Here is a 72,089-nt window from a genome sequence, read left to right as displayed (position 1 = left end):
AGTGCAAGGGGGCCCAATATACTAATTGGAGATCCACGAGCTCAGGTGTCGACGTTGACACAAAAAACCATGAAGAATTAATCACCTGACTGACCAGCCCATTATTTCAATTTAGAAGGAATCTTCAGAAAACTGGTGAGTCTCGAATGTGTGTGCTGTGCTGTACACATATCTTATGGGGATGCAGTTAAAATTCCGGCGGTCGGGATCCCGGCGTTCAGAATCCCGACGCCGGAATCCCGACAGACGAAATCCCGACACTTTCTCCCTCCGTGGGTGTCCACAACACCCCTGGAGGGAGAATAAATTAGCGTGGCGAGCGCAGCGAGCCCGCAAGGGGGGGGGGGCGATCCACGTCCCCCCCTTGTCGGGATTTCGGCGGTCAGGATACCGGCGTCGGGATTTTGAACGCCGGGATCCCGACCGCCGGGATTTCATACTGAATCCATCTTATGCGATCTACAGCATAAGACATAGGGCGGTATTCAATGAGCCAGAATCGCCAAGTTTTATGGCGATTCTGTGTTTTTTTCGTGTCTGACGGTGATTTTTGGAGCTCCTAATGCGAATCACCCTATTCAATGACCTATAATCGCCGATGAGGACCGGTGAATGAAGCACCAATCGCCAAATGTTATTCTCTACAAATCGCCGTTTTTCGTCTATAGGATTTTGCATGGGGAATCGACGGTAGTCGAGGGGAATCGCCAAAAGTGTATTCAATGAGAAGTTGGCGATTCCTTTTTCTTGTTACATATCGCCGTTCCTCACCGAGTGTCCCTCGTCATCTTTTTCTGGTGAACTTTTATAGGAACATGTCAAATAATTGGTTTTAAGTGTTCTATTTAACTGTGCAAGTGTAATGTATTATTATTTGCTGCCCTTGTGTGATGTGATGGTCGTAGAAGTGCTATACAAATATATATTTAATTTTTTGAGGTATTTTTTTTTCTCCCACAAAGCACTGTTCTTACCCATGGTGCACCTCACTTACCCATGATTCTCCTCCCCACCTCACTCCTTCGTTTGGCCTTTGTGCAGATTACCCAGATTTTGCCGTCTGCTGTATTGGAAGCGTTTATTCAGGGTAATTTGCATTTTTCTTGCATTTCACTGCAATTTTTTAAACACTGACGACATTAATGAAGCTGTTTAGGGAAACGCAGGGTTGGCTGAGAATCGCCGTTAGGGCCGGCGATTCTCAGCCACGTTGAATAGGGTGACTCGGCGACTCCCCACGATTCCCCATGCATGGCGATTGGCAGCAAAAAACCGGCGATTGGCTGGCGAATGAAAAAACTGAATCGCTGTGACCAACGATTCAGCTCATTGAATACCGCCCATAGCTTAAGATATATAGGGCCATATGTTTTACGCTTCCAAAGTGATACAGTGGAGAATGATAAACAACCAGCCAATCAGCTCCTACCTGTCATTTTTCACTCTTTGAAGATTGCTACATCTGGCTCATAGTGAGTAAATTGTAAGCGAAAATTAGTAATTGTGTAAATAATCTTAAGTACAGGACTCCAGGGAAGCTGCTGTGAAGTTCAAGGGAAAATCACCTGTGACATCAACTATAGATAGTCGCGGTAGTGTATTGCCACCTTCATACAAATAAGGGAAAGGATCTAGATAGTAAGCTCTGTAGACATCCTTACTAGCCTAGAACAGATAAAAATACAAAAAACAATAATAATTAATTTTTTATTCATAAGTCAAAATTCATAATGAATCTATGTACAATTAAAGATTTTCTATTGTTTTTCAAATAAATATGTCCGCCTGCGAGAGGTCCCTTAAATTGGTCATTATATCTCCAAACAAATACTTCATCATGAAGATTAAAGAATATTTAAAGCTAGACATTTATGTTATTGTAATGCAGAGAAAGCGTTAAACTTTTTGAAAAAATCAGAGCACCATAAATAAATAGACAAAGTATGATACATATGTCACATCATCTAGAACAGTACATTATATCTGGGGCTGGATTAAGCATTCGGGGGGCACAGGTAATTTGAAGCAGGTTGGACTCCCCCTCCTGTCACCACTGCTTGTCTTGCTGTGCCCACTGTATGTGCAGGGCCGGACTGGGGCATGAAGGGCCCACCGTGTGATGCGATGGTCTGAGCCCCTTGACAATATATATTTTGTAAATACTGTTAGTGCCTCACTGACTCCTCATCATCTCCAACTCCACTTGTGCACAACAAGGGGTGATTCAGCTTGGCCAACCGCGACCAATAGTGTGGCTCTGCACATGCGTATTGGTGAAAATACGCATGTGCAGGGCCGCTGTGGGAATGCACAGAGGAGGCGGACAGTGGGCGGGCAGGGGGTGTGGATCGTATTGTCAACACCACTTAGGTCGACAGTCATTAGATTGACACCGTTGGGTCGACAGGTGGCAAGGTCGACAAGTGTCTAGGTCGACATGGGTGAAGGTCGACAGGTGTCAAGGTCAACATGGGACAAGGTCGACATGGGTCTAGGTGGACACAGCGTTAGGTCGACATGGGTTAGGTCGACAGGTTGGAAGGTCGACATGATTTTTTTGGTACTTATATGTTAGTTGGGCGCCCACTATAGTTAGTACGCACATACCCCCAATATCCATAGCCACTGAGCCGGAAGTGTGGCGAGCGTAGCGAGCCCCGTGAGGGGACGCGGAAAACTAAGCAAATAGCTTAGTGGGCGCCCAACTAACATATAAGTACCGTTTTTTTAACTGTTTTTTTGACCCGAATGTCGACACAGTTGGAAGTCAACCGCAGCCCCTCGTGGATGGTAGGGCATGAAATACCGCCTGTTGGCACATGTCGGCTCAAAAAACAGTAAAAAAAAACGATGTTGACCTGTTAACCTAACCCATGTCAACCTAACGCTGTGTCAACCTAGACCCATGTCGACCTGGTTCCATGTCGACATTGACACCTGTCGACCTTCACCCATGTCGACCTAGGCACCTGTCGACCCAACGGTGTCGACCTAATGACTGTCGACCTAAGTGGTGTCGACAATACGACCGTATCCCGGGGGCTGGCGCAAGGGGACACTCATTGTTTTCTGGTCATGGCCACAAAAAAACAGTGGGTGTGCCCAGAAAAAAAATGGGCGTCCTCATGAAAACAAAGTCGTGGCGAAGCCTGCACAGGGCTGCCGGATGATGTCAGCGCCTGTTTTATCTTCGAGCGGGGTAAAAATCATTTGAAGGTCCGCGACCATCAAATGATTTGTACTGCCGCATCCAAATATGGCCATTTGCTCTGGGAAGGGGGGTTCTTTCGCCCAGCAGGTGGCGTTTCCCCACTCGGTAAGCAGTACATTTACGCTACTTACTGAGCCAATCTGAATCACCCCCCAAGTCTCTTTTCACTTGCCTGACTGCCTCCTTGCACTCTACAGCACCACCAAGTGTTTGACTTCAGCACTACAGGGTCCATAGGTTTAGAAAAACAGGAGTATTACAGTATATCACTATGGTCCAATAAAATCAAGCTTTAAATGATTAGGGGCCCCTTTTTATGGATCACGTATTGAATGTGATCTGATCTAGATCTTACTGCCCAGCATCACATTTCAATATGCGATGTTATTGACTGGATGTTTCCAGCACCTGGGTCCACTCCATGCAATATGCTGTAATGACTGCCAGGGGTGCTAAGCATGCAGGGTCGGCCAGACCACGTTGCACAGCGGCCGTTTACAGCCGAGGGCTCCTGAGGAACCCTGCCGGAACTACATTCCCCGATCTGTAGGTTACAACGGGCTTCCGCATTCCTGATAGTGATACATCTGGTAGCATCGCATTCCTCATAGAAAGCTCTATTGGAGATACCTGCTGTAATCCCTCCTTCTTACATTCAGGTGTTGCTCAACCCCATTGAGGGCCAACATCTCTGTGAGAGATGTACAAAGATCTGCTAAAAATGCCAGCATCGCTCACATTTGTTATATAAATTCAACTAAAAAATGGTGTGTAAGAAAATATTATATTTCCTATATAAGGGAAACATTACAGGTCATTATGATGAAAAAAAAACTTTGCTTTTTCACACCAAATTTGACAAATTCACTAAAAGCACTCAAAGGGTTAAAATTTGGAGCGAACCCCTGAAAACTTTACTATGATAAATGGGCCTCAACACCAGGTGCTGTGTAAGAGGAGAAGTGGCCCATGGCAACCAATCAGCACTGAAGTAACATCTATAATTTGCATAATAGAAAATTATACATAGCAGCTGATTGGTTGTCATGGGCCACTTCTCCTCTGGCTCACTTTTCCTCCCTTATCACTGCTTCATACATCTACCCCTCAGTTCTACCCCTAGGACAGCGGTTCCCAACCTTTTTTTCTCTCCTGTACCTCTTGATTAGGTTTTTCATTTATGAGTACCTCCTTGTGTCAAATCTTCCCCACCCATTCCTCCACACGAAACAACATTTGTTTTGTTTGGTAAGTAATATTCTTATGGTGTGTACACACGGCAGGATATGCCGTGAGATGTGAGTCCCGATACTATCAGATCACTTCGGGACTCGCATCGCATGGCATGCATGGAGTGCCACAATTTAGACTATATAGTGCAGATCTGCACTATATGGTCTTGGCTGCCCTCTCTATTTCACTGCCAATTCGCGCTCACATGGGAGCACGCATCGGCAGCGCATCAGGCTCGCAAGCCCTAAAAAAGCATGCGATCTGCATGCAATATGGCTTCCGATGTTCACTATATCGGCAACATCGGAAGCCATATCGCCCCATGTGTACACACTATCAGGTAGCTTAATAACCAAACAACTCTTTATTGGTATTTATAGACTTTTAGTTTTGATTTTACATTTTATTATAATTTTTTTTCTTTATAGCAGCCTTAAACAAATTGCTTAAAAACAAATAAAAACAGTATTAAAGCAATTTTTACCTTGATATACATGTCTTGAAACATGGCTCTTAATCATTTTAATGTGATCCTTGAGCTTGTTTCATAGAGCTGAGTTTTTTAAAATCAGGATCAAATGAAGACAGATATAGGGGGAAATTTACTAATATGAAAAACCGAGTTTTTCGTATTAGTATTTTCCCTACGACTGCATACGACTGTTTCAGTCGTATGCAAAGTCGTGTTCCGGAGGGTCATTTACAAAGCAGTCAGATACGACTGCTTTGTAACCCACCGATGTCGTAGGAATTCGTATTAGCGGCCGTATATACGGCCGCTAATACGAATTATTTGTAGCAGTCTGCACGGATTAGTCAGATCCGTGCAGGCTGCAAGGTGTAAAAAAAATAAAAATAAATGGAAAAAAAAACGGCGTGGGGTCCCCCCCACAGCCGAAACCAGCACCAGGCTGACGGAGCCTGGAGCCGGTAATTAAAAATCAGGGAACCCGACAAATAGGGGTTCCCCGATTTTTAACAACCAGCCCCAGGCTCCTGCTCTGGGGCTGGTTCCCAAAATACGGGGGACAAAATGAGTAGGGGTCCCCCGTATTTTAAGAACCAGCCCCAGGCAAAACCAGCCAGCAGGGTAATGCCACAGCCGGGGGGGAGACTTTTTATACAAGTCCCCCCGGCCAAAGCATTCATCCCTGTGACCGGTCAGCCTGGCCAGGGGCCCTGGGGGAGTGGGGACCCCCCCCAATGAAGGGGTCCCCCCCTCCAGGACTTACCTGACCAGGCTGAAGCCTGGTACTGTCCCCGATGCCCCTGGGCGGTGGGCATCGGGCTGATTATGGTGTAAAAAAAAAGATGAAACTATTGTTTTTTACTGTGGCACTACAAGTGCCAGCAAGCCTCCCCAGCAAGCTGGGACTTGAAGAACCACAAGTCCCAGCCTGCTGGGCATTAAAGGGCCCGCTGGCACTTGTAGTTCCACAGTTAAAAAAATAGTACAATAAACACACTGACACAATGAAAATAAAAGTTTAATACACACATTACATACATACTGATACTTACCTTTCTTGATCCCGTAGGTAGCCCTGGTCCTGATGTCCTGTGTCGTCCTCCAGGTCCATGTCGGCTGTCTGCGTCGTCCTCCAGGTCCATGTCGACGGTCCGTGTCGTCCTCCAGGTCCATGGCGGTGTCCGGGTCCGAAGAAATCCATGTTGGAGCTGTGGAAGGAAATCCATCTCAGCATCTCTCCTCAGCGCGATGCAGAGACAGCGGAGACAGCGGGGACCGGCGACAGCTTCAACATTACCTGGATTACGTCGGATCAAGAGAAGACTTCTTCAGCGCAGGACCAGGTGAGTAGGATTTCCTTCCACAGCTCCAACATGGATTTCTTCGGACCCGGACACCGCCATGGACCTGGAGGACGACACGGACTGTCGACATGGACCTGGAGGACGACGCAGACAGCCGACATGGACCTGGAGGACGACACAGGACATCAGGACCAGGGCTACCTACGGGATCAAGAAAGGTAAGTATCTGTATGTATGTAATGTGTGTATTAAACTTTTATTATTGTGTCAGTGTGTTTATTGTACTATTTTTTTAACTGTGGAACTACAAGTGCCAGCGGGCCCTTTAATGCCCAGCAGGCTGGGACTTGTGGTTCTCCAAGTCCCAGCTTGCTGGGGAGGCTTGCTGGCACTTGTAGTGCCACAGTAAAAAACAATAGTTTCATCTTTTTTTTTTACACCATAATCAGCCCGATGCCCACCGCCCAGGGGCATCGGGGACAGTACCAGGCTTCAGCCTGGTCAGGTAAGTCCTGGAGGGGGGGGACCACTTCATTGGGGGGGTCCCCACTCCCCCAGGGCCCCTGGCCAGGCTGACCGGTCACAGGGATGAATGCTTTGGCCGGGGGGACTTGTATAAAAAGTCTCCCCCCGGCTGTGGCATTACCCTGCTGGCTGGTTTTGCCTGGGGCTGGTTTTTAAAATACGGGGGACCCCTACTCATTTTGTCCCCCGTATTTTGGGAACCAGCCCCAGAGCAGGAGCCTGGGGCTGGTTGTTAAAAATCGGGGAACCCCTATTTGTCGGGTTCCCTGATTTTTAATTACCGGCTCCAGGCTCCGTCAGCCTGGTGCTGGTTACGGCTGTGGGGGGGACCCCACGCCGTTTTTTTTTTTATATTTAATTTTTTTTCTATTTTTTTTACACTGAAGCCTGCACGGATCTGACTGATCCGTGCAGGCTTAAAGCAAATACGACAGGAAAATGGTGTTCTATTTTCCTGTCGTATTTGCGTGGGTGTTTTACACCACTTAGCAGCCGTATTATCCATACGGCTGCTTAGTAAATCAGAAACCACCATTCTTTTGAATGGTGATTTCTGTCGTATCCTATCGATGGTGTAGACATTCGTATTTGTAAATACAAATACGAATGTTCCATCTTTAGGACTACGAATTGTTGTATTTTTGGGATTGTAAATCCCGAAAATACAAATTCGTAAAAAAAAAAAAGGTGTATTTCTGCCTACGAATACACCTTTTTTCTATGAATCCATTTTGGTAAATGTCCCCCATAATGTCAAATCAGGAGTTACGTCAAGCTTTCTGCGATATTTACTATTAATGTACGCATAAGAGGAGAATGCTCTTTCGACAAGTTCTGCGTTTGTAAAAGGCAATACATATTGTATTGCTTTGTTACTGAGTTCTTGGTACTCTTCTTTCATTGCTGACCAGAAGTCAATGATATTTCTTTTTTTAAATCAGATTCTAAAGATGAATCAGTCAAAAGTTCAATCAATTTTTCTTTTTCAGAAACTGATAATTTTTCAGCTTGTTGAAAGAACAATTCCTTGAATGGATTTGAAATCCAATTTTCTGCAGTATTTATCTTTGGAAAACCATAAGTTCTTTTAAGTGAACTATTATACTACTTTTTACTTCATTTGACAATTTCAGCTCATTTTCATATAAGAAACTGTGAAGTGTTTAAAAAAACTTTTTTGATACAAGATTCCCAAAAATCCAATATCTTGGATACAATATTTAGAGTCAATTTTGTCAGAAACCTTAAAGATAGTTATGAAACTGTTATATAATCCTAAATTAAGTTTATTTATTTCTAAAAAGATATCCGATACGTACGCAAGTTGTTGAAGCCATTCACTTTCATGAAAATTACAGCTGAACTCAAGAGTGGTCTTCAAAAAAAATTTGAACTTCAGGTCTCAATTCAAACAATCTTGTGAGCAGGACCATATTTAAGTGACTGGCCGCCCTTAGGCTTCCCATTATTTGCCCCACCCCCACCCCCCCCACACACCTACAGATTATAGGAAGGGAGATAGGGAGAAAGGGAGGGAGTGAGAGGTGGGGTAGCCGCACACATTGGGCTTACTTAGGCTCAATAGATGGCTGTCGGCAAGCCTCCCCTTCTGCGGACTGCCCCCATCCTCCAGCGGGTCCCAGCATCTTCAGCGGCACCTATCCCCACATCCACTGCTGTCTTCAACTGCGGGAGTGTTGACTGCAGCCGCCCGGCCTCAGGTCCCCCTCTCTGTCAGCGGCTCCCAGCATCTTCAGTGTATTGAACAGTCTGGAAGCTACACCTGCGGCCTGCAACCATCTTTACTTATCTCCCGGGGATGTCGGCGGGTCCCAGGATCCCTCCTCCACCAGCCGCTGGGTGTCTCTCTTCCACCAGCCACCTGGAAGCTGCAGCTGCGGCCATCGCCATCTTCGCTGGTCTCTCAGGTCTCAGGGACATCAGCGGCTCCGGGATCTCTTCTCCGCTAGCCACCGGGTCTGTCTCTCTACCAGGGGTGGATCTAGACCCCCTGTATCTGTCCCTGGTCTTCAACAGCAGTCAAACCGAAACAGGATTTTTAAAAGAAAACAAAATAATGCCACTGCTTGCCGCCCCCAGCAGGTGCCGCCCATAGGCCCAAGTATTCATGACAATATTTTCTCTTCTTTGAAGGAGCACTGGTGTTTTGAGTTTTTGGAATAGTGTTAACTTTACCAGAACAGGCCTATCAGTCGCTGCACCCTGGTCTAGCTTGCTTTTCAATGCTAGTTGAAGCTCTCTTAAAAGTTCCAATTTACAACCACTTATCCATTTTGATCACAAGGTTGCTGTCACTGCTCAACAGGCTCGCAGTTGTATAAAAAGAAAAAAATTTCAGTCACACTAATAAAAGTTTTATTGTATTGATAATGTATAGTTAGTAATTGTATGCTATGCACACACAACTGTATTTCCTTTCTACACTGCAGTGTACTGTGCACTAATTCAATATACATTAATCATACCCAGGATAACATAAATATCACATATATTAGGGGCAGGGGCAACATGGACGGTGTTATTAAAAATATGATGCATTTGCGAGGGGGCGTGGCTTGGCGGCCATCGGCAGAGGCTGCTCTTTTGCTGGGCTCCATTAGATCTCATCCCTGGCTGACCCCTGCAGGTTCCTACTTGCCCACAGGACCCCCCACGCTACCCCTCACCCACCCCTGTTCCCTCCGGCGCCAGACTGACCGAGCCGCGGAGTCGGGGTGCCTTTTTTAAGGCGCCTGCGGATTGCGGCCTACCTGAGGTCGGAGGCCGGGGCCTCTATTTCCCTGCCGCCCCGGAGGCAATCCAGATGCCGCGGGGTTGACGCTCCAGAAGAGCTCCTGCCGCCAGCTGTAGACTCTCCAGCCAGGTACTTCGCCCCCCCCGCCCGCCGGTGACACTCCCGAGCTGCTGCTGCACAGCGGTGGTCGCGCTGCGACCCGGCGCTCCCTTCGTGCACCCGTCCTGCGGCTGCCTGCACGACCGCAGCGCCGCACTCACAGCGGGCAGTGACTGAGACTGCCGCGTAATATACCGGGCTCTCCCCATCGCCCCCAATGGAGGACACGGCGGCAGCCTGAGGGGGGTCGGAGGTCGGCACTCTGACGCGTGAGTGGATCTCCGCTTCCCCCACTGCAGCTCCCTGACCCTTGCCTTGCACGGCGGGTCGGGGACTACCAGAGCCAAAGCGCACAGCCCCTCGGCACCCAGGCAGAAATCCCCCCTGGCCTCCCAGCACAACCAGTTCTCACAACCACTCTCACCCTCAACTCCCCTCACCAGGTGCTCCCTCCCCTGGCTCACTGGACACCTCTGGCCCCCTTTTAAGATCTCTCACTAAGCTGCCCCTGTTGAGGGGGAAAATAACACATAAAAAAATAATAATAATAAAAAATAACTAAAAATATACAAATATACATGCTTAAAGGGTAAGAAAAAAAAAAAAAAAAAGTGAGGAAGAATTAACGTTCACTAAACGCTCATAAGCAGCTTGCGCTTTCACACTGTGACCCCCAGGAGCCGACAGATGTGAGCCCCCCCTCTGTCATGCCGCCCCACTAACGGGGGGATTTTATCTCCGTCCCCTAAGACACACAGTGCTTCACCTACATGTAACCGCCACCTAGCCACTTCTCTTAAATGGGCAAAAGAGGGAAGGGATCTCAAAGCCGAACCCCTCAAAAGCCTCGCACCAGCTCCTACCAACAGAGCTTACGCTCCTTTCTTTCCACTCCACAATCCGCTGATTCCCCAGAAGCCCCCTCGGACGACGCCGCTTCCACTTCTTCCAGCATGGCCGCAACCCCCCCACCAGGGCCCTCTCAGGACGCCATAACACAGTTAAGAGGTGAAATATCAGAGATCCTCTCTCATGTTAAATCATTGCCCTCTAAACAGGACATGCAGGCCCTTGAAACGAGGATCCACGAATCTCTTCAATCCCAAATATCGCTGGTCCAGACTGATGTGACCCATATAGGCACATGTGTTGCCGCACTAGAAGATGACAGGGACGAAGTACATTCCCAGCTCTTTCACATGCAAGAAACGCTAACTCAACAATCCCTAGACTTGCGGGCAACGCAAAGCAAATTAGACGATCTGGACAATCGTGGACGTAGGAACAACTTGCGGGTCCGCGGCCTACCAGAAGACATCCCCCCGTCGGGCCTAATGGACGTTCTCAACAAAATCTTTGGAGAAATACTGAACCTAGACCCAAATGACTCAATTGAATTTGACCGGGCTCATAGGGCCTTACGTCCGAGAGGAGCGGCAACGGACCACCCTAAAGATGTCATCTGCCGTGTCCATTACTTCTCCCAAAAGGAGGAAATCCTCCGCAAGATTCGCTCATTGGAAGCATTGGAGTTTGGAGGAACCAATATTCAAATTTTCCAAGACCTTTCCTGGCGCACTCTTCAGCAACGTAAGATACTGAAGCCCCTCACGGAGGCCCTTCGCCACAAAAATATTAAATACCGCTGGGGTTTCCCGATGTCCCTCCAGGTCTCGCATAGCGGCCAACCCCTCACCCTTAAAGATCCCTCAGGTCTCCCGGACTTCTGCTCCACACTTGGTCTGGACCCGATACAACTACCGGACTGGCAGGCCTTCTCACTCCCCGCCATTCCCACACGAGCCTACCGAGAAGGCCCCATTGGGATCTGGTTAAATCCCCCAAGAAAAAGTCCAGGGATGCGGGCCCCTCTCAGATCCCCCGTGACCTGCTGGGACCCCCCTCCTTGCCCATATCTGTCTCTCTTCCATTCCGACGCGTTGGAAGGTTGACCATACGGTATTACGACTTATCTGAATGTGTTACCCCATGTTATATTACCTGTTAATAAGCACTGTGTTTATTGCTACATTTTATTGTTACATACTACTGTTTGCTCCTACTATTCCTCCCACTTGGGTGGACGGAGGCACTGACCCCCAGTGTGCCCCCTGCCGCAACCGTCTTTTCCGTGACATAAGGGCTCTGGTAGTCCTTTTTTTTTGTCCGGATGCGGCTCTCCTTGTTTTTGTTCTCAGATTGTTTATTAATCTTCAGTATTGGAAATGTTATTGATTATGTTTATTTTTGTCTCCACCTCCTCCTCCACTACTATCCTTTTCCCTTGACCCCCCTCCCATCCTTTCCCCCCTTCCGGTACCCTAGCTCTTTCTTTGTCCTCCTCCTCCCTCATGACCACCTCTCTCAGGATTCTTTCCATAAATGCTAGAGGGCTGAATGTCCCATAAAAGAGGTTACTGGCCCTTCGGTCTTTCCGTGCTGAAAGGGCCAACATAGTCCTGGTGCAGGAGACCCACTTCCGCCAGTCCGAAACCTCCCCCAAACTTAGCAACCACTATTTCCCCACTGTCCACTACTCTAACTTCTCCCAATCCAAGTCTAAGGGAGTAGCAGTCCTTTTTGCTAAGCACCTACCAGTATCCAATATTGATGCACACGAGTTGGAGGAGGGGAGATGCCTCCTCATTACCTGCACTATAGCCGACTCCGCCATTACCATAGTTAATATATACGCTCCTAACCAGGGCCAACCGGCCTTCCTAGAGAAAATGCTGGATAACTTATCGTCCATGCGTGTCGGCCTTCTGGTCATTGGTGGTGACTTGAATTGGGCCCTTGACCCCCGTTTAGACGCCTCCTCTGGGCCCACCCGCCCTGAGAGGACACTACGCAGAGTAAGGCGGCTACTCCATACTCACCAGCTGTCCGACATCTGGCGTATCCTACACCCCTCGGAAAGAGACTATACTCACTTCTCTCCCCCTCACCAATCCTACTCTAGAATAGACTACTTACTGATAGACCATAACCACCTCCAGTTTGCACACGAGGCTAAAATCGGCCCAGTGACTTGGTCAGACCATGCCCCCATCTCACTAGACCTCTCCTTAAGACCTACTTTACCAGGTCACCGACTCTGGTGCTTTAATGAATTCTTACTAAATGACACGTATTGCAGATCACAATTAGAAGAGACCATCAAGGATTACATTACCAATAACTCGACCCCTGAAGTTTCCAAGCTCTCAATTTGGGAGGCGCACAAATGCGTTCTGAGGGGGAAATGCATCCAGTTAAGCTCCTTTCTTAAGAAGCAGAGATCTGGTCAGATAGAGAAACTTCTCAGGGACATACAGATCCTTGAATCTTCCCACAAGTCCTCCCTCTCTCCCGACACTCCTTGCTACTCGGTCGGAACTAAATAGGATCCTTTTAGATAAGATCAAATTCTCCTATAGAAAATGCCGTAGCAAATACTATAAATGGGGCAACAAACCTGGTAAAATGCTGGCCCGAGCTCTCCGCGAAAAAAGAGCCATTTCCTTCATATCTTCTATCAGGGATGGGACGGACCGAACTTTCCACGAGACGTATAAGATAGCGGAAGCCTTCTGCTCCTACTATTCCTCGCTCTATAACCTCCCCCCTACAGAATCCTTCCCTGAGGCTGGGGAGAAGCAACGCGCGATAGGTGATTATCTCAACCAGGGTAGGGTTCCCGAAACTTAGTCCAGCCAATATAGAGGAACTAGAAAAACCATTTTCACTCCTCGAACTAGAGGAAGCTATAAAATCACCCCCCTCTGGGAAGAGCCCCGGCCCAGATGGCTTTCCCATTGTTTATTATAAGGCCTTCAAAGACAAACTGCTCCCCATGCTCCTGGAAGCCTTTAACTCGATCTCAGACTCGACCCCCTTTTCCAAACAGTCCCTTGAAGCTATCATTACAGTTATCCCTAAAGAGGGCAAAGACCCGTCCCTCTGCCCCAGTTACCGCCCCATATCACTTTTGAATTCTGACCTGAAACTCTTTGCCAAACTCTTAGCAAATAGACTGAAGTTGCTTCTCCCGAGCATTATACATAGTGATCAAGTGGGGTTTGTCCCGGGACGTGAGGCCCGAGACAACACCTCCAAAATTCTGGCTCTAGTCCACCACATTTCTAAGACGGGTGCTCCAGTGATCCTGCTCTCTACCGATGCCGAAAAAGAGATGGACAGGATCGACTGGAGCTTGTCAGGTATCCTCCAGCACATGGGATTAGGCCCCCCTTTCTCCCAACACATTCTCTCCATTTATTGTACTCCATCAGCCAAGGTCAAGGTCAACGGCTCCCTATCCACTTCCTTTAATATTAGAAACGGCACTCGCCAGGGCTGCCCCCTCTCACCACTAATATTTATTCTCTGCATGGAGGCCCTAGCCCTCTCTATAAGAGCGAACCCAGATATCTCTGGCTTCAACCTCCTCGGCCAGGAATATAAACTAGCCCTATTTGCTGATGACCTACTCGCAACACTCACATCTCCGATCATCTCCCTCCCTAACTTAATGGAGGAGTTTCGTCTCTTTGGGGCCCTTTCCAACTTTAAAATTAATTACACAAAGTCAATTGCACTAAATATTTCCACTCCCCCTAGTATCATCTCCGGCCTCAAATCAGCGTTTCCCTTCACCTGGCACGACTCCCAATTAAAATACCTAGGCGTAGTCATCACTAGATGCCCCTCCCGTCTCTTTGAAGCTAACTTCACCCCCCTCCTTACGAAACTGCGGCACGACTTGTGTTCGTGGAAAGCTCGACCTTTTTCATGGTTTGGTAGATTGGGGATCCTGAAGATGAACTTCCTACCCAGGATCCTTTACCTTCTCCAGACCCTCCCCATTAAGATCCCCCAACATTAGTTTAAAGATATACAGGCCATAATATGTGATTTTGTCTGGGCAGGAAAACGACCGCGTCTGAGATTAGATCTCCTACACAGATCAACATCTAGGGGAGGCTTAAGACTCCCATATATCCAGGGATACTATCAGGCCTCACTACTAACTAGGATCATTGAATGGTCGAGAAGAGATACGACAAAACAATGGGTTCGGATCGAGCAGCAGGAACTACGCACCCCGGTATACATAGCCCCTTGGCTCCCCTCCTTACCTGACTCAAGCCACCCCACTATAGGGCCCACCATGCAAACATGGAAATCCCTTAGGAAATTCCCCTCCATTTCCTCAAAGACCTCCCCGTATAGGTCCTTTTTTGCACTTAGCTGCTTTCCTCCTGGTACAGATCTGTCGGCCTTCAGCCGTTGGTTAGATAGGGGACTCTTCCGAGTAGGACAGTTGGTGAGCGCGGGACATTTTCTGTCTTTTGATGAAGTTAAAGCTGAATGGAACCTACCAGATGTGGAATACTGGCGGTACCTACAGGTTCGTCACTATCTCCACTCCCTCGGTCCCTCCAACACGCTAACCAGCCCCCCGTCACCCTTTGAACTCCTTTGCGCCAATAAGACCCCCCTACAACACACCATCTCCACATTATACAATCTTATCCTGGCAGATATCAGCCTCAAACCCCCCCACTTTACGGTAGCCTGGGACCGCGAACTGGGAAAGGAGATGGGTGACGCTAACTGGGAAAAGATCTTCTGCCTGGCTCACGCATGTTCCACCAATGTGGGAGTCCGCGAAACACAATACAAATTAATATCTCGCTGGTACAGATGTCCAGACACCCTCTCCAAAATGGGCACTGGAGCTCCCAATATCTGCTGGCGCTGCTCCGGGGCCCCAGGAAACCCACTGCACATATGGTGGCAGTGCCCTCTTATCCTACCTTTTTGGTCGGAGATTTTCAGAATGTCTGCGATTATCCTGGGAGACCAGATCCCTACTGACCAACTATTCTGGTTATTCCACCTCTCGCCAGCCCCCATATCGAGATACAAAAACTCCCTGTTATGCCACCTGAACAATGCTGCTAAATCGGTTATCCCGGTGAGGTGGCGCTCCTCCTCTCCTCCGACAACAAAGGACTGGTTCAAAAAAATAGACTTTTACATGGACATGGAAGACATCAGTGGCGTAACTAGAAATTTTGCTCCCCCCTGCCAAAAAAAATTTGGCTCCCCCCCCCCCAAAGTAATTATATATATATATATATATATATATACACACATACATACAGCACAGTGCCTCCCTATGTGTGTAACTCCATGAAGTGCTGGCACTCCCTGGACAGGATTCCCTCCATTGGGATGTCGGGATCAGTTTTCTGACTGCCGACGTCCCCACTGCTATATTATATTTATATATTTCAATGTGTGGGACAACGCAAACACTCATTTAGAAAAGGGGGGAGGCACTGTGCTGAATCATGTCTGAGGGGCAGTGATTGGTGCAGGCTGGGGGTTAGGTGGAGGGGCGGGGAAGTGGGATAGGGTAAGTTGGCTGATTGGGGAGGGAAGGGGGTAAGGTAGCAAGTTGATAGACACTGGGGTGGTGGGGAACTACTGGGCTGGAAAAGTGGGGGTTATTTAGGTAGTATTCTGGGGAAAGGAGATTGTTACCCTGACCTGGAGATTGATTGCCTGGCTTACATACTTTGCAGCTCTGCATGTACACTCAGTCAGCAGCCCCTCAGCGCCAGATGCAGCTGCTAGGATCAGGGTGCTGGTGTGATTCTGCAGTCATGCCTCTCCATGGTGTGAGGCCCGTGAATGTTGCCAGCGTCAGCTCAGAATCTGGATTATTCTGGAACTAATGCCTGCATGCTCACTGCTCAGCTTCCCAATCTCGGCTCCTCTCCAGCGTGGCCTCTGTCCCCAGCGTGTGACTTCTGACGTGATGACGTCACACGCAGGCATTGGAGAATGAAGCAGACAGAGTAACCAGCAGTCACTGCTGCTTTTCTGTCACTCCGTGCCAGGCCCCGCCCCCTCATTCGACGGCAGCCACAGCCCGTTGGACAGCCGTCCGCCCATCAAGAAGCAATATGACAATCTGACAGTGAGTCTGTCATGGCTGCGCCCATGCCGCTGCCGGCTCGCCTGTGCGGTAGCGGCAGGCGGCGTGACACAGCAGCACATAATGATGTAACTGTAAGGGGGAGGGGAGGATTAGGAGGAGGAGCCCACCCAACAACTATTTAAAAGACAAGACTACTGGTGTAATATTACACACTAGTAATAAGCCCGCATGAAGCTAATGCTTCGAAAGCTAACTTGCTACCTTGTGATATATATATATATATATAGGATATATGTCCTGACAAAATTGCCAAATAAAGGGCAATGAAACGTTATCTACAGATGTCTGTCTAAGAGTCTTTATTGCCAAGTCGCTTGGAGTGCTGCTTCTCCCCCTCCATTGCTGTATATTACAACTTGATGCGGGCACCCAGCGCAGCACAGGTTAATTGGCTCCAAACAACAATAACCACCTACTTTGTATGTGTAGTGACAATAGACTGTACGTTCCGCTGCAGCAAGGTGAGGGTTATAGGATCACACATTCTGATTCTGCATAGGGTCAGGACTTCACGCACCGCTGGCAGGAGAACGCCATCTTACCTGGTAACAGCTGCTTGGACACCCGGTACGCTACATCTGGTCTCTTGGATGATTTCCTCAGTGCACAGGCTCCTCTCCAGCGTGGCCTCTGTCCCCAGCGTGTGACGTCTGACGTGATGACGTCACACGCAGGCATATTAGAATGAAGCAGACAGAGACTGCTGCTTTTCTGTCACTCCGTGCCAGGCCCCGCCCCCGTCCTCTCATTCGACGGCAGCCGCAGCCCGCCCGCCTAACCTAAAACCCATTGGACAGCCGCCCGCCCATCAAGAAGCAATATGACAGTCTGACAGTGAGTCTGTCAGACTGTCATGGCTGCGCCCATGCCGCTGCCGACTTGCCTGTGCGGTAGTGGCAGGCGGCGCGACACAGCAGCACATTTTGATGTAACTTGAAGAGCTCATTGCACCGGGCGGGAGCAGGCGCCCACGCAGCCCCCGCTCCCCCAAGCGGTGGCGGGGGCTGCCTTACGCAATTTACGCCACTGGAAGACATCCTATCCTCTGCTGAGGACAGACACGCCCAGTTCAGGAATACATTGTCCCGCTGGCTGCTCTTTAAGGACACCAAGACCTACAAAGAAGCAATAACACCCTAATCCTCTTGGTGCCCCCTCCCCCCCTTTCTAACGACCGGGTTACCGCCCGTCTCCCCCCTCACGCTTACTCTCCCGCTGACCCTCCCTGTCGAAAGTGGCCGAAGACCCGCGTACACGACTATACTTTTAATATCAACTACTGATAACTAAATTTACGAACCGGAATACCCCTCCCCCCTTCCGATACCCATCCCTTCTCCTTTCTTTTCTCCCCCCCCCCTCCCCCCCATACCAGTTTTTGCATATTCTATTAAGCTAATGTACTGCTCTTCAATTGCCAAATTTACAATGGAATTATACTGTGTTTGCTACACCTAAAAACAATAAAAATCTATTTGCAATAAAAATATGATGCATTTGCACAAATATAATAAACCTCCTTAATATTTGAGAGTTGGTGGATTTACACCAATTCATATTTCAACTGTCTCTAGGGACTTGGATAGTCTCCAAATAATTATCACTTCCAACATATGAAGTTAACATAATCAAGTTCCAAAATATACATACGGGGTGTGACGGCGGCACTCAGTAAGAAACAAGCCAGAGGCAATGCATGGACAATTCAATACATTGCCCCTGTCTTGTTTTTTACTTAGTGCCTCCCTCTCACTATATATATATATATATATATATATATATATATATATATATATATATATATATATACAGTGGGACCCACTGCCATCTATCTCTATAATAGGATTAAGTGAGTAATTGGATTACTCTGCTAATCCCCTAGTCTATTGTTCCATGTATTGTATTGCAGCTGAGAACAATAGGATAGCCATGGTGATCCACGGTGAGAAGATAGGAAGATAGGTGAGATGGGCTCCTACTATATATATATATATATATATATTTATATATATATATATATATATAATAGACCAATTAACCGGTACTCTTAGCTTGCTTGCACAGCTTGCACCCGGTGCATATCCTCCCAGCGTTACCAGGAAATACAGAGTCCAGACCGACTGCACACAAGGGTTCTTCACTAATAACAACTCGTATCACCCCAGCATCAAAGCAACGTTTCAATGTTTAATACATTTTCCTCAAGCTCACAGACAACAATAAAAGACATACCTTATATAGCACACCTCACCCTCCTAGTGAACAGCGCTTCCGGGATCGGTACCACGCACCCGGCCGGGACGCATACAGATGACATCATCCTGTGACTCCGGTTACCCAGGAGACCAAGGCGCCGTCAATACCAAAAACGCAATGTAAACATAGACACCTAAAACAGTAAACCCAGCAAGAATTGTGAATCGTTAAACTGATGCGGTACACATACATGCAAAAGACTATAAATAGCAAAAGACTGCATGAACGCATGACAAAGATATATATACAGTACATAGAAGATTGTTATCGATTAAAGAACAATCAAAAGCAATTTAACCCTAATTGATCATTCAAGCCCGATGGGGTTAATGTGTTGAGCCGCGAGCAGGGCCCTCCTACATTTTGAATGTCTGTAAATACCCTGTTTTGTTGTATCACTGCCCCCTATGTAAAGCGCAACGGAATATGCTGCGCTATATAAGAAACTGTTAATAAATAAATAAATAAATAAATAATCCATTGGCTCTCTCTTTTGGTGCCCCTATTTCCACCTCTTTTCCAATTTAGAGACAGCCATTGATCAAATTAATTTAATGTCTCAAAAATTCAGGGAGAGGTTATCCTCAAAAACTTTTGGAGGAAGCTAAAATTAAAGTATTGCAATTGAATAGAGGTGAGCTCCTAAAAAGACCATCAAACAACCTTCTTTAAAAAAATTGTTACCATGGCTAACAGTGTTTAACTCTCAAAGTAAAAATATCAATAAGGTAGCAAAACAAAACTGGCAGTTGATTGGGACATTTGATATCAGGTTTCATCTCACGTGTAAAATGAGGTTCCTTGTGTACCAGATTGTTTGCCCCTGTGGGTTGTCATACGTAGGCAAAACGGAGCGGACGTTCCGAGAGCGTATGACAGCCCACAGGTCTGCTATTAAATTGGCCCTGGAGGTTGGCGGCAGTAATCAGCCTGTCACCAGGCATTTTTTTGAATGTAGACACTCACTAACATCTATCCGTTACAGGATGATTGACTACATCCCACCACCTAAAAGAGGTGGAAATAGGGGCAACATGCTATTAAAAAGAGAGAGCCAATGGATTATGCTGCTCAACACATTAACCCCATCGGGCTTGAATGATCAATTAGGGTTAAATTGCTTTTGATTGTTCTTTAATCGATAACAATCTTCTGTGTACTGTATATATATCTTTGTCATGCGTTCATGCAGTCTTTTGCTATTTATAGTCTTTTGCATGTATGTGTACCGCATCAGTTTAACGATTCACAATTCTTGCTGGGTTTACTGTTTTAGGTGTCTATGTTTACATTGCATTTTTGGTTTTGACGGCGCCTTGGTCTCCTGGGTAACCGGAGTCACAGGATGATGTCATCTGTATGCGTCCCGGCCGGGTGCGTGGTCCCGATCCCGGAAGCGCTGTTCACGAGGAGGGTGAGGTGTGCTATATAAGTTATGTCTTTTATTGTTGTCTGTGAGCTTGAGGAAAATGTATTAAACATTGAAACGTTGCTTTGATGCTGGCGTGATACGAGATGTTATTAGTGAAGAACCCTTGTGTGCAGTCGGTCTGGACTCTATATATATACAGTATGTTATGTCCTACATCCTTGCTGGCGGGTCGCCAGAACGTACGCGCTGGCGACCCGCCAGCAGCCTCGCCAGCGAGGAGACTGAGACGCGCGTGCGTCTCACGCGCACGCGCGTCTCAGTCTCCGTCGCTAGCGCGACGGAAACCCTGTCCGTCTCCGCCTCAGGGAGACGGACAGGGTTAGGGGGGGTTAGTGGGGGGTGCGGGCAGGCGGCGGGGACCCCGGGTTACCGCCGGCAAGCCGGCGGGGACCCGGGGAACTGATGGAAGCGCCGTCGGAAGGGGACGTGCGCGCCCTCTCGTGCGCGTGCGTCCCCTTCTCACCATCGCCATGGCGCTGGCGGGGGATGGCGGCTGGCGACGCCAGCGCCATCCCCTGCAAAGATGGGACCTGACCCATCTGTATATATATATATATATTTATATATATATATATATATATATATATATATATATATAGTGAACAGACCCTTGCGTCGCGCCACAGGTAATTAAAGTGCTAGTGTGGGGGCAGCCTTACTCACAAATCCCCTGTTGGATGGTGAATAGGGGGGACATTTGCTATTAGAAGGGGAACATCTCATAATTTTGGGACAATAAGTACAGAGTAAGGAGTGTACATACCTTAATTGAATTAAAACGTGATAATTCAGTACAGAATCGGGGATTATTCTAGAGACGTATTTTTGTCTGTTTAAACAGCTGGATCCACCAGGAATTTATCATTGGTTCTTATATATAACACATTATGTCTTCCCAGATCAATTGGTGAGATCGTCATCATTTTGACCTTTTATAGGTATGTATTCCCATCTACAAGGGGTGGGACTCCATATGGTTAACAACAGCAACCTTAGTATATAAAACTATATTTATGATCCACTTACGGTATACAGTATATAGGTATACCCACTTAAAGAGATGTTACCTGCAAATTTGTCGTCAGAAAGAATAATCTTTAGCGACATTGAAAGTAATAAAGAACAAATATGGATAGCAAAGTATTTTTTCATATATTTCCACATTACCAAACTAAATATTGCTAATTATACATTTTATAGATCTGGAGGAAGATCATTCTCCGTTCAGCCGATCTACTAACATAGATAATAAAAGAATAGGTACTTCATGTATGCAAGGACCCATTAACCATCCTGTTACGAATTGTTTCTTTTTGTAAAATGTACCTATAACCTATCCTTGTGATGGTATGTAATCCATTGAATAATTAGATGTCATTTCAAATGATATATTATTTGGTTGCCATTCCACTTCTGTTCTCATCTTCTCGCTTGAAGTCTTTCTTTGTATCATGTAAATAAAATCATGAATTGTGTAGCTGAACAAGTATTGTACTAGCTTGTAACGAACTCCAATTAATTTTTTATTTTTTTTTAAGAAACACTCAATTCTGCTTTGGTAACAATTTTAATGTTTACAATTGTATGTTATTAACTTTTTAGTTAACCCCGATGAAATCCCGTTAAGGGGTGAAACGCGTTGGTTATCTTCTGCTGTTTCCAAGTTTCTGAGATGTCTCAATGAAATTTATAAAGATCTGGAATAACTGCTACCACTGTGTGGAAAAAATACTTTTTAATAAACATTTGAAATGCTATGGACTTTTTACTGTATGCTAGAGTGAAATTACCTAACGCTTGATTGATCTAATTGTGGTGATCAAAAATAGGGGCGCCATCTCACAATTGTACTCTATATATATATATATATATATATATATATATATATATATATATATATATATATATATATATATATATATATATAATAGTTCCAAGGGCCACACAAGTCCTATTAAGGGCACTCACCACCTTAATTAGGTAAATCAGAAAAGTTTTATTTACATCACCATTTCCATACAAGTCCAATTGGTGGGGTATATAACTCAGGAGTGAAGGCAGTGTCAGTATACCCTGGTATCTTGGAGTGGAAGGTTGTCCTAAGCTGTGGTCTTGAGAAAGGCCATACGTGGCCGAAACGTCGACCTGTATCTTACCTGCGAGTAAGAAGATGACTTGTATGGAAATGGTGATGTAAATAAAACTTTTCTGATTTACCTAATTAAGTTGGTGAGTGCCCTTAATAGGACTTGTGTGGCCCTTGGAACTATTATATGTGGAACAGTGGAGTAAACTGTTGCCTTAAAGGAGCACCCCGGTGTCGACTGCTGTTGACAGTGAGTGCGGAACTCAAAGAATATATATATATATATATATATATATACTGGGGACCAGTAAAAGAAAGGAGCCATGTACCAACTACCCCCTTTGCTGCTGTGCTATGCTCAACCATTTTCCGTAGCTGCCAAGATGGTGCGCGGCTGCAGTGATAGTTGATGGGTGTGGCAGCAGACCACGGAGGTAGCGGGATTCTACAGCTGTCCACTCCTCCTTGTACAGTGGCTGCGGGGACAGTTGGTGTGCAGCTACCGGGATGGTCGTGGGGTGCAGCAGTGCGGCGGAGATAGCGGGAAGGGAAGAAGCTGGGACGTTACTCCTCTGTCTCCTCCGTGGTACGGCTATTTCCTCCCGCCGCAGTCGCGTGACCCAGCGTCCTCCCAGTAAAACAGCACATGCGCAGGGGGGGGGGGGGGGGGGGGGGGGGGGGGCGCTGAGGAAAGCCTGCAGCTGCCATTACCTGCATTAGTTACAAGTACCCCCAACCCTTTGTCGGCGTACCCCCAGGGGTATGCTTACCGTGGGTTGGGAACTGCTGCCCTAGGAGAACCTGCAGCAGGCTGCAATATTGCTTATTTTTTACCAGTTTCTTATATAGGACGCACATATTCCACAGCAATTTACAGATAATATTTGAACATTCACATCAGTCCCTGCCCCAGTGGAGCTTACACTCTATATTCCCTACCACATGTACACGCACACACAGACATTTTAGAGTTAATTTGTTGGGAGCCAATTAGCCTACTGGTATGTGTTTTGGATTGTGGGAGGAAACGGCCCGCAGGAAACCCATGCAAGTACAGGGAGAATATACAAACTTCGCACAGGCCATGGTGGGAATCATATCCATGACCGCAGTGCCAACCATTACACCGTCTGTGTTGCCTAATAGATCCGGGACTTGTGAGACAACTCCACCAGGGCATAGGCCCAAACCATGCACCAAAAGCTACAGTGTGTCAATGGGTCCTACTCATAGGCGAATCTAGAATTATGGTAATGGGTGGTCCCAGATCCAGACAAAACAGGAGGGGGACCTTTGCGCCGGGTAGCCGCGCGGCAAAAAGGGGGCGTGGCTTCATGGGAAGGAGGCGTGGCATCACAAAGGGGTGTGGTATTACACTTTAGACCATACAAAGTAATGCCCATTACACATTTTAGCAAACTCTGTAATACCCATTACACATAAAGCCACACGCCGTAATGCCAATTACACATAAGGCCACACAGCATAATGCCCATTACACATTGTGCCACACATCATGATGCCCATTACATACTATATAACAAACCGTAATGCCCATTACATATTTGCCACATAAGTGCTGCTTACCAACGTGCTCATTGCTAGGGGGTTCTTGCTTGATGGCACCATAGTACCCATTACACATGATGCCGCACACCATGATACCCATTACACATGATGCTGCAGACCATAGTACCCATTACACATGATGCCGCACACCATAGTACCCATTACACATGATGCCGCGCACCATAGTACCCATTACACATGATGCTGCACACATAATGTCCCCTTACACATGATGCTGCACACATAAGGCCGCTTACACATGATGCTGCACACCTTAATGCCCCTTACACATTAAGCCACACATTATGCGTAATGCCCCCACATACCGCCACTTGTAGCATCCCTTTAAGCAATGCTCCCAAAAGTGCCACTTACTGTAAATTTTTCTATGAGCCTTCGCTGCTGCTGCAGGGAGAGATGGAGAGCGGTGCAGCTGCTTCTATGGGGAGAGGAGCAGAGCGCAGCGCACGCTCCCACTCCCTTCCTGGTGTCCCCTCTAGCCGAGTGGACATTTGAAATATTGTGCACGCTGTTGTTGTGCTTGACGTCGGGGAAGCACGCCGGGCGCCGGCACCACATGATTAAAGGGGGGGTAGGCTGAGGTGAAAGCAGGGAGAAGAATTGGAGCGGAAGCTGCAGGGGTGACAGTCATTCACAGCTGGGAAGATTTAAAGCACTGCAGGTCACGGCTGTTTGAAATAATACCCCTTTCACAACAGAAAATGCAGGGATTTACCCGGGAATATGGTGCCAGGATCATGCAGGGACATTCCCAGGCTGACCCCTTATACACCAGCCTAGTCCCTGCATTTTCTGGTGTGAGGGGGAGGGACAACCACTCCCCTCTCCCTACCCCTCTTTAACCAACCAGCTATATCTTCGGAACCAACTGACCCATTTACATGAGACCAGTATCATATTAAAGAACTTTTGAGTTGGCTTCGAATGATTTTGGTCCCGTGAAAATGGGCTGTTTGGTTCCAGAGAAATCTGCCCTCAAAGAACATAAACAGTTATGAAATTGCATTTAAGAAATGAAAAAAAAAAATGGTTTAACCTCAATATCCCTGGAACCAATTAACCCATATGGATCCAGCCTAGTATCAGATTGAAGGTCCAGCGATTTGGATTCGACTGAGATCAACCTCGAGCTTCAGTGATGCCGAAGGGGAAACCGGCAGCCACTTGAACTGGGTGGGGGTCGGAATTAGCGGGTCCCATGTTATCCTATAGGGAAAACGTTCCAGCTTTGCCTGGCAGTATCTCCGGTTCCCAGGGGGCTAGAGACACGGGGCTGGGCTCGTTGGAAAGCCCTATCCCTCAGCTACAAATGGGCTAATGGGTGGTCCTGTGCACCCCCGGACCACCCCCTAGATTCGCCTATGGTCCTACTATGTCCTAGAGTGCTCCACACAAGGCCCTGAACTCAATTTAATACAGAACATCTGTAGAATGATTTGCATCTTCTGTTTATTCCAATCCAACTTAATGGTTCTCCAGCAATGTTACAATATATAATGCAATCAAACAGAGCAATTCAGCAGCTGGAATTGTAGATGCCTGAAAGGGGGAGAGGGGGGAGGAGTGGTGCAGTCATGGCTCTGTCTCCCACATTACAATGGTGAAATTACCAGCATTGTAAAGTGTAAAATAATAACACAAATCATCACAGATCCCACGTGTTGTACAGGTGAAATGGGGTGTGACCTCAGAATTGGGGTGTGGTTTCACAGTAATGCAGCAATTATGAGTCACGCCTCCCATTTCATCACTGTGGGGGTATGGCCAGCGCCCTGTTACTGCTGGCTATGCCCCAGCCCCTCTGTCTATGCGCAAGTTAGGGATAGTCATCATTGCCTTTGCCATCGATGGTTGCCATAGATGGCAATAGTGCAACTGGGCATTGATAGTGTTATACTATGCAATGGATGGCCATCGATGTTTTTACATTTTGATGGTCATCCATTTCCTTTGACTGATTGACCCCCAAAACATGGGTGTGGGGCTTTTGCGAGTGTCGGGGGATGGAGCTAAGCTACGTATCCCGGCACTTTAAAAAAACAACAACCTCAAAACATCGGTTTTGCTGTGCCATCAATGGAGGGAACAGTTCTCCCCCATCGATAGCAGAAGTATTCAACATCGGCCATAAGCCATCGCTGATTTCAAATCGATTGTTGATGGCCATCCCTACAGCAAGTGACATGGGGACTCACAACTGCTCCAATGTTGCCTGCGGGTGTGACAGCAGGACAAAAAAGATTGACCCACAAAACTTGGGACAGTTGGGCGCTATAAATACTATGACTGGTTTATTACAGTTTTATTACAGTAATATACTAATTTCATACATTATTAAAAAGTTGTCTTAAATGTCCGGTTGGAATATTTTGGAATAGGATTTGTTTTCCATGGTTCAGTCCATGAACTCTCCCAACGGTTCTGTGAGAGATCAATCCTCACTTCTATCTTCTATCCTTTCTACTTAATGGTTCTGCCAGGCACAGTCTCCTGACACAACACTCACATGTAATATTGTTTATATGAATAAACAGACAGAACTGCCCGGGCTGGTGATATTCTGTGCTGCATTCCTGCCCATTATCAGAGTTAGATTTTGTATTTGAAAAATAACATTAGTGAAAGACAAAAATATCTGCAATAAATCAAGTCGCTATAGACTAAAGGCCCATTCAATGCTTTCAGCTCAAAAGCTGCCCAGTATGTACGGCCCAGTGGTGAGCCCTGATGCGCACTCCTGTATCATCGCCGGCCACCGCTGATCACCTGCTGATATTACCCAGCTATTCACCACTGCTCCGCTCAGCAAACAATGGACCGGTGTGAAAAAGGGGCACTGCTGTGCATCATAAAGTGAATAAGGGCCCTACTATGTGGTGTAATATGAATCAGAGGGGCACTACATGCGGTTTAAGTTGAATATGATTGTGCTAATTTGTAGCATCATTTGAATTGGGGGTACTTATTGTGTGACCATACCCCTTCCTTATGAGACCACTTTCCCTTTATAAAGAATGGGACATAGGGAACAAATGTATCATTTGCAGGGGGTGCCAAAAAGCCTGGTGACACAATTGTGGTAAATTAGGACTATTTTACCAAGGTATATAGCGGGCAGCGACATAATAAACTGCTCCCATGGACTGTGCAGCATCGCGCTCCTCCCATTTCCAGAGTGCTCATTGTGTGTTTGTTATTGCCTGTCGGATGAAATTCATATTTATTATTTATTTATTAACAGGTTCTTATATAGAGCACACGTATTCCGCAGCGCTTTACAGAAAATATTTGAACATTCAGCCTCTGCCCCAGTAGAGCTTACAATCTATATTCCCTACCACATGTACATGCACACACAGACATTCTAGGGTTAATTTTTGTTGGAAGCAAATTAACCTATCTGTATATATTTGGATTGTGGGAGGAAACTGGAGTACCCGGAGTAAGCCCACGCAAGCATGGGGAGAATATACAAACTCCACACAGTTAGAGCCATGGTGGGGATCAAACCCATGACCTCAGTGCTGTGAGGCAGTAATACTAACCATTACACCGTCCGTGCTGCCCCAAATGCTAACGCTAAAGACATCTGTGATACACCCTACACTGACCAGGTGAATACACTCTCAGCATACTAGATGAATTTACATGATAAATATTTTATATTGAAATACCGGGACAGGACGCATCAATAGGACCAGTATGCTTCCAGTGGGCGCGGTTGCCAGCCTCATCCATGGTGATTCTGAGGTCTTCATCACATGATAGCTTACACAGAAGTCACAAGCAAACGATTTGGGCATAAAACATCCGTCTTGTATACATATAAAAGTATAATCAGAGCTTTGTTGTAAAAATAATGAATTTAATTCAGAAGTAATAGAGTTTAGTGATGTCTGTAGTAGAAGTTGATCCAAAAGTGGGCACCATTTTTTGGCGGTACGGAATTCCTGCAATTCTATCTCCAAGTTTTCATTTGGTTTTCCTATTGTGACAAGTATCGCAAGAACGTCCCGTTTTTTTGGCACGTTCCTGCATCCCGTCCGGGGGCCGGCAGCATCCTGAGGTGGTGGAGGTGGGGCAGTTGGAACCTCCCCCCCCCCCCCCCCCTGTCAGCATCTATTCCTGCAGCCTGAGGGGCTGGGGATACAGCCAACAGCTCACAGAGCCGCTAGTGATGCCCCCACAGTGGCAAAAAAACAGGGCGTGGCTGCGAAGTGTCCCTCTTATCACCAGCCCAATGTTGGGAGATATGGTTTTGGGGTGATATTATATTCAGAGCATAGGTCAAAAAGTTCCTTGTGAGGGTCATGCGAAAGCAATTCAAAGCCCAGTGATGGCTAACCTTGACACGCCAGCTGTTGTTGAACTACACATCCCAGCATGCCTTGCATCAGTTTTACTATTTGGCCATGCTAAAACTGATGCAGGGCATGCTGGGATATGTAGTTCAACCACAACTGGAGTGTCAAGGTTAGCCATCACTGTCATAGAGGCATAGCCACACCTCCTTAGTGAAAATAATATACTGTATATTTGTTTTTTAGCAGCTGCCGATCAGGGGGACAAGGGTCCGGTGGCTCCCCCCCCCCCCCCCACCTCAACAGCACACTACAGTGCACACTTTTCAACGTCTTCCGGCGCGCCCTCCTAAATTTGGGGGTGTTGCCTGGTAGAAAGGGGGCTTGGACTTAAAAAAATCAGGTCACTATTGTGAGGCCACGCCCCTATTTTGCCGCTGTGGGTGCATGGCCAACGTCTTTTCATCTCATGTTATTGAACACATCCATTTGCATGCTGCTGCGGGCATTCGCTCAGCGACAGGGGGTGGGCTTTTCCTCACCCAGTGGACAGCGTTTAAGCGCTCGGTAAGCAGAGATTTTTCGCTGCTTACAGAGCCAACCTGAATAACCCCCTTTATTCCTTACATTTTTAACTTTTCATTCCCTAATTAAAAATCATTAAAATCCACTACATTTAAACTAATACGTTTTGGAAACTATTTGCAAAATAAACTGTGAGTTTATTAAGGAAAAATGTCTAAAAAATATATAATACTTGGTACTTGTGTACTTTCACGGCTCCTATCGCATGCCATCGCATGCCAAATGTAGTGGCATGCGATGCCATGCGATGGCATGCGATGCCATGCGATGGCATGCGATTTTTGCAGTTTTTAGCCTTTTTTGAAAAATCATGCGATCGCATGCGATTTTTAACAGAAATGCATCCAAATGCATTGAAATTAGTATCAAACATCTTCAATGGCCCCCAAATGTCATTTTTGAGGCTGTACCACCCCCACTATCAACGCAAACCCGAAGCGTGGCGAGCGCAGCGAGCCCGCGAGGGGTTTCGGTACGCGTCCTACAACCTTTTCATACCCCCACTATCCACTTGGGCGTGGAGTTGAGAATAGAAAGTGTGGCAAGCGCAGCGAGCCCCGCGAGGGGACGCGGACACCTGTGAAGCCTGTGAGGGGACGTGGATACCTGTGAAGGTATCCGTGTCCCCTTGCGGGGATCGCTGTGCTCGCCACGCTTCGGGCTCGGTGGCTCGCTGCGCTCGCCACACTTTCTATTCTCAACTCCACGCCGACGTGGATAGTGGGGGTATGAAAAGGTCATAGGACGTGTACCGCCGCCCCTCGCGGCCTCGCTGCGCTCGCCATGCTTCGGGTTCGCGGTGATAGTGGGGGTGGTACAGCCTCAAAAATGACATTTGGGGGCCATTGAACATGTTTGATACTAATTTCAATGCATTTGGATGCAATTCTGTTAGAAATCGCATGCGATCGCATGCAATGCAATTTTTTCCTATACGATGGACATCGTGGGAGCCGTGATTGTACACAAGTACCTAATACTTAATTCAAATAATTACGCCTGGTACTTTCACTTATTAGAAAATGTCAAAATACCATACAAAAATATCAAAACATCAATGAGTCAAAATGATACAAATTAATTTTCGAATTCGCAGCCTTGCGCGTCCACCAAACCCCGCCTTGCCTGGCCACCACCCATTAGCAACTGAATGGCTGTTACACATGCTGGGCGCTGCCATATGCAAATGGCCCAGGCCGCCGCCCCACACCCCCCCTCCACATCCCCCACCATGGCCGCACGCACCCAGCATATGCACATGCGCAGATATGACTGGAGGGCGCCAGTGTGCAGCAGGGACTGGAGCAGACAGGTGAGTGGCATCGGCGGCCTCCGATACCCCCCCCCCGGAAATGACGACGCATCACACCGGGCATCATCCTACACCCCCTGCCAAGTCCCCCCTTCCCCCCGCCCCGGAATGCCGCGGCCTCCTGCCGCCGCAATCACCGGCACCCCCCCCCCCCTGTACAGAGGGCGGGTGAGCACCGGAGCGTGCCCCCCCCCGCCTGGGGCACTCCGGTGCCTTGCACAGGCATTGCGCATATGACCACCATCGGAGCCTCTGCAAATATCTTTAGTGCAAAAACACTAAAACAGTGGCGTAAAATCGTCTCAGTTGCCGGAGGCAAGATAAATATTGGTGCCCCCCAAATAACTCAACCAGTAAGGTATCTGTCTGCAGTAAGACAGGTCATGGGTTTTGAATACAGGGTGTGACACTTGCAAAAAAAGATGTTAGGAGGAGGAGTCAGCTACATAAGTGATATCGACAGTAATCCTACTCAAACTCGCAGGGGAGGAGAGGTGCCCCTTTGGCAGCAGGAGCCGGGCGGCAGATGACTCTGTTGTCTCCCAGAGTTACGCCTCTGCACTAAAACCTACTATATCTGCAAAGCAACAGTAAACTGTGAGTTAGAAAGTATAACTGTTTATAGCATTCTCCTGACAAAACATTTCCCACAGCTGGACTTAAATAAAAAAAATTCTATTTTTACTTCTATATGACTCAATTCCACCCATGCATTATGAAAAAAAAAGTTCTGGATGGGTGTAACTAAATGACACTGAAAACACTCTGTTCTTTTCGATAAAGTCTGTATTAAAAAAAATAAAAAATAACCCCGATTTGATTTGTGCAGAGGTAATCCCTGCGCTGTGATCTCGGGGAGGTTAATGATACAAGAAATTAGATTACATGTGCAGATGTGAATGAGTTTTTGGCAGAAATGAACTCGAGCTCTTTGACTTTCTCTAAAAAAAAACTGGTTTTGTCAAGTCTCCATCTAGTGACATGTGTCTGTGGGAAGGCCCCAGACAGTTGGCATGTACGCCAATCCAGTGGATGGAACAAACTGTGGTGAGCTAGTTTAGAAACCCATTTCATAGCTGTCAGCTTCTAGAAATAGCATTAACACATCACAGCTAGACCGGGGAGCCCTCGAAGACAATTTACAACGCGTTGTCGCGGTGACGTAAACGATGCCCTCGTGACAGGAGCAAAAATACCCATTTCTGGTGCCCGGAAAGTGTTTTCCCATTACAGATGGTTTTATTTCCTTTTTTTTTAATGTGAAATATTTAAATTCTCTAACCTCTTTTACCGAAAATGTTGTCATATATTGTAATTACTGTTCCTTTTTTATTAAACCATGTACTATCGTTTTGCCTGAACAAATGATCTATCTGAGGGGGCATTTATCAAAGCCTGGAGAGAGATGTGAAGCACAAACCAATCAACTTCTAAAGGTGCGTACAAACTGGGCGCTTTTTTATAACCCTGCCAACATTACTGTGAGCGATCCTCAAAATATCCGCTAAAAGTGCCAGCGTCGCTCACAGCAACTGTTCTTTGAGTATAAATAGATACAAATACCACCAAGTCAATTGATTAATTGAAGGTTAAATATTGCACCCAAAAACAGTCGCTGTGAGCGGCGCTGGTATTTTTAGCGGATTATGGGCGGGAGGTTCTAACATCCGCCACTCTACATCGCCAGGTACCGCATTCTTAATATACTGTAGTTTGCAGTGTGGTCCGCGGGCATGCTGGGAAGGATCCGTGATGGATCCCTCACACAGCGCTGTGGTAAGGAGCCCATAAGTTTCTACAGGGAATCACCAGCAGCAGCTGGCGATTCCCTCCACAGCGCTGACCCGGCAGACGGGCATTAGAACATATGGAAATGCAGTAAAAACCCTGATAACGTTTTTTTTTTACTGCGGTTCTGTTTTAGAGCATCCCGCCCATTTTGAGGATCGCTCACAGGCATATTGGCGCTCAAAGGGTTTATAAAAAGCTTTGCTTGGCAATTTTCACACCTATTTTGACAAATTCCCTTGGCACTCAAATCGTTAAACGATATCACTTTTGACATCATTTAAAATTTTGCCAAGTACTCTATGTACGCTGCGCGCTTCGAAGGATGCACGCGGCGAAGGCTGCGCGCTTCTGCGGGTTATTAATGTTTCCCACCCTCCCCTTTGTCCATCTATACAGAAGATCGCAGTTTTCCGAGCACCAGAAACGCCAGCCATCGCCCGTTCCAATGTCCGCCCCCTGACCCCGCTGAATCCCCTCGTTAACATGTGAGGGGGTGTGTGACAAAGGGTATCGGGACTCATGATAGATTGACTCTACGTCGACAGTCATAAGGTTGACCACTGTTGGTTGACAGTTAAAAGGTCGACAGGGTCAAAGGGTCGACAGTCAAAAGGTCGACAGGGTCCAAAGGTCGACAGGGTCTAAAAGGCAACAGTCAATAGGTCAACAGGGTCAATAGGTCGACAGCCAAAAGGTCGACATGGTCAAAAGGTCAACATGGTCAAAAGGTTCGGCATGAAAAGGGTCGACAATCAAAAGGGTCGACATTTTTTAACAAAATTTTGTGCCGACAGGCGGTATTTCATGCCCTACCATCCACTACGACGTGGAGGGAGAATATAATAGTGTGCCAAGAGCACCGATGAGTCTAGGCACCGATGGTCTAGGCAATGGTCTCCGACCATCAAATGATTTCTACTAGTTTTGCAAATATTTTATTTGCGAGCACAGGAATGAAGACGGGGCCCACTTCACCCCAGGCACCCGCTGGATGACCCCCGTCCTCGCAGCCGCCCGCCCCGATCATTGCGAACAGCCGGGTGACTATGCAAGTTGCCGAAGCTCTTCACAAAGGAGAGCTGCACATGCACCTAATATACAGTACCATGCACATGCGCAGAGCACCAAACATCAGAACGGGGACAAATTCGGCCCCGTCCGAATTAATTAGAGTCACCTCCTTCGTTATCAACAAGTGAGAGAACTCGTTGTGACTGATAAAACTTGTTATGTATCATCAATGATGCTCCAGCCAATCAGCTCCTAGCCGTCATGTGTTTGAATAATGACAGTTTGGAGTCTATTGGCTGGATCATACGCAAACTTTTTCACTTCTTAATAAATAGGCAGCTGTTTTTGAAAAAAAATTATGGAGCAGTGCTTTATTTTTCTCCGCTTTACCTCTCTCTCCATACTTTGAGAAATATCCCCCCTGAATTTGCATATTTTTGTAGATAAAAACAGAAAAATAAAGTACCAGGTATATAGGGTAAACAAAAAACAAAAAAAACCTAGCAAAAAATAAGAAAACACAACGTAAAAAGAAACAATTGAAAAAGCAGATGCAAAAGATAACAGTGTGCTGTGAGCTTCCGACGGTGCCTACAGAGTTAGTACAGTGGGATTCCGTTAGGAGCTGCTGCTGCTGCTGACTGAATGCATTTTTTTTTTTTTACTTGGTGTTGCTGAGAGAAAGACAGGGAAAAGAATGGATGGAAAATGGGAGGAATTGGCAGGCTGGTGGAGGCTTGCAAAGCCATCTATGTAAATTTCCCTTCCTTCTTTTGTGAAACACCCCTTTCCTTCAACCGACCACCCAACCTCTATAAATAACACATCAGTTCAACTTTTTTCCTCAGAACCCCTCTCAGACTTTCTTAGATCAGAACTTTTTTTTTTTTTTTTTTGCCTTAGAAAACAAAATTTTAATTTTTTTTTAAATATATATATTTTTTTAAATAAATAAATAAAAATGGCCAGTGAATTCAAGAAGAAGGCTTTCTGGAGGGCAGTGATAGCTGAGTTTGTGGCCATGATCATTTTTGTTTTCATCAGTATCGGTGCTGCTCTTGGGTACAATTTCCCCATAAAAAATAACCAAACCGTCAGCCGGGAACAAGACAATGTGAAGGTGTCCTTGGCGTTTGGGCTTTCCATTGCCACCATGGCACAGAGCGTGGGCCACATCAGCGGTGCCCACTTGAACCCTGCGGTCACCCTGGGCTGCCTTCTCACCTGCCAGATCAGCATCTTGAAGGCTGTTATGTACATTACTGCCCAGTGCCTTGGTGCTGTGGTGGCTACTGCCATCCTTCTGGGCATTACCTCTGAACTTCCAGGAAATTCCCTTGGGCTCAACGGGGTAAGTTATTATTCTATTAATTGTACACATTATGTATAGATCATCTCTGTTCTTGTTTTTAAGCTACTGTTATTTTTAGTTCTGTGTGCCCTGTATTGTTTTTATGTGTGCCCTATGTACGGTGCTGCCAACCACTTGTGGCACCTAATAAATAAAATGTCATTATTTATAATAATAATATCAATAATAATAATGCAAACTGGCATAAACAGTGTCTCTGAATGGGTCCAAAATTCCTCATTTTATAAATCTACCCTACAATGATTAACATTATCCTTTTTATATATGAATGTAAAAAATGTGCAACAATTGGGTTCAGAATCTGTATAATATGGACATTATCCTGACTTATTATGGATAATGTCAGATGTAGCCTCATGTTACCAGATTTGATAGGTGATAATTCCTGCAGACAAACTGCTGCAGGTGTGTACAGTATATTATCGCTAGGTTCTGCTGACACTTAAACTAATTGGACCTATTAGAAAGTAATTGAGAAACAAGAATTAGCACCAGCCATTGTAACTAATAAGTCACCGTGATACTGTAAGTTTATTTTACCTGACGTTATCCTAAAATAATTCCTGGATAATCTTCGGTATAAACACCTGCATAAGTACTCACCCTTAGAGTAGGTTTAATTCCTCTATTTTTGAGCATTTGGACTGTATAATGCACTTACAGTATATTGCAATAGTTGCATCACCAATTCATTGGAAGATAACCTTTTTTTGGCAAGTGTCCCCTTCTCAGTGGGGTGTGCAAAAGTATAGATAAGAACATCCAAGGCTGCTGGGTCCATGAAGTACACAAAACCTGTATTAGTATTCACGCCAGCTGGTCCATGCATTGCCCGTTCTCTGGGGAAAAATGCCAGCGCTACTTACTTGTCACAGAACACGTTCACAATGTGCGCAAATCCCTCTATTAATAACTCGTTTCTACAGTCGATGAATTACTTGATTTGGACTTACACTCTGTAAGTGACACATACATAGTTGGGAACAAAGCAATAGAAAAGCAAGTAACTTTTTACCTGCCATGCTATGCTGTGCTGCAGGTGGGGCAGATGTAACATGTGCAGAGAGAGTTTGAGAGGGGTGTGTCCAAACCCAATCTAAATTGCAGTGTAAAAATAAAGCTGCCCAGCATCTGCAGAATACATGCAAAAGCAGAAGGTACTTATCTTGCATTCAAAAACTGTAAATGGATTTGCTGCCCTTGGTTAGTCAAGGTGCAAAGTTACCTGCTTTTTGGGGGCTTTGGTCCTACTGTACTGTATGTCACAATCATCCTCTCATATGCTGATCGGGACAACTCCCCGCTGCCATGGTCTTCCTTATCCCACTGTTGCCCTACATAACCCTGGGACATAACTTCTAAAGTGGCTGTAAGTACACCGAGAAAAAGGTCACTGAAATGTAAATGTGGCAGAATTTGTTTGCAGAAATTGTAGCAAAGACGTAAAGAAACCAATCAGATTATATCATTACTATTGCATCCTAGAAAATTATACACAATCTGATTGGCTACGATGAGTAAAATGACCTCTTTTCATTTTAGATTAGAGTAAATTTACCCCAAAATGTCCAAAATATATCGTAAAGTGATGTATTGGATCTCTTTGCTTAAAGCCGATGAACTGTTTGTGGAACGCTGGAGGAATCTTACGCATACTAACCCATGGAACAGAAAAGATGAGGTTTAGCCTCGGTCGGTTACAAAGTACAGCATTGAGAATCAGGGTGGTACATTAATGAATTCATATAACCACATTTTACAGGCAAGCCAGAAGTAACCGGCTTTCATGTGATATATTTATTTCCTGGCGTGGAAACAGACATACAACACTGTATTCAAAAACTAAGTTCTAGTTATCGGAGGTTTGTGCCATTGCAATCGCTGACTATCAAAAACACAGGGCCTTATTCAGATCTGATCACAGTACAAATTTGTTCTCAAAATGGGCAAAACCATGTGCACTGCAGGTGGGGCAGATGTAACAAGTGCAGAGAGAGTTACATTTTGGGTGGGGTGTGTTGAAACTGAAATCTAAATTGCAGTGTAAGAATAAAGCAGCCCGTATTTACCCTGCACAGAAACAAAATAACTCACCCAAATCTAACTCTCTCTGCACATGTTACATCTGCCCCACCTGCAGTGCACATGCCTAAGGTTGACATGGATGGAAGATCGACACAAGCATCAGGTCAACACTGTCTAGTTCAACAGTCAAAAGGTCGACATGGGGTTTTTTTTTCACTTTTTCTTTGAGCCGACGTGTGCCGATAGGCGGAACTTTGTGCCTTACCATCCCCTAGGGCGTGGAGGGAGAATAGAATAGTGTGCCAAGCGCGGTGAGGCACCGTGCCTGAAGCATGGCAAGCACAGTCGGCCATGCAAGGGGGCGCGGTACAAAAAAAAGTGAAAAAGCCATGTCCACCTTTTAACTGTCGACCTAGCCAGTGTCGACCTAATGCTTTTGTTGACCTTCCATCCATATCGACCTATTTGAGATGTCAAACTAAGTCATGGTAACCAAATGCATGTCAAACTAAAGTTTGTCGACCCAATTTCCCATACCCGTACTGAACAAGTATAATGGTATCTGCCTAGTAGATCAGTGTTGTTGGCCTACAGGCCCGGTGAGGATGGAACAGAATGCTTATTGTTTGCATCCACATATTTAGGTACCAGGAAATTATTGCTTAATCCATGGGGTATGGATAACTATTTACCGGTAGGAGTTGTGTAAATACTATGGGGGAAATTTAATAGGATGAGAGATTCAGAAAGTGAGAGATTTGGTCAGAAATCTCCATATATTTTTTTAAAGCGGCAATCATTTACGCTGCAAAACCAGTTTGATTTTGAAGTGTAAATGATTGCCGCTTTAAAAAAAAACCCTGGATATTTCTTACCAAATCTTTCATTTTCTGAATCTCTCATCCTATTAAATATCACCCTGTGTATACTGAAATAATCACAGGTACCAATATGAATCACTCCGTTTGTAAGCACCAGATTTACAGATGCTGCTGTCTCCAAGCACCAGTACACCTGTTGTATAGTCCCACTGTACCAGTAGACAATAGCAACCCTGTATCCAAGTGTACAAGCACAAGTGGGACCGCAAGCACAGACTGCACTAATAATCACTAGTACCAGTAAGGGTCCTGATTATCCCAGCCAGGACTGTCCTTATTTGTGCTGATGCAAATCATTAACTTGCTCTACTGCATTGCAGTCCTCTGATTGGGCTGTATTAACAGAATCGATTGGATTTAGATCCAACAGCTATTTATATTAACACAAATTGAAACAGGTAGAAAGCTCCACACTCCTCTGACACTGAGGGACAAGATTTCACTAACGCGTTTCTCCCTTTTGGCAGAGCCGCTCATTATCCCTAACGCGTTTCTCCATCTTGGCAGAGCCCCATATTTACTGACATTGTACTGACATATTTGCTGTTGGGTAAGCAGGACGATCAGTGCCAAGCCCCAAATTGCAGCCTGTGATTGGTCCTCACACTGACACACCCCTCCTTAATTTTCTTTTAAGTGATAAACTATATTGATTTGCTGGTTCCGTACTACAGAACGAAACGAGAAAAACAACTGAATATACAGTAGCTTCAATGGGTGGGGCCGTTAATAAAATGTTGCTGGTATTGCAGCTGAATGGTCACATGGCTCACATGTCATATGAGTCATCAATGGGATCTCAAGACTAAAGGAGTACCCCCCCCCCCCCCCCCCGGTGATAATCTTAGTAACTTATTGATGGCGTTCTGGCTGTGATCGTCTGGCCATAGTCCTTGTCATAATTTGTTGCACAGGCTATTTCATACTGGGTGCAGTGTGCACATGGGCCCCTGAGACCAGAGGAGCCACACACGTTGCACCAATTTTATTAACACTTACCCTCCAGAGTCCAATTGTCCCCTGCACCCTTTTTTCCAAGTGATAAAATGGAAAGTGATAAAGCACAAGCCAATCAGCTCTTAACTGTCAAGTTACAGGCTGGGTTGGAAAAATGACAATTAGGAGCTGATTGGCCGGTGGTTTTCCGCTGGCCCCTTTATCACTTCACCAGGCTTAAGGCTCCGTACACACTATGACTGATAGTTTGATATATCACGATGCCTTACACACTGCATGATGCGGTGGAGGACGGCACAGTATATTGTCCCCCACCCCATGTAGCTGCATGCCATAGTACCCTGGGTTGCCCAACGGCATGATCCAAAGAAATAATCTCCGGATGTGCGCTACTGGCCGAACACATTGGCTCTTATTCAGATCTGATCGCAGTACAAACTGGTTCTCAAAATGGGCAAAACCAAGTGCACTGCAGGTGGGGCAGATGTAACATGTGCAGAGAGAGTTAGATTTGTGTGAGTTATTTTGTTTCTGTGCAGGGTAAATACTGGCTGCATTATTTTTACACTGGAATTTAGATTTCAGTTTCCACACACCCCACCCAAATGTAACTCTCTCCGCACATGTTACATCTGCCCCACCTGCAGTGCACATGGTTTTGCCCATTTTGAGAACAAATTTGTACTGCGATCAGATCTGAATAAGGGCCAAAGTGCAATATATAGTTATGATCCACATTGCACAAGTAGCCTAAATGCTGTACATTTGTTTTATTGGTTGGTTGGCTTTCACCACCCTCGGAAACGTATTGCCCGCAACAATTTCCTATTGTTTCAGAACATTGTGGTGGGCAGTCGACAGAGAAACACAATCATTTCCGCATTGGCGCTTCCAAGCAGCGATACCCAAACAATAGTAATGGGGGCATTGTGTCTGTTTTCATTATTAAATATGTTTGCAGCTTTTGTATTCTCTGCATTGGGGTATATAATCATTGTGGTTTAAATACCCATCACTAGTGGCAATTGTCACCCAATGCTGCATCTTCCACCCTTGGCATAATAAGCTGAACCTAGGTGTGACCAGAATGTGAGTGATATATAACTCAATGTGTATGAATCAACGGTTGTGCAAATTTATACCCCTTTCCCACTCAGGTCCCGGGTCCGGACCGAGATTTGGAACACAGTTCCAAACTGAGTCAGACTCTAGACACACTAGTTTTCCACCACACCACCGGTGGCATCAGTGCCCTTCACACTACACATGGGTGCAATGCTGGTGCTTGGACAACACCGGTAACCCATGCAAAAAGGTGGATCCGTGAAGGATTTCCGGGTGACCGGACCCGGGTGGAGCCGTTACCACTGATAAAAATCCTGCATTTGTATGCAATAACTCGAGATGTTCATATCAGTGGAATACCCCTTTCAGACTTGTGTGCCAGGAATGTTCTAGGTCTAAAAGCCAGAATAATCCCCGGTCTCGTCCTAACTCTGGTAACGCGCACAAAAACTCAGAGGTTGGTGCACATATTTTAGTGGCGGGGGCACCCAAATTGTAGTTCCGCCACTGAATAATAATAATAATAATAATATGTGGATGAAAACAATCACACATTGTACAATACGATGCTTTTATTGTATTACTTACCCTTTTGAGTGCCAAGTGAATTTGTCATAAATAATGGGAGTGAAAATCGCTGCAGGTGGGGCGCCTGTCAGCCAGCCTGCGGAATCGCCCGATGTCCTGAGCTGGTGCAGACTGGCGGTCAGGAGCTCCCTCTGATGGGATGCGCGACTTTCTCAGATGCTCCCGTGTCCCTGTCAGCACGGAGGTGGGGAGCGGCTGCAAGACGGGCAGGGCGAGTGAGGGCTGTGAGGGGCTACGGGGGAGCGGCAGAGGGCTCCGGCAGAACGGGGCAGGCAAGCATCTTGTAACCATCTGTAAGTAAATATTCTTATTCATTATAATGACCTGTAATGTTTATATGGGAAATATAATCTTTTTTTTAAGCAACATTCTTTATTTTCATTTATATAACAAATGTGAGCAACGCTGCCTTTTTTTTAGCAGATATTTTTCTCACAGAGATGTTAATAATAATAATAATAATAATAATATATATTTTTTTAAACAAACAAATCAGTTGTATCAGCAGACCCAAGGCGTATGAAAGCAGATGTCTGCCTGGCAGCCCTTGGGTTATATCACGCTGCCATCATATGTACCAGGTTACATAAGGCTTTCCGTACAAATTTCATTAAACAATTGGACCCATTAAACAAAATCCTCCCAAATAGTTATCCCACAGACATGACTGAATGTTAACTGAGAAGTTAGAAGTGCACAACTTCCATGTTACACGGAACCACAGTATAGAGACTGCACTGTACACAGGGTGTGGCACCGCGGCGCTGAGCAGTTACACAGCGAGTAGGGCGCTGCTGATCTCTGAGACTTGGCCAATGCAATATACTGTATTGTTACCCATTAATCTGATGTTTTAGCATTTCTGCTTTGTAGCCGTTATATGGTTGTTACCGAGTACAAAAGAGTAACATTGAAACAGTGCTATTTATATGAACACTTGTACTCATCCTGCTTTTTTATATCTTTCGCCTCATGTATTTATTGATAAACTTCAGATACTAAGTAACTAATGATAGTAAAAGTACAGACTGACTTTATATTGATAAACACACACTTTATGTTATGTTTCTTCAATGAGCACCGGATGAGCCATTGTTTTGGAAATTGAAATATGGTGCAGCACCTCCTGTAACTTTATAACATTCTTCTTCTTGTTCTTCTTCTTCTTCTTCTTCTTCTTATTATTATCAGGTTTAATCTGTTTATCTACGGTAATTAGGATGACCCTGTTTAGGTCAACATGCTTTGTATCAACCACTGAAGGCCGACAAAGCTAGGTTGACACCTGAAATGGGTTGACATTGGGTCGACACAAGCATTAGGTCAACAATGGCACGGTCGACAGTCAAAAGTTGACATGGATTTTTCAAGTTTTTTAGGGAGCCAACACGTGCCGACAGGCGTTATTTCATACCCTACCATCACTGCGGCGTGGTGGGAGAATAAAATAGTGTGCCGAGCGCAGCGAAGCACCGTGCCTGAAGCATGGGGAGCGCAGCGAGCCATGCGAGGGGATGCGGTACACTATGACAGTGTCCATGTCGACAATGTTGGCAAAAAAAAAGTGACCTTTTGGCTGTCAACCTTGTCATTGTTGACCTAATGCTTGTGTCAACTGTCCAACCCTGTCATCCAATCTTAAGGTGCCCATACACTAGTAAGATTTATCTTCAGATCTGGCTGGTTGGAACAAAAACATGGTTATGGATGAGTGACAGTTTGTCAGTTTTCCAGCATTTCCAAGCAAATGGTCAACTGTCATTTGCTCTCATCCATAACCATGTTTTTGTTCCAACCAGCCAGATCTGTGTGTATGGCCACCTTTAATCTGAAGCCCAGTATGAAACTAAAGTGCCTAAAACTAGTCACACTCAGGATCAGAGGCTTCCGCGCTAGCTCAGTCTTCGCTATTTGGCTTATAAATGACCCGTGTTCCTTTAGTTTCCTATTGCCCTCTAGTTCACCAAGCAGTCTTTAAAACACCTAATTTGTCCTAAACCCATTAAACCTCGCTGCCAGCTGGAGCCGTGTCACTGGCTGGTTACAGTCCTGCTTCCTACAGTTACTCTCAGGTCACAGAGCTACAGTCATTGAAGAAGAATACCTGACACTAAACCTGCCAGGGACATTGCAGTAGGAGAATCATGGGTAAATTTACTAAAATGGGAGTTCTACCTAAGATGGGATGTTACCAGTGGCGGTTTTTACCTATGGGCTGCAGCCCCCCCCCCCCCCCCCCCAGGTAAACTAAGTGACTCCTGTCAATCTTTAGTGGTCGACGCAATGCATGTTGAACTGCTAACCGTTTCCCAATTAAACAACAGTCCAAATGCCAAAGTGGGAATGTATCGAAGATAGGAGCGAGATAAAGCGGAGAGTGCTTAAAGGGCACATGAAACATCTCATCACTTGTTAAGATCATTAAATAGTGATCCAACCAATCAGTGACAAGATGATCATTTGTTGTTTAATCTGTCTCTAAGTACCAACCAATCAGCTCCTGTCATTTTTCAAACAGCTTGTAAAATGACAGTTAGCTGCCAATTGATGCTTTATCTCTCCATTTCACCTCTCTCCAAGCTGTGGTAAATCTACCCCCCAAATATGAAGACATTTGACATACGGTGGTACATGAGCATTTCTTCTTGATCCTAAATGCAGGTACGCACGTGTGGCAGTATTGGAATTGATGGCTCCCAATATCCCCCCATTTACAGTATAATAATGTTATATAATGCACTTTGTAGCATCAGACCACACAAAGGAAACACGCACAGTGGAGCATTATTGCACTTGCTAACATATAACCACTTGCTGAGTTCAGGAACATGTAGGAAAGAATCATTTATTTTGTGTGCGATAGTTTGTTTTATTGCTACATGGTAGAAGCTGACAGTTAACATGATGCGAGAGTAATGTGTAGTGTTTTCTTCTGTGCAGCGATTGCCAAATGCAGCTCTGGAAATGGAACAGATGTTTTCATTCTCCAGTGAAAGCAGCCGAGAGGTCAAGGTCGCAGCTAAAAATTAGGGTTTGTACTTGTAGTGTTGGGATGGAACACTAATAAGTCAGTGGAGGTGGTGGTGCACCGTAACACGGGCTGCAACCGGCAACAGCTGCAAATTCTCTGAGCACAGCCCTGTATATACTACATAATAACAGTATATAAGTAGGCAGGTGACAGGGGATGACCATAATTAAAGTCCCCTGTTCAGACAAATCTATACTGTGCCTTGATCTAACAGCCAGAATGTCACCAAATTTGATAGGGAGAATAATAGGCAGACGGTGCGCATGGTCCATATTTCGGCTTACCAGAAAACTGGGGACACTGATGAATTACACAGGTTCCAGGGCGCTCTGTTAGTGCACTTATATAAAGAGAGGCCTAATTAGCTGTTTCCTATTCATTCACTTCTCAGAATCCGCCGGGTACGAGTCGACATACATTGAGTTGATCAATGAAATGAAGGTCAACACGGCAAAGATCGACAGGGTTAGAAAGTTGACACAATCATTAAGTCGACAATGACAAGGTCAACAGTCAAAAGGTTGACATGAGCTTTTCACTGTATTGTCCCTAATGTCGACATAGTTGACATCATCACCGTCAAAGTGTACATCATCCCGTTGTATGGCTCGCTGCACTCACCATGCTCGGCACCCTATTTTATTCCCCCGCCACGCCGTAGTGGATGGTAGGGCATGAAATACCGCCTGTCGGCACATGTCGGCTCAAAAAATGTGAAAAGCTCATGTCCAACTTTTGACTGTTGACCTTGCCTTGTGTCAACCTTCCAACCCTTTCGAGCTTAGACATGTCGAGCTATTTCAGGTGTCACCCTAAGCCCTGTCGACCTTCAGTAGTCAACCCACTGCATGTCGACCTACATAGGCTTGACCTAGTGACCATTTTCCGAATCCGCAGAGCACTAGAGGTGGATGAGATACATATGTAGCCAGGCTTACCTAAGCTACCTGTGGCAGTTGGATCACCAGCTGACGTGCACTCCGCCTGTCGCAGCGCGGCGCCATAAGGGAGCCCACCCGTATGGAACTAAGCTTGACATACATCCGGTAAATTTCTTCACATATCCATCCGTGGCACTGCACTGTACTATTCATTAGTGGAGCAGTCACCACCTAGCTGCGAAGCAGTGTTATTACATGCTTTCCCCATAGTACGCCTTAGTTCACCATAACGGGACATTTCTCATGGCGGGACAAGGAAACCAGGATCTCGGTTCAACAGGATAGAGGACTGGAGCTCTGTGGCTGATTGGGCCTGGGCACAGGGAGATTTTAGTACGTTATACCTGCAACCAAGGCCGGCTCCTCCATTAGGCAGCTGCCTATGTCACTGGGGTCCCCAGTAACTCACAAAATTAAGGCTGTCTATGAGGAAGGCATCCTTGTTGCACTAACTGCAGGTGTATACCCTCCAACATGACCCATTCCATTAGGTACAAAATGCTCTGTTCCTGGACTTCCCTGCCAGTGACAGTTACAGAGGTGGGGCTCCAGCACAGTCCAAAATTCAAAGAGGGGGGTCACATCAACTGCCAGTGAGTCCAGGACAGTGATGTTTGGGGTGGCAGTAGGTGTGGCTCCCCTTTTTGAATATTGGACTGTGCTGCAACCCCACCTCTGTAACTGCCACTGGCAGGAAGTCCAGGAACAGAGAATTTTGTACCTAATGGAATGGAACATGTTGGAGGGTATGTAGGTGGCTGCTGTGGAACGTCTAAGTTGCCACCTCCGCACTTTCACCTGAGCGGCTGCAAAGTGGGTATTGGTGGCAGTGTGGGGTGGGGGGAAGTAGGATGTACTGTAGCCTAGGGTGCAATGAAGAATTACACCAGCCTTGTCTGCAACTTCCTCGGTTTCTAATTTAGGATATCCACTCTTAGCGGCTACACACAAACCACCATACAGAAAGTCATTGGGAAACTCATATTACTCAGGCCGGTCATACAACGTGTTGCACTTGTCCTCTGCCGAATGTTGATAAAAGCTCTGAGTATTGTTAACAGCTTCCTCCTTTGGGATCATCGTTGCTATTACAGCCAGTTCATTCAGCGTTCACCATTCTCTGCGCTCAGCATAAGGCGATACAGTACGGGTACAGGGAGAGTTCACCCTCCAATCTGGTCAGACATTGGTTGCTAAGGACTCTGTAGACCAATAATATTACACCATAGATGGAAAACGTTTGGTGAAATGGGCTACCATTGAGTCGCACAGTCCATAATAGTCTAGTGCACTCCTAATATGGGCATCCAGTATACGGGATCTTCTTATATACTGTTGGCCTAGTGCTCAGCATTACTGCCTCACAGCCCAGTGCTGTCATAACAGTTCAATTTCATAAACCACCAGCCAAACAGCTTCCACCTGCCATGTTACAGGCTGGGTTTGAAAAATGACAGTTGGGGACTGATTGGCTGGTTGATTATCACTTTCATCTTTATCAATTTTACATCCAATACCTCCAGTCCACCACAAACATATACTTGTATCTCCGTTCCCTCCTCCTCTTCGAATTGTGTTCCACACATCTGTTATGTGAGAAGACCCTCAATGAAACGGTATAGTGTATGTTGGGCTGTCTGTGGAGTGAGGGCAGTTGGTTACACAACTCTGCTTTTAATTGTGGTAACATAGATTTTCATTAGACACTATGCGGTTTAATTACTAAGATGAGAGCTCTATTCAAGATGAGATGTTGCTATAGGCAACCAATCAAATTATTTCTATTATCTTCTAGAAGGTGCTAAATAATACCCCTTTTACACCGCTGCAAAAACCCGGGTCAGCGGCGGGTCAGACCCAGTTCAGCGGCAGTGTAAATGGGTCAACCCGTGTCCATTTACACTGGACTTCTAACCAGGTCCTGACCTGGGGTGAACACGGCTAGGACCTGGGTAGAGGGCAGTGTAAACGGGTACGCTGGGTCATCCGACCCGGCTCCTGTTTACATCAATGGGGGAAACCCAACCTCCGGACCGCAATGTCCTGCAGTCAGTATGGAGGTTGAGCGGGGGGCGCACACGCCTCCGCTGCTGTCTGCTGTACTGTACAGACAGCAGCAGTGGCAGGGAGGGGAATGGATGCCTGTGTTCGGAAGAGAAACACAGAGATTGGTAAAAAATATCTGGTAGGCGCTGCTTCTTTTACATGTAGTCCTGTCATCACTAACATAATCCCAGCAGCGAACGGGTCAGTCAACAACAGCAGCACAGAATATTTCAGGAAGCACGTGATCAGATCACACATTTCCTGAAACATTCTGTGCTGCTGTCGTTAACACACTGTCATGCATATTTTTTGATTTATTGCGCAGATAGTTGAATTTTGAGAGCGCTGGAAGAAGTTCAGTGAAAACAGAACCGTGTGTGCAATAATAAATAAATGTTGGAAATGTTAGCTGAAATCCTTAATGCCAGAACATCACCCTGTAATCTGCTTAAACTGTGATATTTCGGTGATAAATGGCACGTTAGTCTACCTCTAACTGGTAATGATTTGTAAAGGTTAGCAGAGGAATGCAGGCCATGAATAGGCCTCTCGGTGACACATTCTCTGAGACTCTAGCTGTGCCCGGTCTCTCGCTTTAGTGCGTCAGCCCCTAGAGAGCGAGCTGGCATCGGGGATGAAAGAGTGGCTTATAATGATTCAGTCCCCGTGCATGTTGTACACAACAGTGCCGAGGCCTTAAATAAAATAAAACGTTCCCTGTGAAATCATGAAAGCATTATTATACACACAAAAACCCAGTGGACTTGGGGCTTCGCTATTGCAGTGGAAAATGTGCTCAGAATAAGTGAAAACAAAACAAAAACTACAGTATTCATGAGGTCACAACAAAAAGTGCCAAAAAGCGATAAACATTTTGATGCAGTCGCCATGGCTCCCACAGGCGTTTGCAGGGAAAGTGGCGGTCGCTCTTAATCTTTTGGGAAGATTTTCCAGCGTACATGGAGAGAGCAGGGGTTATTGTAATAACTGGGGGTATGCGTTGGAGTTGTAAATTGAGTAGCTGCTTTTCCTTGCCCCCAAAAGCCCCCCAAAAAATGGGTTGATTATTAATGAGCTGGGAATATGCGGACAGTTTGCAGAATGGAAACCATGGAGACCAAGCACTCTGAGAAGTACCGAACTGGCCAATCGTTGTGCTTATGGGATATCGTGTAGGTGAAGCAGTGGGCTGATGTGATTGTGGCCGGGATCATGCAGGCATGAGAGTCAATTCTGGTCTTGGCTGGGAATTTAACAAATTTACTTCAGATTTATTTGCATTGTCTATGGTGTATTTATTCAACAAATTCTGAATGATATAGGGCCAGATGTACTAAGCTTGAAAAGCAAAAAAAAAAAATGGAGAGTGATAAACCACCAGCCAATCAGCTCCCACCTGCCATGTCACGTGCTGTGTTTAAAAAATGACAGTTAGGAGCTGATTGGTTGGTGGTTTATCACTCTCCGTTATTTCACATTTTGAAGCTCAGTGCATCTGGCCCAATATTCTGAACTAATCGCAGTACAAATTTGTTTGGAAAATGAGCAAAACCATGTGCAACGCAGGTGGGGCAGATGTAACATGTGCAAAGAGAGTTAAATTTGGGTGGGGTGTGTTGAAACTGAAATCTAAATTGCAGTGTAAAAATAATGCAGCCGGTATTTACCCTGCACAGAAACAAAATAACTCAGACAAATCTAACTCTCTATGCACATGTTACATCTGCCCCACCTGCAGTGTGCATGGTTTTGCCCATTTTCCAAACAAATTTGTACTGCGATCAGATCTGAATAAAGGTCATTGTGAGGGAGAGCTGGAACTGCCGACAACAGTCACCAGAGGCAGCCAGAATCTTTGGAAAATCCAAATTAACAAAACCAGGATTTGGGATGTTCCAGGTGTCACTGGGGTAATTGACACCCCTGGCTAGTATATATATAGCAATCTGGGAGGAGTTTCCTCCCAATCTAACTAAATTGGCCTTATGGGTGTTACACAGGGGCCGTTGAGCATTGCTGCTTCGCTCAGAAAGCTCGGTCTGTCTCAGCACACAGCGCTGCATTCAGAACAACGGGTCGCGCATTTAAATCGCTGTGTGGTCTATACACAATTTATCACTTTTCATGGCTTAGTAGTACATCTGTTCCGCAGTGAGAAAAGAGATTACGACAATATATATTTACAATGTCCAGTGTCCCATAGTTCCTGTGTGTTCTGTAGGTAAATGGTTTGCCAATGCTGACACAGCAGCCAGTCTTCCTAGTGCACCTACATTTTCCAAGCCAATAGGTCGACTGAAAATGGTCGACATACACTACCATTCAAAAGTTTGTAGTCACTTAAAAATGTCCTTATTTTTTTGAGAAAACCACAGTTTTTTTCAATTAAGATCACATTACATTATTCAGAAACACCCACTATACATTGTTAATGGGGTAAATGACTGTACTAGCTGCAAATGTCTGTTGTTTAAAGGAATATCTACATAGGTGTATAAAGGCCCATTTCAAGCAACCGCAACTCCAGTGTTCTAATGTTACATTGTGTTTGCTAATCAATGCTAATGGATGATTAGAAAACCCTTGTGCAATTATGTTGGCACAGCTGAAAATGGGTTTGCCCGTTAGGCTATAAAACTGGCCTTCCTCTGAGCTAGTTGAGTATCTGTAGCATCAGATTTGTGGGTTAAATGATACTCTCAAAATGGCCACAAAAAGAGAACTTTCACGTGAAATTTATTGAGTCTATTCTTGTTCTTCAAAATGAAGGCTGTTCCATGTGTGATGAAGGCTTCACTGCTGGCACACACCAACGGAATCAGACAGAATACATCGCGGGTGCTAAAAAGCACCCGCGATGTGCCGCTGATGGGTCTGATCCGATTGAACCTATTTGCAGGAGGTTCGACCCCTAGGGTCTGACCCAATGAGCACAGGACATCGCATAACTGGGTTTTTACCGCATTTTCGTGTTAGAGCGTCCCACCAAAAGTACCAACCAGTCAGCTCCTCGCTGTCATTTTTGTCATTTTTCAAAAACAGCGTGTAAAAATGTCAGAAGCTGATTGGTTGGTACTTTAGCTCTCTCCGCTTTATCGTGCTCCACGCTTTGATAAATCTTGCCCTTTAGTCAAGTAACATCTTGAAATATGTCCGTGAAAAGTTCCTGCCAACTGCTGTGTGCATTAGGTTTATTGGCTGTTTTAAAAAACGACATTGTTAAGTATAATTTATTGCAGGAACTGGGATCCTGGCCTTTCCCGATAGCTTCGTATTGTCTCTTCCGTTCAGCTTTTGTCCCTTTTGCCACCACTAAGTTCTCTGTGGAAAGTTTCACACATATAAAAAAAAAAATATCTTCCGCTCTATAAGGAAAACAAAATGAAAAAAAAAAAAGAAAATCAGTCATAAAGCTAGTTTTGTGGCCTCACCGCGGCCTCTGTCTGCTAATTAAGATAGGAGGATTTCTAAAGATGTCTTCGGACAAAAGGTTGCCATCTGTGCTGAGTCACCAGATTCAGAGGTGTCGGCAGTGGTGTGCTGACACAATGCACCATGTTCAGCCAGGAAAAATCCACCTGGCATGGGGCTGGTGTAATCTTTGATGTTGCTTGCTACATGATATTATAGTATAACGGTTTGTCTTCGTGCATGGTCCCCCGCACCCCGTAATAGTGGGCCCGCCTCCCGCATTCTGCCCACTTCCTAGAGAATTCAGTAGAATGGTGAGATAAATACATTGAAAACTCAGCCGTTGCAGAGGCCTAACAATGGGAGCCGATGCAAATTGCATCATTTTAGCCCCACCCACACATAAAAATGCTCCAATCATTACATTTTCACCATGAGGGGGCAGGATCTATTGGCCTGGCCATGCTTTCATCACGGTCCAACAGCTGCACAGGGTTGGTGCTAACCATTAGGCAGCTGCATAAGGGTGACAGCGCCTAAAGGGGCAGCACTGAGGCTGATTGGATAATAATTTCATTATTATATTACGTAACACTGGTTAATGCGACGGTTCCTACAAGTCATGGCTGCTGCCCCTGCACTTATCGGCGGCTTTAAAATCTCAATGCCCCCCCCCCAGGACATTGATGGTAGCCTAAAACTTTGTCTAGGTTGCCCTTCAATTTGCAGTGACCCCAAAGCTGCAGACCCTGTAGCAGCCAGTGAGCAACATTGAAGTTAGTGATGTGTCAGTGAGGACAGGGCTGCATGTGACAGGAACAGTGACATGATGTGATGAGAGGAATGGAGGCAGCAGGAAGCCACAGACTGAGAGTTATATAGTGGGAGGAGCAGGGTCCCCAGCAGCACAGAGTATATCAGGAGATGAGTGATGTGTCAGTGAGGACAGTGCTGCATGTGACAGGGGCAGTGACATGATGTGATGAGAGGAATGGAGGCAGCAGGAAGCCACAGACTGAGAGTTATATAGTGGGAGGAGCAGGGTCCCCAGCAGCACAGAGTATATCAGGAGATGAGTGATGTGTCAGTGAGGACAGTGCTGCATGTGACAGGGGCAGTGACATGATGTGATGAGAGGAATGGAGGCAGCAGGAAGCCACAGACTGAGAGTTATATAGTGGGAGGAGCAGGGTCCCCAGCAGCACAGAGTATATCAGGAGATGAGTGATGTGTCAGTGAGGACAGGGCTGCATGTGACAGGGGCAGTGACGTGATGTGAGGAGAGGAATGGAGGCAGCAGGAAGCCACAGACTGAGAGTTATATATTGGGAGGAGCAGGGTCCCCCAGCAGCACAGAGTATATCAGGAGATGAGTGATGTGTCAGTGAGGACAAGGCTGCATGTGACAGGGGCAGTCACATGATGTGGAGAGGGGAATGAGGGCAGCAGGAAGCCACAGACTGAGAGTTATATAGTGGGAGGAGCAGGGTCCCCAGCAGCACTGAGTATATCAGGAGATGAGTGATGTATTTGTGAGAACAGGACTGCATGTGACAGGGGCAGTCACATGATGTGAGGAGGGGAATGAGGGCAGCAGGAAGCCACAGACTGAGAGTTATACAGTGGAAGGAGCAGGGTCCCCAGCAGCACAGAGTATATCAGGAGATGAGTGATGTGTCAGTGAGGACAGGGCTGGATGTGACAGGGGCAGTGACATGATGTGAGGAGGGGAATGGGGGCAGCAGGAAGCCACAGACTGAGAGTTATATAGTGAGAGGAGCAGGGTCCCCAGCAGCGCAGAGTATATCAGGAGATGAGTGATGTATCAGTGAGGACAGGGCTGGATGTGACTGGAGCAGTGACATGATGTGAGGAGGGGAATGGAGGCAGCAGGAAGCCACAGACTGAGAGTTATATAGTGGGAGGAGCAGGGTCCCCAGCAGCACAGAGTATATCAGGAGATGAGTGATGTGTCAGTGAGGACAGGGCTGCATGTGACAGGGGCAGTGACATGATGTGAGGAGGGGAATGAGGGCAGCAGGAAGCCACAGACTGAGAGTTATATAGTGGAAGGAGCAGGGTCCCCCAGCAGCACAGAGTATATCAGGAGATGAGTGATGTGTCAGTGAGGACAGGACTGCATGTGACAGGGGCAGTCACATGATGTGAGGAGGGGAATGAGGGCAGCAGGAAGCCACAGGCTGAGAGTTATACAGTGGAAGGAGCGGCGTGACAACAGAACATAATTATGTAAGACACCTTTCATACTGATGCAGGAGGCTGTGGATGTCACTGTATCTCTATGTGAAACATCATATATCTAACATGTATTCAGTGGCTGAATATTTTTAAAATATATAATTTCTATGAACTGTTCACATTTTCTCATCTACTTCTCCTACTTTAAGAAAATATTGAATTAACTAAGCATGTTCTTTTATTTTACAGCTGAGCGATGGAGTGTCAGCGGGACAAGGCTTAGGGGTCGAGATCATCGTCACATTCCAGCTGGTTCTGTGCGTTGTTGCCGTCACAGACAGGAGAAGACACGATATAACGGGATCCATTCCTCTAGCAATAGGGCTCTCTGTGGCCCTGGGGCATCTGATCGCGGTAAGAACCCTCTCATACTTCTCTATGTCATACACAGGGAGAGGAATCCTCCCAGAGAGCGTCTATGGGACAGTGGGGCCCATACACCCTGATAAACACCCTCCTGTGGTATTTTATGTAAGCTGGGCCTGCCTGGTCCCCTGGACACGAGAAAGAAGAACATTAAAGGAAAGGACTTTCACCAAGGGGTCTAGTTATATCCACGTCTATTCCCGGAGACAGAGGGGCATGGCCAGTAGCTCACAGAGCGCTGACCATACCTCCATAGTGATGAAAAACAGGGGCGTGGATCACTATTGCAGCACTGCCGTGAAGCCACACCCCCTTTATTGCAGAGGCTACGAGACCACCATGCACAGTAGTCCCTATTATAGACTTTAAAAAGTTGGAAGGTATGCAAATGCCATAATTCAGGTTATACTGTGCGATCTCTAATGTTAAGAGCAGGGTTGCCTTCCCTCCCGAAATGGTCGGGAGGTTCCTGGAAATCGGGTTCCCCTTTCAGCCCCCCGGAGAGCGGGGCATGCCTCCCGGAATGTGAGCAGTCTTCCATCACCCCCCCCCCCCCCCCTCATTAGGGGGTCAGTGGGAGCAAATGACGTGAATCGCGTCCTTGTGGCCCTGCCCCCCGCTGTGCAATGCTTGAAATACTAGCATTGCACGGCTGGGGGCGTGGCGATCGTGCTGACCACACCCTAATCCTCTAGCCACCTCACCCCAGTCCCACCCCCATCAGCGGCCCCGGCCCCCTGCCTCACTCCCCAGGAGGGGGCAGACAGAAAGTAGGCAACCCTGGTTATAAGTCAGGTTATACTCTATGATGTCCAATGCCATAAGTCAGGTTACAGGATCTACAATACCATTACACCTGTGTACGGCACAGAAATCACTGCAGCTGCAGACACGGTGACCAGAGCGATACGGATGTGTAACATTTCATTGTTTGTTTTCAGATCGACTACACTGGATGCGGAATGAACCCCGCCAGGTCTTTCGGGTCCGCAGTGGTTGCTAAAAATTTCACGTATCACTGGGTAAGAATTAACCACCCGTGCCCCCATTATGGTGAAAATGACATTGTATATTAAATCAGTGCCAGTGGCTCGTGTAGGCAGATCATCCATTAGGTAACCTAGGTCCTTATCCAGGGCACCGTAGGACAGTGATAGTACACAGCAGGGCAATGTACGTACGGTCAGGGGCACAGACCGTTCTGATACCGACAGCCTCAGGTGTTTCTGCCAATAGACCGCGGCAGGGACAGCGGTGGCTGTGGCTGTACAGGAGATATTGCATAAGTAGCGAGATCTTGCGCATGCCAAGAAAGCATCTGCATTGTACAGTCGCCGGGACCGCGGCGTGGAGCAGCCATCGCAGACAGCAGCAGTCCCCAGTCATACAATTAGGAAGGGGCCGCCACAGCTAAAGGGTAAATTTACTAAAGCTTCTAAAAAATTAAAAGAGGTGACATTGCCCATAGCAACATTAAAGCCTTATACACATTATGGGCGGGATGCTCTGAAGCAGAAATGCGGTAAAAACCCCGCTATCTGGGTTTTTACCGCATTTCTGTATTTTCTAACACCCCTTCCGCAGTGTCAGCGCTGTGAAGGGAATCACGAGCAAAAGCCGGCGATTTCCTGCAGAACCCTATGGGCTTCTTACCGCAGCGTTGTGTGAGCGATCCGTCACGATTCCTCCCAGCATGCCCTGCGGCCGGCTCCGATCCGGAAGTCCAGCGCCGTGGCCACATCGCAAGGGACAGCTTTTATTGCAAGAGCTGTAACTTGCGTTAATATTCGCATATTTAGAGCATACGCGATTATTATCAATACTGTGCCCGGCGAAGGGGGGCGTTAGAGGGCTGCCGATGTTAGAACATTGGTGGCGGCGGAACCCGGCGGCATGCCTGCATTCGCAGGTGCATACAGCCTTGCCGATGCAGGCAGGGAAGGAGTGTCAGTGGTGGCGGGGAGGGGATAATTATCAATGCACGGGAGCATTAACGATGCACGTTAACAATATTCAGTGTACACACGAGACGATATCACCCAGAAAGCCCAGTGTGTATGGGGGCTTAACTCTTTCTATTTTAGAAGCTTTAGTTAGTACATGTAGCCCTAAATCTGACTGATTCTTCCCATTTAAATTTCTTTCTTGTCTAAAACAAGATCATTTCAGTATAATGGGATCTGATGGGGACGCTCTATCGGCGGCCTCCGAGGGCGTAACGCCATAATGCACATGACTCATCACTTCTCAATAGAAAACAAAAGCATTTTTCTGAACACATTATGGAACATTTCCTTCAACACAAGTTCTCTATAGATACTGCGGGGAGGGGACCAATCTGATAAGGTAGCATGTAGCTGAGCGCCGCTGTGAGGCATCTGCTGCACAACATTCCTCAGTGTTTCTGTCCATTCCTATTGGTCAGGCATACACTCCTGGAAGCAGCTATACCCATGGTATCACTACAGTACAGCACCCGGCACCTGTTACTGGGCCAGATGCACTAAGCTTCAAAATGGAGAGTGATAAACAACCATCAGCACCTAACTGTCATGTTACGGACTGTTTGAAAAATGTCAGGCAGAAGTTGATTGGTAACGAAAAGTAACGAAACCAGGATTTGGGATGTTCCAGGTGTCTCTGGGGTAATTGACACCATTGGCTAGAATATATATAGCAATCTGGGAGGAGTTTCCTCCCAATCTAACTAAATTGGCCTTATGGGCCCTACAAATCGCCCAGAAAGTGCCTGAGTGTCGCCCCGTGTGTGGGGCCCTTGAGAGTTAAGATGTGCCTCAGTGGCATGGAATTAGATTGTAAGCTCTGCTGTTGCAGGGACTGATGTAAGTGAGTAATCAGAAAGCGTTTGTTCCGTTAAAAGGAGATTCAACATTTTCTATTGAATTCATATTTAGCAAAATATAATGACAGGACTTTAAAGTTATTATTGAAATGCAAAAATACTGTATATTTCAATTGCTTCTAAACTATCCACTTGTGCCATAGGGGGAGATTCTCTAAGCTAAAAATGCGGTATTTTGGGATGCTATAAGCATCCCCCGCCGGGTTACCGCGGCGGGGGCATCGCCAGAAAAATCTGGCGATGCCCCATAGACGCCAATGGGCTTCTACCGCATCCCTCCGCCGCCATGCAACAACCCCCCACCGCCCCGCACGGACCCCCGCCGCCCCGCATCGCCCCCTCACCTGTGTCCGGGCAGCACAGAGCTGTGCTGCCCAGACCTGTGACCTCCTCCCTGCACTGATCCTCTTCCGGGAGCAGGGAGGAGGAGAGCCCGGCGCAGCAGCAGCAGCGCCGGGTGTGGGAGGGAGGGGGGAGCCGCCGGGACCTGCTGGGACCCGGCGACTCTTACCGCAAAGGACAGCTCTTAACACAAGAGCTGTCCTTTGCCATAATTATCGCATATGTTAGAACATATGCGATAATTATAAATGCGATGGGCGGCGAAGGGGGGCGGAAATCTCCCCCCTGCTGGAGTTTACCTGCAAGATCAAATGCCATCTTCAAATAGTGCTTGTTCGTAGAGCCCTTATACAGGAAGGAGTTCCGGGGATGCAAACCGCAATCCATGCAGGTCCCTCCGCCGCCACCTCACTGGGAGAGCATGCGATTCCTCAGGTCACTCATGCACTGGGAATAGTAAGTAATCCTGCTACCGAAGTAGCGGTGTTACTGATCGCGGGGACAGCTGATTATTGCAACAGCTGCCTCCACCCCCGGATCAATACTGAATTTCTCCAGTAATAAGTATCCACTGCTGCAAGTTGGAGACGTACGGCCCCCAATGATAAATAGGCCACTTACACACAAGGGATACAATACAGTAGATGTGTGACTGCATCCTGGGATCTAGAAGATGTGTCCCCTCCCTTGTCCAGATATACAAGGGGACATCATTTTTATATAATGTTATTTCTAAACCATAGATTACTGATCAGTATATAAACAAATCAACCAGACTTTAATTTTGCCCAAGCAACTTCAAATATCATCCAAATGCAACAACAGGGCCCCTAGTGGCTAAAAGGAAGTATGGAGGAAAATTTGCACTGCATTAATGATAACATGCAATGAGTATTCCTTAAGGAGAAAATGTGCAAATACAAATCTATCAGTCTATCTATCTATCTATCTATCTATCTATCTATCTATCTGTCTGTCTGTCTGTCTGTCTGTGGAATATTTACAGTATAACTAACATTAACATTGCTAGGCAAACTACTAATTTTAGCCACTTGGAGCAGTGTTGCCACATAATAATCAGTTGCACTATCTGTTTAGAAGCAACACTGTATAAAAATGGCATTCATATGTTCCCCTGGACATAGGAGAGAAAGGGGAAGCAGTCATTGTCACCAATGACAACGCTGAGAATAATAATGTTGACTTCCATGCTGAAAGCGATGAATTATTTGTAAAATGTGACAGCTGATGATACATAGTGCTCCTTACAGGTGTCCTTTAAACCTGGGGACTGTCAGGGGGTAATTCAGGAAGGATTGTGAAGCAAACTCTCCCTCTAATGTACAAAAACATATTGCATTGCAGGTGGGGCAAATGTAACAAGTGCAGAGAGAGATAAGGGGCTTACACACTAATACCTCTTTCACATCGCAAATGCAGGCTCGCCCTATGATTTGGACAGGGTTCCGGCCCGGGAGCGACCCGGAATTTGTGATAAAGCATGCCCTGGCAGCACCCGGTTTATTGGAGAGTACTGATGTCAGGCGGGGGGCAGTGCAGAGCATAGCAGTGAACGGAGTGCCGGGTTTCTGGACCCAGAGTATTGGAAATGGCCCTTTCACACCGCACACACACCTGGGTGGACTGGGCAAAATCCTGGGGTCTACCTGGGATACTTGTATGCTGTGAAAGGAGTAATAGTGATCCCCAGTCATTTTCTAAGTGCTCTCACTAGGGACGAGGTGCACTAACATCTGCAGCCCCTCTCTGCCGCACATTGTCGCCGCTACCACATAGATAATAATCGCATATGCACTGACATTGTGTTAAGAGCTGCCCTTTGTAATGCAGGCAGTGATGTGTCAACGGGCCCCCGTGGTTCTCCCCCTCCTCCTGCCCGGCTGCTGCTGCTTCAGGGCCAGAGACTCCCCCAGCCAGTGCTGGATTAAGCCTTCGGGGGGCCTGGGGTATATATATATATATGTATATATATATATATATATATATGTAGTGTTTGTCCCTCTGTACCTCACTCTGTAGGAGCCCTGACAGGCTCAGTGCTGCCTCTGATTAAAAACCCTCCCATGACAAGGCCGCTGCTGCTATTTGCTGTGTGCCTTGGCTCCCGATGCTCGGCACCAATAATCATTGTCACATTGGCATATAGGTGAAGCTGCAGCACTTCCCCACTCCCATGCACAAAACCTTAATCTAAAAAAAAAATCATAATTTTTTGAAAAATGCATTCCAACCACAGGAGTACCCAGGGGTACTGACTCCGCCCCCTTAATCCGGCCCTGCCCCCTGCTCCTCCGTGCACTCCGAAGTAGAAGTACGGAAGACACAGTTGAGCGGGGGCGGTGCACATTGCTGCGGGCAGTGGGGGTTGGTGCGGGCGGGGGGTTGGTGCGGGGCGGTGGGGGTCATGATAAGAAGCCCATAGGCTTCTATAGGGTATCGCCAGCTGCTGGTGGTGATACCCTGTCGCGGTAACCTGGCGATTGGGTTTTAGTTCGTATCAAAATGTGGTAAAAACCCCAGGGTTTTTACTGCATTTTTGCTTTAGTACATCCCACCCTAGATCTTCTAGAAGGTGCTAAATGGATGGGTATAAATGTATATAAAACTGAATAGCGCACATCTAATGTTTTTTTTTTTTATTATCCCCCGATTCAGATCTTTTGGGTGGGACCAATGATTGGAGGAGCAGCAGCTGCCATTATTTATGACTTCATCTTGGCACCGAGGACCAGTGACCTAACAGACCGCTTAAAGGTGTGGACCAACGGGCAGGTGGAGGAGTACGAGCTGGACGGAGACGACAATGCCCGCATGGAAATGAAACCAAAATAAAGAAATAAACAAACAAAAACTTATGGAGAGATATCAGTATTACGGACTTACTTGTAAAGTACACACAAAAAAAATCCAAAATGGGTTTGTTATTTGCAGTTTGTTTTTCAATTTTTGCTTTTGTGCCTTTTGCCAAGTATTGCCTAACCTCATGACACATACAAAAGATGTACTGTAATATTTTATACTTTTCATAGACAACTGCATGCGATATTACATATCACTGACATTGCCTTACCAATAAAAGTTTGCTAACCCACCCTGAATCCATTGTAATGATTACAGTGTTTTAAACAAAACCTAAACTCGGGGTTCAGTTGTCCATTATGCAACACAAAGTGTCCCCTGTAATTCAATAAGCAGAAAATATCAGGGGGATTCAAAACTAGGCCCAAGAACATTGTTTTGTATTAATAAATGGACATTATAATACAGTAGGTTTATTGATACAGTACACCACTATTCCCTGCCTTTTTCATTTTTCATTGACTGGGGTAAAATAAAAAATTGGGTCTTTTGCCATTGTGAGAAATGTTTCGCCAAGGTGGATATTGTATGTTGCCGTAGATGATATGACAAAGCGTACAACAAAAAGTTCAGAAAGAAGCAGGTTTGTATCTGAAACGAAGCAGGAAAAATATATTGTGAATTTACTGACGGATGGAAGGATAGTGAAGAAGTTCTGTATACAAAACACAAACCACTTGTACTAGCGACCCTAGGAACATTCTAACCAGGTAAAGAAGAATGCTTGAGAACAATTAATACCCCTTTTCCACCAGCAAATATAACCCGGGATTTTGCGCGGGGACGCACATCGACCCGGGCTTTTTGCTAGTGGAAACGCGTCCCAAGACTGACCCGGAACTCCAACCCGGGTAGTTACCTGGGTTGGACCTGGGATGCTCCCGGTCTCAGGGGCAGTGGAAAAAGGTAAACCGGGTTGATGCGTCCTGGGTCCTGTTCACAGCAATGTAAAGCTGCCACTAGGAAATGCCCTCATCTCCCAGAGCCACCTCCGGCCCCACCTCCCGACAGGGCCGGCGCCACCACTAGGCAGCCTTAGGCATTTGCCTAGGGTGCCGGCCACTGGAGGGCGGCCACTTGGAGCAGTCCCCCCCCCCAATCAGGTGAGCGTCTCCCTCTCTCTCCCGAGGCCCCCCATGCAGCAACGCTGCGGCCATCTCCCGCCGCCACCTGCTCGCCCACACCCCCCGCGCGCCCCGTGGAGTGAGATGCTGCTCCTTCACTCTCCTCCTTCTCCCCCCCCCTGCTGTGGAGCGAAGCGGCGCCGGCGGCCGCTTCACCCCCCCTCTCGTGGAGTGGGTGAGCGCCGGGGCGCCCCCTCCCCCCCGCCTGGGGCGCTCTGGTGCCTTGCACCGGCTCTGCTCCCGATGATGTCACCTGCCCAGCATTATGCCAGTTCGGGGGACTAGTGGGAAAGGGTTACCACTATTAACAAATTCCCTGGTGCTTAATGGAAAAGGGGTATAAAGGTTTATACTGTATGTCATATGCACTAACCCCAGAAGGCGTTCCCGAATAACACAGGGTCAAATGCACCCAGTTACCCTAACACTAAACTCTCCATGTAGCTCTTCATCTGTATATATCCTATAAGAATTTCTATGTACATTTACTTTGTGTAAACCTTTGAATGACGGAGACCATGACGAAAACGGGCGAAGAAGACATTTTAAAAAATAAAAATAAAAAAACTCAGGATTTCTTCAAAATTAATATATTTAATCATTAATCTGTTAATTTTAGTAGATTAAAAAAAGTCTCTAACACATAATATGACTAAACCTTATATACAGTACATTACATATGTTTTGCTAAGCTGCATTATTCTGTATTATCAAACATGTCAGTATTGTAAATAAATTGGATTTCAGAATAAAATACGCTTTTACTAACAGACCTCTGGCCTTTTGTTTATTCTGTTGGCAGATGCCTACAAGTTAGGTGCTGAGTGGATGTGAGCAATGAGAGTAACCCACACATTGATTCATGGGTAGGTTTTAAGGAATATTATAGAAGCAGCAGTCAATACAATAAGATATCAAGCTCTCTCAGGCTAAGTAATGTACAGCTGTACAGCACTATGGCATTCCATTAACACAGTGACAGACTTGTGCAGAGCTGTAAGAGGATGCGGCCAGTGAGTGTTGGAGAGAGTGGGGTGTCCTGGAGCAGCACAAGTAGTATTTACCCTCAACTGCAGCCCATTCCCTGCTTTGACTCACAGTTGCTGCATGGTGTGGGGAGAGACATTATACCTTCTCCCCTAGGGCCAGATGTACTAAGCTTGAAAAAAGTGATAAAATGGAGAGTGATAAACCACCAACCAATCAGCTACTAACTTCCATGTCACAGGCTGGGTTTGAAAAATGACAGGTAAGAGCTGATTGGTGGGTGGTTTATCACTTTCCATTTTATCACTTTTCAAGCTTAGTACAAGTGGACCTTAGTACAAGGGTTGTTCTACTACAGTACTTGAATCATCTGTAAAATACTCAAAACAGCAGGATAATGATCTGGTTTAATGTGACCCACCCTCTTTTGTTATGGCGGATTGATAATCATCCAGGGCACCCTGCTTCGAGGCTGGACATGTTCATGAACAGAAACTTTTATAGAGGCATGTAAACAAATTGCACCTAAAGTATAGACAGTCTGAACTTTAAGTATAGTAAATAATATTTACACCGACATGTGATGTTTTTTAGACAGATGAGTCATGTACGTTGGTGGACATAGGCAAATGCAGGAGGGGTTTCCAGTTGTCCAGAAATTCCTCTCCCCAAACACAGTATGGGACTATTGTAATAAATAACTAAGTTCTGAAGAGGTGGCAGGCCAAAATGAGGATTTTCAAATAGCTATGACACATCAAGCCTGCCAACTCCCCATGGATCCGCGTTTCCTGGCACTAGGGGGTGACGGGATACATGATGACCGCTTATTTTTCTGGGGACTGGGATTCCCCACAAATTTGTGAGTCTCATAGAAGTTCTGAAACATACAGTAAGCTTTTTTTTTAAATGTAGATGAGCACCCACAGCTATTGGCTGTGTGTTGTGTTGTAAGGAGAGGTCAGCCAAAATAGATAATTCACCTTTTTTACTGTCACCTTCACCTCCAAGCAGTAATTAAAAAAACTGGGGTCTGATATTTGGGAACAATCACACCGCCATTCAGGAAACCCCCCACCCAATTACCCCTATCAAGGTAATTTATAACCCACAACACTTTGTGGGAAGGCATTATGTACGTAGCACACACACATACACTGATTGTTGGCCATGCCCTGTGAAAATTCTCTCTGTGACCTCTTGCAGGTTTATGGGTCCCGCTGCAGATGCACAGAGGGGATAAGAATAGAATTAACTCCGTTTTCTCTCCCTTGGGAACACTCCCTGAATTCATTCAGTTCTCTGCCAGTCTCTTTAAATACTCAAACCTTATTTATGTCATGAGACTTAAACCTTGTGTGGCCCTAGGCAAGATACTGTTTTGGGGCCCCCCTCCATCAAACAATCCATAGCGCTATATTTTCAGACCGGATTCATGCCCCTTACATTATTTATACATTTTCCTCCTATTGTAATGGCAAATTGCCATGAGGGGCTTAGAAATATCATAATCCTACATTTTCCCCTGATGTTATGGGAGTTTCACAGGCATGTAAGTGGATGTGGGTAACGTTCTCAGACACTTACCCACTTCCAAAGAGGTTCAGCTGGAAGCACTGCAAAGGCAGGTGCAAGTGTGGACAGTCACTGGGATCGTACACTGATGGTGGGCTGCTTAGAATCAGCGGCAGCGTTACAGCACACAGAGGTGCGTTTGAATATAATCATATCTACAATTTACACTCTACAATCTACTCTTAACACATAGCAGCTTAAACCAAGCAACACTTAGGCCCTTATTCAGATCTGATCGCAGGAAAAATTTGTTCTCAAAATGGGCAAAACCATGTGCACTGCAGGTGGGGCAGATGTAACATGTGCAGGGATGGGGACTCGATTTGCGGGACCCTCCCGGCCATTCCAGGAGGGTAGGCAAGTATGCTTCAGCTGCAGCCTATAGAAGCAAGGGAGGCAGCGAACACCTCCCTCTGGGACTGCCTTGGGTGACTGAAGTTGAAGCCATTGCAGTTTCACGGACTGCATCTGGCTTCACTACAGTGATGGATTGTACCTGGGGGTACTATTTATTTATTAATTAACAGTTTCTTATATAGCGCACACATATTCCGCAGCGCTGTACAGAGTATAGTGGAACATTCACATCAGTCCCTGCCCCAGTGGAGCTAGTTACAATCTATATTCCCTACCACATGTACACGCACACACAGACAGTCTAGGGTTAATTTGTTGGGAGCCAATTAGCCTACCAGTATAGTTTGGGATTGTGGGAGGAAACCGGAGTACCTGGAGAAAACCCACGCAAGTACAGGGAGAATATACAAACTCCGCACAGTTAGAGCCATGGTGGGAATCGAACCCATGACCTCAGCGCTGCGAGGCAGTAATGCTAACCATTACACCATCCGTACTGCCCTACCCATAGATAAAAAATCGCCACTGCAGGTTACTATTCCCAACAGATGTCCACGTGAATAGTGTATTGGGCAAATGTTGAGGAAAACCTGAAATCTTTGTGTCGATCATTTATGTGCTGACCATACACACACACACACACACACACACACACACACACACACACATACACACACACACACACACACACACACACACACACATTAACCTTTTAGATGTTTTTTCCAGGCTCTTGCATGGTTTCTTTATTATGGTATGTGGTCACGACCATCCCAAGCCTAATTTTTTTTTTGTAAGCAAATATAGATTTTAGCTCCCCTCATTGTGGGTGGAGCTACAATGTGGGTGGAGTATCAATTTATATGTAAAAATAGAGACTGTGCACTGGAGGTGAGCGCCAAAATTATAGTGTATGGCCGCATAATAGAACCAATTCACATTACACCACACTGTGGCAGCTAGAGCCCCTTAGACACACTGCATATTACACATTGTGCCACACACCGTAATGCCCATTACACATTGTGCCACACACTGTGATGCCCATTACATATTTGCCACATTAGTGCTGCTTTCCTACATGCTCATAGGTAGGGGGTTCTAGCTCAATGCCAAGGGCTTAATGCTCCATGCCAGGGGCTTCATGCTCATTTTATTATGGGGGAATACATGCTCGTTGCCAAGGGGGAGTGAAATGCTCATTGCCAAGGGGGAGTTAAATGCTCTTTGCCAAGGGGTAGTAAAATGATTGTTGCTAAAGGGGTGTGAAATGCTCGTTGCCAAGGGGGAGTTAAATGCTCATTGCCAAGGGGTAGTTAAATGCCATTAACTGTAAGGAAGACAGCCGCCTGCCGCACACAATTGGAAAGCCGTGACAACCGGACAGAGAGCGGGCTACCCGGCTGTATACTCAGAGCAGGTCCGCAGCTATTTTAAACAGGTCAGGGATATCCGAGGTGACATAATACAGTATAATTACTATTCGATGTGCATTATTGCTTATGCTGCATGAATTTTGCTAACGAGCACTGACATAATGACATCAGAAGTCCCTTATGATATGTGATGACATCAGAAGCTCTCACTAATGATTATTTCCAGGAGTTCACACACACATATACTGTATATAAAAGCATAATTTGTATTTTATGGCCATATTATTCCCTAGCTGCTCTCTTTGACACACCTGCCAATTATAACGTACTAAAAATAAAAACTAAGCTTTAAATATATGGTGTGACACTTTCCTGGAGAGAGAGAGAGAAGCATCACCGAGGTCGTCCGTCTCTCACCCCACACATCTCAGGGAACTTACTACGCTCATTTTGGGTTCTTTTCAAACTGTAAAGGAAACTTTCAGTCTCACACATATTAATAGCTATGATTACATGGATACCGCTTGTTGTAAGTAGCAACAGGATTGGATAAGTGTTTAGAAATGTAACTTAGAAACAACCGCAGACAATAAACTGAGCCCATTTTATATTGTCATGGGATGCTGCAGGGCAACACCGGCAATAAAGCAGCAGCGCTTTACTCTGTAGTTAGGTGTGGTGCCAGTAAGGGACGTTCCGTAACACAACTGGCAAAATAGCTTAAAGCAAAAGAGAATCTGTGAATATGACACAAACTGGTTTTCTGGACAACATTCTATTAATATAAGGAGAACATTAAGGGGATAATTGGCTCAGCGTAAATTCACTGCTTAACGAGCGGATAAACACCGCCCGGCAGGTGAGCGAATGTCCCCCTCTCCTCGCCCAGCGAATGGGCACATTTGCATGCGAGTTAATGTGTTGACTGACACGTCCATATGGATGCGGCCGTACGTGCGAAAAATCCTTTGATGGTTGCCGACGACGATCAAAGGTTTTTTTTGCCCGCTCGCAGATCTGGGCTGGATATGGCAGAAAAGGGGGCAACAATCAACCATTTGGTCCAAAATAATGGAAAATAGCCAAAAATGATAATTTGACAAATCTGTTAGATCAAATGAATGTAACCAGTTTGACCAAAGATCATTGTCAGTTTTCCAGTGTTTGGGAGCAAATGGTCGATTATTATATTATCCATTACATTACCAGATTTTTGTTCCCATCAGATGGATTGGACAGATAAATCTTTATGTGTGTACCCAGCTTTAGGGCTTAAAATGGGAAAAACAGGGCCAGATTAACCACCGGGAGACAGGGGCAGTCGCCCTGGGGCCCCCACACATCAGGGGCCCACACACTGGCACTGCTGCGGGAGTGGTGGGTGGGTGGCAGGCATCGGGGGTAGGAAAGTGCGGGGTGGGCAGGGGGTCCCTACAGTTGCTGGGCAGTCAGTGGCGGGGTCCCTGCAGCGGCTGGGATGTCAGCGGCGGGGTCCCTATGGTGGATGGAAAGTCAAAGGGGGTCCCTGTGACGGATGGGAAGTCAGCAGCGCAGCGGGGTCCCTGCAGCAGATGGGAACTAGTAGCTGTATTGGCAGCACGTGAAGTGGCTGCTGACTGTAAAACCATATTTTGAAAAGACTGGCCATCTGTTTATTGGCTGAGAAAATTCTCTCAGCCAATAAAAGGCCAGCCAGTCTTTTCAAAATATAGTTGCACTTTCAGCAGCCGCTTTCCGCCCAGCCAATACCGCTATTAGTTCCCATCTGCTGCAGGGACCCTGCCGCTGGCTGCCCTGGATGGGTGAGGGTGGATCCACAGAGACACCCTCACTGCCTCTCCAGCGATGCTTGGACCCCGCTGCGGGGCTGCACGGATCCCCGCTGCTCTGACCCCACGCTAGCCAGCCTGCCTCCATCCTGGAGGGGGGAACATAATTTTGTTGTCCAGGGCCCCCACAGACCTTAATCCGTCCCTGGGGCAAAACCATGTGCACTGCAGTTCTGCAGTTGTGTTCAAACTGCAATCTAAATTGCAGTGTAAAAATTAAGAAGCCAGTATTTACTCTGCACAGAAACAAAATAACTCACCACAAAATATCAGCATAAGCCAGGTAGTACAGAGCAGCACACAGCCAGGTAGTACAGAGCAGCACACAGCCAGGTAGTACAGAGCAGCACGCAGCCAGGCAGTACAGAGCAGCACACAGCCAGGTAGTCCAGAGCAGTGAGCAAATTAAGAAAAAATGTTAGTAAGAGCTATATACAAAAAGGGATTCAAGAGTCCTTTAAGTATAGTTTATGAAAAACTTTTCTGTACCTTATTGTTCCTGTACTGTATTACATTCATTTTATCTGTTAAGCACCTTGAGTCCTATTGGGAAAAGAGCGTTTTATATTATTATTATTACTATAATAATTTGGTAATGTATGGGAGCAAATGACAATCAACCTTGCTTCAAAACACTGGAAAATCGAAATGGTCATTCAGACAAGTAGGTTAAATTAATTTGATTTATCAGATGTGAACAATAATTTTTTCCTGTTTACTAGCGTTTTTCCAAATTTTTGTTCCCACCAGACAGATTGGACAGACAAATCTGTTGGTTTGTACCCAACTTTATTCCATCTAGCATACCTCCCAACATGGCCCTCTCCAGGAGGGAAACAATGCTCTGTTCCTGGACTTTCCTCTTAATGGGGGAGATTCTCTAAGAATCTCCACCCCCCTTCGCCGCCCATCGCATATTTAATTATCGCATATGCTGTAACATATGGGATAATTAAGGCAAAGGACAGCTCTTGCGTTAAGAGCTGTCCTTTGCGGTGAGAGTCGCCGGGTCCCAGCAGGTCCCGGCGGCTCTCCCCTCCCTCCCACACCCAGCGCTGCTGCTTCTGCGCCGGGCTCTCCTCCTCCCTGCACCCGGAAGAGGATCAGTGCAGGGAGGAGGTCACAGGTCCGGGCAGCACGGCGCTGTGCTGCCCGGACACAGGTGAGGGGGCGATGCGGGGCGGCGGGGGTTCGGCGCGGGGGCGGCGGAGGGTTGTGATAGAAGCCCATTGGCTTCTATGGGGCATCGCCAGATTTTTCTGGCTATGCCCCCCGCCGCGGTAACCCGCGGGGGATGCTTACAGCATCCCAAAATGCGGTAAAAACCCCGATAACAGGGTTTTTACCGCATTTCTTGTTTAGAGAATCTCCCCCCAATGTATGATTGCCAGCACCTGTGGTGAAACACCTTTTTCATCACTTAACTTAACCTGTTCAACACAGGTGATGGCAATCATTCATTCAGAGGGAAGTCCAGGAGCAGAGCATTGTGTCACTCCTGGAGAGGGTCATGTTGGGAGGTATGATCTAGCAAGACACAGGTAGTAAATTGATTAACCTTTAAAACTTCATGCCTTAACACAATCAGAAGCACCTGGTTTTACAACCCAAAAATTCACATAGAGGGGAAGATTTAGAGGTCCATTTATTAACATTGCATTTACTAAAATAATGTGAAATAGACTGCAGCAGTCTCTCCCCAGCACATGCTGCTCAATGCTGTGTGCTGAGCTGGGGAGAGAGGCTGCTGCAACGGCAGCCTGTCCTCTCTGTTCCTGAGCGGTTGTTAGGGCTGAGAACAGAAATCTTGGGGCCCTGTACAATGATATTTCTGGGGCCCCCCACCTAATCTCAAATCCACAAGACCCTCTTCTGCATGAGCCTCATTTAACCTTTCGCTGCTCCAGATCCTGCTTCCAGGTGTAGACGTCTCTCGTTCTTAGGGGCAGATTTATTAAGCTTGGAGAAGAGATAAACTGGAGATAAAGCGGAGAAAAGGTAAAAGGAGATAAAGCACCAGCCAATCAGCTGTGTTTGAAAAAGACAGTTGGGAGATGATTGGCTGATGCTTTCTCTCCTTTTACCTTTTCTCCGCTTTATCTCCAGTTTATCTCTTCTCCAAGATTAATAAATCTGCCCCTATGTCCTGCTGGCCTGGCTCCTGGCTGCTGCTTGCTGCAGGCTCCTGGCTGCTGCTTCCTGCAGGCTCCCGGCTGCTGCTTCCTGCTGGTTCCAGGCTGCTGCTTCCTGCCACTTTCACAAAAAAACGCTGAGCACTACAAGCAGGCAGGGCACAGGGCAGGTTGTACGCAAAGCACGGAACAGATGACGCAGTAGAAGTACAGGAGCCAGAGACTGCGGCCACAGCGCTAGCGACTGGTATGGCTGGGCCCCTGAGGCCCCAGGCCGTTTGCCCACATAGAGACGGCTCTGAAAGCCAAGAGTAAGGGCACACACCCAGTAATCCCACTGGGAGTCAGTCAGACTCAGCCACACACACAGATGGGGCACAGTAGATGGCCAGGCCGCAAGGGTCACTGACAGGCCAGCTTGTACAGGCGGTGGTCGTGCCAGGGCATGGAAGCTATGGGGCCCTTCAGATCGCTGGGGCCCGTCACACTTGACTCCCCCCCCCCTGTCACCGGCCCTGGCAGGTGTGCACCCTGCCACCTGCCGTTCCTTGATACGTTTTCCCTTTTCTTTCACAGGGGCGTGGCCAAGCTCCCTCCCGTTGACCATGCCCCGTCATATTGGCCACATCCCCTTATTTTATCGGGCCCAGCAGGCCTGTCGGTGCCTCTTGGTGGCTGCAGCACATGTACAGCTCATAGTCTGGATATTTTGTTTGTGAAAAATACCCCAATATTCTTGTGGAGCGACATCGCAGGGGCGGAACTTTCTCGCAAGCTCTGTCCCTGCATGGGATAATTGATAAATCTGATTATCGCATTGGGTTGATATTATCACGTCACACCCACGTCTGAGGATTCAGATGCTGATAGATTTTAGCACATAGACCGCTAGGAGTAAGAGAACCACTTTAAAATAACGATGATCACTTTTTGCAATCCGTTTCTGAACTTGATCCGGCACTTCACACGACCAGAGCCAATAAAAGATCAGAACACACTTTCAGAAAATTAAAAACTATAAGATGACATCAGTGTGTAATTAAGTGTTGGGTTTGGAAGGGAGGAAGATATGAAGAAATGGTTGCACATTGAAGCATCTGTCATGAGTAGAGTCTGAGACCGGCTTATTTGTAACGGGGAACGACATGTTACCTTCATGTACAGCTTCACCTGTGTGATAAAAAAAAAGAACCTGCAATGTTATTGTGCTCATAACTTCTGATTCAAAGGATATTGGAGGAGATACTGAGATACTTCCAAGAGTGATAAAGTAGAGAGAGAGATAAAGTACCAGACATTGGCTCCTATCCAGTGGCGTCACTACCCAGTGTGGGGGTTGTGTCCCGCACCAGGATGCCACCCTCAAAAGGTGGGGGGGGGGGGACACTAAAATGCCGCCACTGCAGACAGCCCCATGTGCGGGGGAAGCCAGCATCTCCAGGGAGGCAGGCTACGCCCCTATAGTGACAGAAACGGCTCCAGCAAGGCCACACCCTCTGTAATGCAGGCCACATCCCCTATCCCCCCTTAATTTACGGCAGCAGGGGTGATACTGCGCAGTGTGCATTGGGTGTCACCACACCCAGTGATTAATATGCTCCAAACTGTCATGTTGCAGGTTGTATTTGAAAAAAAAAATTGACAGCCGGCATCCTAAGTACCGGTCATCCATATATATCCCAGCCAATCGGCACCAGTAAGAGTAATCATTAATAACAGCAAGCCCTCACGGTGGCTGAGTAACCCACCCCACCACGGACACATGCAGCATTAATTGTGCTACTCTCTATCTGTCAGAATGTTCTTCAGTTTAAGACAAACAAAAGGTTCATTTTCCATTGTCTTTGAGATCTTTCCGCGGTGACGTGAAAGCTGCAGATTTCATGAAAGATGAGGAAATGATTGAAATAACTTGAAGTTTTCACACAGAATAAATGACACTGTAACACCCCCTACAGTACGTTATCAGCAGCCAGAGTAACGATGCTTCCCGCAGCAGAGATGTTACCACTGCAAACAACCTGACCTATCCTCAGCTGCATAAACACGGAACATTCTTCTGTTCTACGTTATTCCTATGCCCATTGCCCACTCACATCCAGCACCTGCTCAGACAACAAGAGGATCATCTGGTAAATGCAGATGATTTAATTTGAGGTGTTGGTGAGAAAAAAACATGGACATTTTTGTTTCTACAGGTCATGGCATTATGTTAAGAGAATTTTCCCAGAAATAGTGACTTATTTTAAGTTATAAGGTTAGGCTCGGCTCATACTCGGTATAAGGTTCTGTAGAAGGTTCTGAGATGACAGAGTTTTATGTTTAGAGTTTGTGGAGGAGTTTAAAGAGAGCGTCCATTAGAAGGCAAAAGCATCTTAAAACCTGCTGAGAATCCTCTCATCCCAGAACCTATTATATAATCTCCAAGTAGATGTAGTGAACGGGACATTCTGACTACAAATTTATTGAAGGTGGCACGGCCATCCCTAGTTTTAGGTTTGGGCAGTGCCCAGACGTATTTGAAAAGACTAGTGGGCTCTGGGCAGCCTGGACATCTAAAAAAATGCAAAGGAAAATGTTCTGGAGCTGGGGCTGGAGAGTCACTTGTATGGACTGAAGAGATACAAAGGGGCGGGGCACATGAGTCTGTGTGGGAGCACACCAAAGTGGGGGAAAGGAGTGCACAGCACCATGTGATTAGGATCTTCTGACCATACCCCTTCCACCAGGCCATGCCCCTTTTTCATGTGCTCCCACATGTAGTCGGAGTATGGGGGAGGGGGGCGGCAGGGTAGTGGCACCAGATAAAGTCTTGCCTAGGGCACCAAGTTTGTCATTGCTGGCCCTGGAAAATGAAGTGGACTCCAGTCTTCCTGTTGTTCAAGGAGGTCTCATGCACTATCCCAAGATGGCCACCAAGATCTCTACTAAGCACAAGCAAGGGCCATAATTGTTTCATTAATGTGTAATATAAATGTATGGGGCAGATGTATCAAGATTCAAAAAGTGATAAAGAAGATGTTTTTATTAATTTAAACGGAAGCCTCCGATTGACGTTCTTTATACAAGTGAACTTTTAATTGATGCCCCACCTCGTTCATTTAATAATTGTGTTTATTGTATGTGGATATGTTTTGTTTATTGTTATTTGAATCTCAGAAAATAATGATTCGTGTAAAACTAATTGTGGCCTTTTATATACATAGATAGGGGGTTATTCTGGTTGATTCGCCCGGATGCGAATTCACATCCTTGCGAGTCAACCTATTCCCGCCTTGTGAATGGTGGTACGCCGGCCCACCAAGCTGCATTCCTTCGCGCTGGATTTGAATGGATGTTTTACATAAACATCCATTCGCAGCCTGCGGGGTAACACCCACATCATTGGATGGTCAGCTGCCCGCCCCCGGCGCCCACATCACGGCCTCATTAGGATGAGACTGGCCGCTGCCCATTGCCCCTCTCTCCCCCGCCCGCTGTCCTGGGCGCGTGAACACAGTGACTCGAAAATTTGCAGTGGGTGCATGCACCCTGCGTATGTACATGCTTTAGAAATGCGCATGCACTCAGCGAAAACATCAGACCCTGTGTGAACGCAGGCAATCTGTGAATGAACCTGAATTAGGTCCATATACAGGCACGGTATCCCGTATCCGTACATCCCGTATCCGAATTATTCCAAAAACCATGTTTTTTTGGAACAATTCAAATTTTTTTGTTCCCCCCCCCCCAACCCTTTTTTTATACTTACCAAGTCCCCTGGCGTCAACAGCAGGCCTTCAGCATCCTCTCCAGCGTCTCCAGCGGTCCCAGATGTGCATTCGCGAGTGCGCGTGGGCGCCGGTGACGCAATGGGAACTCTCGCAATGCACTCCTGGGAACGCTGGAGACACCGGAGATGGTGCTAAAGGCCTGCTGTGGACCCCGGGGGACAACGTGGGAGCCGAGAGACCATCAGGTTACCACCAGGGGACAGGTAAGTATGCCTAAAAAAATGTATTCCAAAAACCGGAAAAATCCCTTATCCCGAATGCTCGTGGTCCCGAGCATTTCGGATAAGGGATACTCAACCTGTACCAGTCTTTAACTCTTATTATAAGCAGAGTTTACTCATTCTTTGTTCATGGTTTAAGTCATCAGCTGGTGTGTGCCCACATAACTGCAATATCAACAACTGCACACACACGATTTCCAATAAAATTGTCCTCGCCCCTAATACTCCCTGTCAGGCTTCACCCTTTTATGTAACGGCTTCTGCACAAAATTCCTGATTTTCTACGGTGAAAAGAAAGCTACAGTGCTGACGCTTTAAAGTTTGTGTGATAAGCATTGTGATGTGACTTTACAGCTTAGCACTTACTGTCCTCAGTGACAAACCATAAATAGTCTGTCTACACATCATGTTGATTAAATTATCATTCTAGAGATCGATCCAAAAAAAAAAAATATATGAACAAAAGCACAAACATTCCACAGGAAGTTACGAAATAATGAATAATTTCCTCGCCAATGTCTTTCTGCTGTTTTCCATTTTAATATGTTTTTCGTCAAAGACTTGTTGCGCTCAGTTTAATGTCCTGCCAAATACACATAGAGCTTCTGGTGGTTGTCCTATGAATCATGGTCTATAATTTAACTTTATATATTTCCAAAAGTCTTTTGTAGGCAAAACTCGAAATATTTTTATGCCTTCTGCAAGCTATAAAGAAATAGGCAAGTTGTCAGCTT

At 46.3% G+C, this 72,089-nt stretch overlaps 1 protein-coding gene across 1 annotated transcript; it reads left to right on the top strand.

Moving 5' to 3' along the window:
- Positions 1-33,796: 33,796 nt before the first annotated feature.
- AQP1 (aquaporin 1 (Colton blood group)) lies at positions 33,797-59,067 on the top strand. Its single transcript, XM_083186860.1, has 4 exons — positions 33,797-34,305; positions 51,720-51,884; positions 52,838-52,918; positions 57,778-59,067. Exons 1-4 carry the CDS (start codon positions 33,916-33,918, stop codon positions 57,952-57,954), a joined length of 813 nt encoding a protein of 270 aa, XP_083042986.1. The 5' UTR covers positions 33,797-33,915; the 3' UTR covers positions 57,955-59,067.
- Positions 59,068-72,089: the final 13,022 nt, after the last annotated feature.

Source organism: Crinia signifera, chromosome 5 (assembly GCF_055691185.1).
Source record: "Crinia signifera chromosome 5, ASM5569118v1, whole genome shotgun sequence".
Classification (NCBI taxonomy): domain Eukaryota; kingdom Metazoa; phylum Chordata; class Amphibia; order Anura; family Myobatrachidae; genus Crinia; species Crinia signifera.
The sequence above is the reverse complement of the archived record's forward strand: the minus strand, read 5'-3'. Positions and strand labels throughout refer to the sequence as shown.

Excerpts from the sequence above, each read along its gene's own strand:
- AQP1 (XM_083186860.1), top strand. The coding sequence starts at position 33,916 with ATGGCCAGTGAATTCAAGAAGAAGGCTTTCTGGAGGGCAGTGATAGCT. Across the intron at positions 34,306-51,719 it reads ATTCCCTTGGGCTCAACGGG|CTGAGCGATGGAGTGTCAGC; the intron begins GTAAGTTATTAT and ends TTTATTTTACAG. Across the intron at positions 52,919-57,777 it reads AAAATTTCACGTATCACTGG|ATCTTTTGGGTGGGACCAAT; the intron begins GTAAGAATTAAC and ends CCCCCGATTCAG.